We start from the raw sequence: 72,089 nt of genomic DNA on the forward strand, positions 1-72,089 counted from the left end.
ACCTTACATAAAAATTTGTTTTTGTAGATGCTTATAGATAACTTGACATTCAATTGGTGATATCCTAGCACATATGAGAAATAATCTACTTTATCTTTTTCTATGCAAGCTTCTTTTAAAGACTCTTCTTTTTTGCTTATGCTTGCAAGTGTTCCTTTACAAAAGGTAAGGCTTTGAGGTTGTTCAACAAGACACATATTTTCAAAGGTATTTTTAAATCTTTTGTCTTGTTGAATGACCTTGTGGGAAGGAACACTCTTCTCCCACGCCTTTTGTTTCTCAAGGGTCTTCTCATGCTTTTCTTTTTCTTTTTCTTTTTTGTTTAGCTTCCATTTCGACTTCCTCTCTTTTCTTTTGTATTTTTCTTTCCTTTCTTTCTTTATGGGAAGCAAACAATTGTTCTACCCTCATTTCCCAATCTAGGCAGGCTTCTATATTTTCTTTTCCATGGAAATGGGGTTGGTCTACCCTAACCTCTCTTGGGTTTTCTTGTTCTTTTCTATCTCTTTTATGTCTTCTAGGGGGTGCTTGATAATAATAATTTATTCTAAGGCTTCCCTCCCCAAAAAGAATCATGATCTTTAGAGATAGATGCATGAGAAGGTAATTTTTTTAAAATGTGAGACTTCTCATCCTTTGCTTTAGTCAATTGATTAGTTTTAGCCTCATTCTCCAATTGTTTAGATGAAATTGATTGCATATCCTTGGAAAGTTGTTTCAAAAGAGATTTCAAGGATTTCACCTCACTTTTAAGAGATTTAGAGGAGTGAGAAGACATGACTAAAGCTTTGTGTTTAGAAATGTTTTACTTTTAAGAAAAAGGAGGGAAGCTAATGAAGGTAGTTTTCCAGGTAAGAGAGGTGAGTCACAATGGACTACTTAAATACCAAGTCTTTGCCTTAGCCAAAAACTATCCCTCAAGACCTTCACACAAATCTTTCTTTAGGTAAATCACTTGAAACACAATGAGGATGTAGAAATCAAATTTTGAATGCAAGAAAACAATGCAAACTATTTAACAAACAAAACAAATAATCAAAGCCTTAAACAAGACTAAACAAAAGCAATTAACAAAAATATTAACAATTGCTAATTAGAAAACTCTACACTAGTCGGCCCTAGGTGAGGCTTCTTGGACACTTGGAGCCCTTAAAGACACACTCACCGTCTCATCACGTAATTAAAGAAGTAATTAACACAAGTTAAGTTGCAAAGAAAATTAAGAAAACTCCCTTTGTTGATCTTTTTTTGTTATTGGCACTTCCTTGGTTGTCTTTTCTTGTTGGGCCCTCCAAGTGTTTGTGGTGTTTTGAGAAGTCTTTGTTTTTGCCTTTGCTTTTGTTCCCCTTAGAATTAAGGACTTAATTCTCCAATTCCAGCACCTATCAAGAAGACTAGACCTTACTCAAATCAAATTTCCACTCAAATAAGCACCAAAAGAGAATGAATTCTAGCACCAAATTTAGAGGCCAAAGAATAAAAGCAAGAAACAATTTAATTGGAAAAACAGTACCACACAAATGGAGTTAGATTGTGACAACTAGAAAGAGTTCCAAGAAATATTAGACAAGCAAATAAAGGTACTCAAATAAAGGTAGGCACACAAAATGAATTCTAAGAATAGCACTAGAATAGATTTCAAAATAAAAAAACAGCACCACTGGAAAATTGTTGTGGGCCAGAGAATGTGATTTTTTCCGATTTATGCTGAGCTGCCCCTTTAAGATTTGATTCTGATAATTTATATGCAAAATATTCTAGATCTTAACTAAATTCTGGCGTTGGTTTCACTCCAAACGCATGAACAATTTTTTTTTAATAAATTTTTCAAATTCAGTGTTCAGTTACGCCGACTGTAGCGCCCAGATTTGCACACTGTTTTTAAAATATTTATCATTTTTTTTCTATTGACTCTTTTGAGCTGATTCTTTTTTTGTATTTTCTGTAACACCTCAATCTTGCATAATCCAGAGAATAAAAAATTTCCTATGTAGGGAAAATAATTTTCTTAAACAAAACAGCCAACACAGAGTTATGTAAAACAGGGGATTCTGTAAAAACTGGAAAAAAAACAGCAAGAGACCAAAAGATAAACACAATGGAATTGATGAAAAAGGAATTTGTGTAGATCTAAACACAAATATGAACTCAAACTAAAAATAAAAGGCACCAAAAGATCAATATCACAGCAGTTTCAAATCAAGCAAAATTACCCAAAATCAAGAAACAATCAAGCCAAACAAAGGACTACTATGAGTTGATGACATTGTGGATGAACATGACTTGACAAAACATATATGGATTCAGAAATTAAAAGACTCAAAGAGCATAAAATGAACAAAATAAAAGTGCAATAAAGACTCAAATACCTAAAATAAAAAACAACAACTCAAGGTGTATGGAATCCTATCACAAATTGCACAAGGATTGTTCAAGATCAATTGAACAAAGTGCACCGGTTGGATCTTCCAAATAGCACACCAAATCAAAGTAAAAATTAAAAAACAGCAAGACAATTGTGGAAACAAGATGAACAACATGAAATAAAGAAGAACTCAAAATGAAAAGACCAAGAACTACTTATCTTTGAAGAACCTATGCTCATGATACCAAATGATGGCAAATTCATGGAGCTCTTCTCAGAATCATGTGAAAAATGGTGCGAAAGCTATGAATGTAAATGTGCAAGATCCTCCTAGGAGCTATGATGATCTTGAAGGTGCATGATGTGTATGGAAGTAGGGAGGTTCGACCAACCCTATGGTAGGTGATGAAGGTAAAGATTAGATCCTAGAAACTAGGGAAAAGCAAAGTACGGCACAATGTTGGCAGCATAACTTTACTCTCATTAATCTTCAAAATACAAGAGCTAGGCATCTCCTTTTATAGGCTAAGGAGACCGTAATTCTTAAGCTAAGTGCAAATGAAATGCTAGCTAAATGTAATGTAAATGTGAAGCACATGGGTGCACATGGTCCTTTATTAGTAAAGGCTTCTAGAAACCTTTAGCTAATCAAGGTTAATGCTTCCTTAATTCTAATGTGCAGAAAATTAAACAATTGTCCACATGGTTATGCTATTTACACCTCATTTAAAGCTAAACTACACTTGATGGGCCTTCACGGAATATGTGTTATTTAGGCCTTTTCCCATTCATAGCTTGATCCAAGTCTTCTTGTTCTAGACGCTCTTAGCTTGGTCTTAGACGCTCCTAGCTTGATCTTAGATGCTCCTAGCTTGGTCTTAGACGCTCCTAGCTTGATCTTAGACGCTCCTAGCTTGATATTTAGACGCTCCTAGCTTGGTCTTAGATGCTTGGCTTGGGTCTAGACGCTCTTGGCTTGGGGTCTAGACGCTCTTGACTTGGCTCTTGCCTTTCATGGAAGGTTGTGCTTGGCCCTCTTCCATCAAGACCCTACTTAAGAAGAACTGCACTGTGAACATTACTAAAAGAATTTTTATTCCAATCATGGAGCTCAGTTTTCAACCTTTTTAACTTATGTTGCAAAATAAACATAGGACACCCAACAATCTTATTGTCCCAAGAATCATGAATAAGCTTCAGACATGATTTGGCTTGAAGCCACATAGAAAAGAAACAAAAATTGCTAACCTTCTTCAAAGAATTACTAGCAAGACTAACAAGTATAGGGGAAAGATCAGAACAAATTTTAATAATAACCTAATAAGTACAAGAATCTCATTCATCCAGGCACACTCCGTTACATAACGCTCTATCCAATCATCTATGAATTCTATGCAACCTTCTCCTTCCATTACACCAAGTATTAATCCAATCAAGGAATTCATTACAAGAAACCTGGTTAGGAGCCACCCCCCTTTACAATCATCTACCTAGAGCATAACATTAAAATCTCCCATAATACACCAAGGCCCTATGAAGGAACTAAGATCCCTCCACAAAAACCTTCTAGCCTCATATGTGTTATCACCATAAACACCTGCAAAGCTAAAATATTTATCATGAAAATGGAAAGTTACAAAAATAAACTATTCATTTACCAAGAAATTTTAGACCAGATTAAGAACCGACAAACACTAAAACTTAGCAACTATATTAACAATAGGAGACGTAGCCACCAAATGCATATTAATAGATTTGAAAAGGACTTTAAGAGCATCAATGTACGACACCATAGGTTCAGCAAGAAAAACCAGAAGGATTTTATGTAGTTTAAATAAACTAATCAACATCTCCACAGTTTTGTGGTTTCCAGTCCTCTAACATTTCAGAAAAATGAAGAGACCTTCATTGCGACGTGTTGGAGAGAACTTGTTAGCAATTTTTTTGGATTTATCAGTCCCCTTAGGTGGTCTCTCTGGTTTTCTTTTAGTGCAAACTATTTCCTCCCCTTAGGTGGTTGCAAAGGTTAAGTTTGACAAACTTTTACTGCAATATTAATATTTAGAAAGGAACACCCCTATATTTTTATATATTTTTCCTAATAAAAAATTTTAGTTTGATATGTGCAACTAAATTATTTTATCATTTTTTAATTAATTTTAAGAAGGATTTTTTTTATTCAAAATCAAATTTCAATTAATTAAATTATTTTAAATTTTGTTATCTCTTCAAATGTGTGGTATGATAAAAGATTTTTTTTCAAACAATATAAAAAGTATTTAGAAATTCAAAGCTTAAAAATAATGAAAAGTTTTAAAAAGGTGAAAATGAATTTATTTATATTGTATACAATTTTTATAACTTTTACTTAACATCCCTATTTTATCCATAAAATAATATGCATGCAATATCTAATTAACATAAATATATACAATTATCTCATACTATTTTTCAAAATATATCTCCCTTCAAACGAATTTTAATATATACACAAGGTTTAAAAACAAAACATTCAAAATAAAAACATCTCATCCTTTGGATGCTCACTGAGGAGCTCCATCACATGCAACCTCATATGTTTCCGTATAAATACGAGATCATCATAGATAAAGAAAATAAAACACAACAAACAATAGAGTAGCGAGCTATAAAAGAATCTTATATAATTTAAAGTTCAATTTAATAAACATAAAGTCATCAACTATCTTACATTTTCTCAAACCATCAAGTGTCTATCATAATTCATCATTCACATTACTCATCTCAGACTTCTACTGACCAACATACTCAGACACATGACTCTACTTCCGGAAGATTCGTGCACTGACTTAGACTCAGATATTTGCACTCTGCACTTGTCATACTTAATGTGAATCCACATATCTATGTGCATAAGTAATCTCAATATCATATAGTATGACATGGTTAACTCATATAACAAGTCAACTTAGTTATCTTTCAATCAACTTACTCATTCATATGAACCTCCTTCGACTCTCACCACCTAAATAACTTCATCTATATGATTTCATTATATCATTAGAGTTAAGATACCTTCTTCTAAATGAATCTATAGTCAATGCACATCCTAAACAATCTTAACACGATAGTTTCTTTCCTGAAAATATCATGTATTGATTAAGATTTATATTTAACATCTCACAATATCCAAAATCACACAATTAAATCATACCAAAACTTAGAATTTCAAAACACACAAAAATCCATCCAAGAATCACATAAATATCTAATTAAAGGATTTTTCAATTAAATATACATAAAGCCCAACCTTTTAAAAGAAAAGATAAAAAATTCAGTTTTAAGTTTTTTTTAGTCTAGCTTGAGCAAAAATCATCTCGGTTGAGCGAGAATGGGTCTTGCCCAAGCGAAAGTTATATTGCTTAAGCAAGATTGAACCCGATAGCACCTCAAAATTTACGCCATTTTTGTTTGAGCGAAAATGGGTCTTGTCTGAGCGAAAATCGACTTGAGAGCACCCCGTCTTTTCACTCTATTCTTACTTGAGCGAGATATGCAGAAAAATCTACATAATTATGCCAAAAATACATGATTTCCACCCAATTTCATCATATATATACAATCTAATTTAACAATTCAAAACCCATATATATATATACATTTTAACATGGTACTTATCAATTTACTCTATCAATATATGTCATCATTATATCAACCCAATTTAAATCGTTCAGAGTCAAACAAGAACAAATTCAATAACTCATTCACTTCAAGATTAACTTACAATATATCAACTATATAAATCAACCAATTATTCAGATTCAAACAAAAATATTTACCATAAATCATCCATATCAAAATCAATATATTCACATTTGATTTCAATAATATCCTACATTACTCAGAAATAATCAATCCTACAAACAAAACTTGAAACTGGTGACCATGTCACCCCTACATCCAGATCTTCTAACCTAGGGTTGTATTTGAAATTAAAACTAACTTCCCTTACTTGAGTTTGAGTTGGTGCTTACTAAGAGTTCCAAATCTACCTGCACCACAGAGTTATGATAACAAATCTAACTACATCACTAGAATCCTGAGCTAAGATGAACTAATTCTGAAGCTAGAAACCTCACATGCAACAATATCTACCAAGACAAACTTAACATTTCAAAAATTGACTCAAAGAAAAAAGGAGCAAAAATGAATTTATTCTGTCTAAAACTCTAATCGGGCAATCTTGTAGTATTCGCTGCCAGTAATCCAATGGCAGACTCCAATCGTCATTCTGATGACCGAGATGTTCAGAAAGTTAGAAAGAGAAGGCAAAGAAAGGAAAATGAAAAATTTAGAGAGATGGTGATTATTTTAAAATGAAACATGAATAACTGATTTTTCTATTTATATACTTTTCTTTAACTTTAATAATAAAATATTCTAGGTCTTTAGAGAGGAAACTTGTTACAATGGTACATTGGTTATAGAGACATTCAACTCTAGCATGGAAATAGGTAGTACATGGCTGTATAAATGAGGTATAACTTAGTAGTTTACTGAAATTATTTAAATGTTCATTACAATATTGTTGTCTTTATTTATTTTATAAACATTGAAAATGAATAACTTACAACTATTTTTTATTTATTTTAGGTATGGATGTCAGAAGTGGTGCTCCATTACTAAATCAAATTCTAAGATCAAGCAAAGAAAGCAATATTGATTAACATGTGTCTTGTAGTGTGTGGACATTAAGAAGAATATTTATTCTTTAAATATCAAGTTAACATTTCATGTCCTTTAATTTGGTATACTTTTTGAACATAAGTGAACTTTGATATACTTTTGAAATGAAATGAATGAATATATTTTCTTATTATAATGTATTGTTTAATTATTTTATTAGTAATTATGAAAACAAGTTTAATTAAATTATGAGATTAGTGGTTATGAAAACATATTTAATTAAATTATGAAAACATGTTTAAATATATATTATATATTATAATGTTTAATATTCAAATTACGAAAGTTGTAAGTAACATATCATAGTTCATAATTTATTATAGTAATGACCATTACAAACGTCATATTTTAACATCAATAGTGGCGACATGGACTATTTCCTTGCATTGAAATCATTTTGTCAATTAAAACAATTACAACAATTTTAACTAACATTTAAACGTCAATTTATACAAGGTGTTAAATAGTGGATGTTGTGGCGGCTTGCATAAGACCGTCATATTGTACTTTGTGGCAGCCAAATACCGCCACATATATGGTGATGTTTGTAAATGATAATTAGTTCCATTTGAAGCAACCATTTTACTATTGGCCTCCATCAATCAAGCAAGTCAAACAATCCTAAAACTATAACCAAAGAGCTCAAATGTCACTATCATGGGAAACCACAACACAATAACGATATAGAGGGACCCTCTGACCGTTAATGCAATGACAATAAATCCCTCTAACTTACAAGAATCTATGAGGAACAACAACAAATGAGCAACAATAGCAAATTATAAAGACACCAAGATTTTAACATGGAAAATTACTCAAAGTAAGAACAAAAACTACGAGTCATCCAAAGTAAAGAAATAGCTCCATTATGATTGACAAAGGTACAAAAGAGTCTCAATCAAGTACACAAAATGGTGCTAATCACAACATCAAAGCAATAAAATTTACAAATAGAGAATAAGGAAGGTAAAACCCCAAATACACATCTACCGTGCGAATTGAATATCTCCTCAGTCAGAGCTTGTATCAACGATCCAAATGAAGAACGAAGAACCAAGTATTTTGAAACAACTATCCAAATTTCAACTCAATCCAATGATGAATGAATATGAAAAAACGAAATTTCTTATTATTTTAGACCCCTCTCCACTCAGTGAGATATCAAATATGTTTCTCTATTTGAACTTTTTCTCTACAAAGGATCATAAGAAGGAAACTCAAAACCCAACTGTTACTACTAAAAAATAATTAAATTTGGAGATGGATTCTGAGGCTAAAAATTGTCACAGGACACTAATTTAGATATATGAAAGTCACTACAGATATTGACTTGCGTTACGTCTGATCTTTAACATTGAGGTAGGAAGATTGACAATGAAATTATTGCCATTCTTTATTCTTTATCCTCATTTAGTGGTTAGGTTCTATTTGAGTTGTGGGTACTGGGGTAGAAATGGAGGTGAAACACAAATCAGTTTCACAAGGAAATTCATAAGTAATGGTTATTAAAAGTGAGCATATAGAAAAATTGATTAGGTGAATATGTTGCTGCACAGGCTGCAGAGCAATAATGGAACTCTGTATATCACCTTCTTTCTTAGCACTTATGCCTATGAACTGTAGCTACTGCCGCAATGAATTTCTGGTTACAAATAAGACTTTTACTAGCTTTATTTCATATAGAAGTAAAATCTTCTGCACATGCAAGTTGCAGCGAAAGATCAAGAAAAAAGTAAACTGTATGGCGCCTATAGTAGTGGATGGCTTCACCAAAGAAATATGCCTAAACTTGTTTGGCTGTCACAAGTGCAACAGAGTGAAGTTTGCAAAAAAATGAAATGGTATTACTTACATGTACCCTTTTCAATTTGACACTATTCTTTGCATGTATGAATATGATTAAGGAAAATAAGCAACCAATTAAAATCATTAAATAGATCTCAGTTATTTAATATTGAAATAAAGGAACCACGCAACTTGAGTAGCGCTGATAAATGTTTCCAATCAACTTGAGTAGCGAACGTCAAAATTAGCGACAAAGAAAGGTTTCCAATCATTCGTGATGCCTTGTTGGAATGCTAATATATGAAAAAGATAAGAGGTAATTTTTTTTTCATTATAAAATACTGGAACTAAATAGTATTGCTCTTCCCAGTGTTCATTTCAAATCATGTAGGAGCAACGAAGTAGCGTGAAAACGAAGAGGTGTTTCCCGTTATTGTCACATTTGGGTCTGCATTTGAAGAAACTTCCAATCATTGACGTGAGATAACATCAGCTATTAAACCATGTCTTGACGAAATTCAGCTTCAAAGAACCCAATTCCTAATTTAAATCAATGACAGATTACTCGTGCACACAATCACTAAATATTCAGTCCCCTTTTAAAACATATATTTGCGAAGAACATGTTCTTGTACATAGAGCGAAGATGTACAAGAACATACACCTAACAACCAAAATGTCTGCCTTATTGTTAGGACTTAAAAACAGATCTATTAAGCAAGAGAGCCTCAAGCTCTGAGTATAATCTCAAATAACTTATTTTATTCGATACGAGACTCTTAACATTGTCAACTCACCCCTCTGGGGACAAACTTTCACTCTATTGGCGACTTCAGTCACTTATCAGTATTAGGTTTACACCTTAATCAAATCTATATGTAATCTCTTTTGTAGTCTAACTCAATGAAAAAACCACTTGTTACGATTTAAACACAAGAGGAGAGCTAACTAAAAAGTCAGATTTATTAGGTGGAAGAGTCTTGAAATATCAAGTCAAGTAGTTCATCCTACTTAAAAGTGAGACTCCTAACACAAAGAGCGAGCTTAGATCAAGATAAACACAAAAAAATAAGCTAGGTCCCCCTCTTTTTCTTTTGCTGATTTACTGTAATTAATTTTGAATTGCATCATGATCATGATTCTGATTACTGCCATTTCTTTAGCTCTGCTGTTGAATTGTCCGCGTGGTTAATTGATCAATATGAGCATGTCAACAACAAACTGTTAGATACACTCTTTCTAACACACAATTAACAGATAAAATTCATTAGAAAGAAAATAAGAATCACAAGTGAAACTCAGAAGTGAGCCTTAACTAATAAAGTGCACGGACATTTTTCTTTGGTTATAAATATTTTCTGTTTTTAAAACAGAGGAGGCTAGAGTTAAGGCTCCAATTCAAGAACCCGAACCAAGACACTACTCCAACGGAGAAGTCCATTTCAATTACCCAAACCAACAAAAGACACTACTCCTACAGTTCGGTTATCTTCCACACTCGCAAGAGGAAATTTGCCTGCACCTCTGAGTTGAATGATTAAATTTCATACGCATTGTGTGAAAAAACAGGGAGTGAAACTTCAAATTTTGGTCCCTAAAATTGAAATCAATCCAGTCCTGGACATTACTAAAGGTAAATTCAATCCAAAACAACTGATCAATTTTATTTCCTAATCGGCTGAGTTAGCAGATGTTGCTGGAAATACGAATATAACAAATTAAGGGATGGTTGAGACGTAAAGGATTAAATTTTGTGAAAAAGGCACATAAAGGCAAAAACAGGAATGCGATAGAAAAAAAGTATAATGTAATGTCAACGATTCAAAAAGACATAAAATGTAGCCATACAAGACATACTGAGTGGCACAGAAGGTAATATAGTCTGAAATTTATACATTCAGTGAAGGCTTCGAGAACATTAATGAAGACACAGCTTATTATGAAAGAGGGAAAGCGATGACGGAGTCCAATAGTTGAGTTAGTGGTGATTTTCGGCTTTCACCTGCAAGAGCGCAAAAGATAACAAATCATATTCGATTAACAGTGATAGTATGCGTGGATAATCAGTGAGTTTAATAGGAATAGGAAGAATAGGGGGAAACCCTAAGAAGAAGAAGAAGATAAGAGTACGTGAGCATGAGAATCGGCATTGAGGCGATCGTAGACTTGTTCGCCGACGAGATAGAAGCCAAAGGCGACGAGGGCGATGCCAAGGCCAGGGGTGGCGTGACGGAACTGATTGGTGAGCAAGGGATGCTTCCTCCACGCATCCCTTCTTCTGAAGAACTCTGCCGTATTTTTTCCCGATCCCATTTCCTCTTCCAATTCTCTCTCTCTCTCTCCTCCCCTTTTCTTTCTTTCCATCCTTATTGGGCTCTCCCGCCCCAGGCCCAGTCTATTGTTATTCTTATTAGAACATATTTTAGAGATTTCTTACACCCCCATGATTTTTTCCCACACCCCAACACTTTTGAAACTGACATAATTATCCCTTCTGCATTCTATAATTCTCGGAATTTATAGTTTAAATTTTATAATCTAAAATATAAATTTTGTATTTTGTACTGTAAAAATCACAAATTTTAACTTTTAAATTTTATAATCTGATAAATTTTTAAATTTTTAAATTAAAAAATTAGTAAAAAATGTGAAAGACTAATTTATGTATTTTTTAAAGTATGGGATGTGAGACGAAATGCATGGAGATTGAGGAAGAATTTCCACATATTTTTATTCATTAAAAATTACAAGAATGGATGACCTAGACTTCCTGTACTTGACAATTTTTTACCTGCATCCAATCATCTTTCAAATTTCCAAAAATGCTTTTCATTCTGAAATTAAAAATCTTGAATTAAAAAACACATTTTGGGAAAGAAAATTTAGAATAAATTTTTGTGTTTCAGAAGTGAAATTCCAAAATATAATTGGGAAACCAAAATCACGAGCAAGTTGACATAGTCTAGTCGACAGCAGTAGGGAAGGGTATGAGTAAGGCAAGTGAATCAAAATAAAATTGGAAAACCAAAATCTTATTAAACAATGTGGAAGTTCCAGAAATACCAAAAAAGAATTTCGGATCTAAAAATATTATGAGAATATTAAATCCAGAATGTATTTTGATTTGCACCCTCCTTCTTATTTTAAAACTAAAGAGGATATTTTTGTTATTTAACATAACGCATCGGGTGAAGGTTGAACAAGATCGGGTGCAAGAAGAAATTTCTTAATAGAAGTGGGCCTTTGGGTTTTAAGTTGATGAAGCCTGTGAAGAAATAATAACGTTTGGTTGGAGGTGTGAGGAACAGTAAGGAAGAGTGAATCAGAGATGGCCGCCTTTGCAGTTTCCTTTCACCTCCGTCTCTGTTCTTCCTCGTTTTCTTCGCCTCGACCCTTTCCACCGTTGATTCACAGACTCCCAAACACAGGCAAGTCACTGTACGCCTTCTCTTTTTCTTTCCCTCTTCCTCCTTGTTTTCTGCTTCACTCTTGCTTCTTACACATTCCTCAGCTGCTCCTATTACTCAAATCGGTTCAAAGAGAAATGCAAAGTTAAGCCTCACTTCCTGCTCTGCTCAGTCTCAACCTCAACCTCTGCAAGTCAGTGCTTGGATTCAACTTCCATCATTACATTATATGACTGAATTAATGATGACAATGTGTTATGTAGGAGCAGACGGTGGAGTCTGGTGACGATGTTGTGAGAGAAAGAAGTGTGTCGGTTGTCCTGTTGGCCGGAGGCCAGGGCAAGAGGATGGGAGTCTGTTCTCCTTCTTCCTAAATTTCCTCTTCTCTTCAACCTTTTCTCTAATTTATTTCATTTTTAATTCTATTTCTTTCCTATCACAGGCTGGCATACCAAAACAGTATCTTCCTCTTTTCGGTCAACCCATTGCTTTGTTTAGGTAGTCCTATAGTATCCTATCTTTATGTTTTATGTCATATGGCTTCAATTCTGTATTCAACAATCAATACATGCTACATAACTCATGCCAACCATATATTATTGCTTTCTGTGTACCTTCATCAACACTGCATTAACAAGTCAACTCTACTAGTTCGGATTTGTTACTCCACTCGTACATATGCTTTTATATCATCTTTTATTTCTTTCTGCTATAATGAGCTCCGGATATGCCAATGCTTTGCAGTTTCCACACTTTTTTTCACATGGTTCAAGTGAAAGAAGTCATTGTGGTGTGTGATCCTTCATTCAGAGAAGTTTTTGAAGGTTTCCCCCCTCCTTTAGCTTTGGTTTCTTTTTGCAAACCATGTACTTCCCTCTTGGTTATTAATAATCTTTTTTTCTCAGATGCAATGGGAAATTACCAAGCGGAACTCAAATTTGCACTGCCTGGAAAAGAAAGACAGGATTCTGTTTACAATGGCCTTCAGGAATGTGCAGTTTTAAAAATCTTAATGACGGGTTATTTTCAAGCTTTTTCTGTTATTTCATTAGTTTGATTCATTAGTTGGGAATGGGAAACCTGACATCAACCCCCTTCCTCCCCTAATAACAAGAAAAAACAATCTTAAATGTGGTTGGATAACCAAAATCTTGTTCGCTAAGACAACCATTTTCTTGGAAATCTTTCGAGATAACTATATAGTTAATTGCAAGGCTCTCAAATCTCAAGTTAACTACCAGAATCTTAAAAGTTTACATTTCTAGGTAGAAAAAACTAGTTAACTCGCTGCCAAAATCTTTTCTGGATAAATTTGAGCAGGGACGGAACTAGATTGAATGAGATTAATGAGAGAGGGGATATCGCCCATCTAATGCAGAAAATGTTTTCAGTACATGCACTAATGTTATATATTTGCCGCCTTGTAAATTCTCATCTTGCATCCTTTTTTACTGATATACAATCCTCAATCTTTTACTCCTTGTACTATACATGTTACTTTTATATTTATAATCAATGTCAGTTTCTGTGTACTTTTTTTTTATAAATTATGCCTGGTCAAAACTTAAAAACATAAAATAATTTTGTCTATTAAAAATGTTTATTCGTGCTATATAAGAAGCTGGTTAAGGAAATATCGAATACTGTATTCTATTTATTCTTTTACTTCAATTTCGAGTTTGTCTTCTCTCAAACACTACTTCCTTTTTCAACCTTCAAAGAAACTTACAGGTTAAGAGTAAAGTTAAGCAACATGTTTTCTTTATTAACTTGTGCTTATGGTGAGTCTTCTTTTTTTTTCTTTATTTAAATATTCCATCATATTATTTTTCTTTTCTCATATTAAGATTTAATTCTTTTCATATCTTGTGTTAATTCCCCCCATTCCATTCTTGATAAACTCACATAAAGTCTTAGTTAAGAAGCAAGTTGGTGAGTTTGAAATCAAACGTATTTCTTGCCCTCCATTGACCCCAGTGTGTTAGTGTTTTACTGTGGCTCAGATAAATTAACTTCTTTTTGAAAAGTTTTCATATAGGATCTTATTTTTTTCACATTTATGTATATGATTTGGTCATTTATGTAGTTGAATCCTTCCTATTTAGTTGTAATATATTATCACACTTTATTATTGTGGTTTGCTACTTTGTTTATCATGTAGTTGAAATGTTGAATTATTGTTAAGATTATTATGCTGTGCATATATGTCACTAATAAGTTTTTCAATATTATTTTTTATAATACGTTGACTCTTATGAGTTGATTCTACTGGAGCTCCACAAGCTTACTTAGGCTCTCAAGTTTGACAACCTTGTTGTTATCATTGAGTTGTTGATACCTTTATGATTGAATTATTAGATGTTCTTCTATATTTTTTGCAGGCTGTTGATCCGAACTCTGAGCTTGTTTGCATTCATGATTCTGCAAGACCTTTGGTGTTATCAAGTGATGTAAGAAAGGTCTGGATCGAATACATTTCTCCAATGCTCAAATTTAATTCCAATGCTCTTGATTTTTTTCTTAAAGTTACATATTCATTAAGGAAATTTAACAATGTTGCATTAGTTGGGTGTGAGTGAGATACAGCAGAATTCATGTCTTCCAGTTGTGATACAGTCAGGAAAATGTCAATTTTATATTTATGTTAGTATCACGGATGCACGGACACTTTAAAATAGTAGCCCTAGCTTTGCTGTGTTGATCAGCATCAAGCATGTATCCATATTGGACATCTCACAAACACTTCAAATAATCCTAGCTTGTCTGCATTTTTATAATTTATTGTTATTTTTAAACTTTTAAGTGAATACTGAAAATTGGAATTATTATATATATATATATATATATATATATATATATATATATCCATATTGGACATCTCACAGACACTTCAATTCAAATAATCCTAGCTTGGCTGCATTTTTATAATTTATTGTTATTTTTAAACTTTTAAGTGAATACTACAAATTGGAATTATTATATAATTTGGTGGATTATAACATTTTACTGACACATAATTTTGTGTTAATTTTATATTAATTTAAGACATTGTATTCTAGTCATATTTTGTCCAATGTTTCATAACGTTTGTTATATTTCTGTGTATGAATTGTGTCTTATCCACATCCTGTGCTGTACCTTCATCTTCTAGGTTGGTGTTAGTGTTTAAAAGGAACAAACAAAAGCTAAACAAAACTCTGGGTTGTTATTAACACGAAAGTCACGCTAGAGTCCACAGATCATGTAGAAGCTTTCATGCTATTTGTTTGGATCCACATAGTGTTATTATATCCGTACTATTTTACTCGATTTAAATAGTTTCTGTTTTTGGTTGGGCATTTTTTCAAATTTCACCTGCCCGCCCCCTCCCTTGCCTTTGGGGTTCTCTCTCCATTTACTATCCGCTGGATCACGTTAGAGGATGCTTAGATTGCTCTTTTGTATTCTGTTTTAGGTCCTTAAAGATGGATTATCAAATGGAGCTGCGGTTCTTGGTGTCCCTGTGAAGGCCACAATCAAAGAGGTATTTACTATTTGTTATAAGCGAATGTCAGTTTCCTCCATTAGTTTAAGTGGCTGATGAATTTTCTTCTAAAAAAGTGAATTTTTTATATCACCCATCCACAGAAATAATTCTGTAGAAAATTTCAAATCCAAACGTGATAAGAAACTTTATGCAAGAATCCCAGCTGTGTATTTCCTTGGAGTCTTAATGGCAGATTACTGTTCATAACGGTTAACTACATTTTCTGTTATGAATTCCAACAACTAACATTATCTTCAAACCTTGATTTTTCTTTTATATTTCCTCTCAATCCCTCTTACCTAAGTGTAAGGTAAACAAAGATGTAGGTTAATGAAGATAAATTGTCTTCCTTTCAAGTAAAATATTTGTTTCTTTTTTTTGCTGATGTATTCTCTCCTTTCTCCTGCTTTCTTGAATATGTTTTATTTCATTTTTGTTATGCTCCACAAGATTTTATATTTCTCCTAAAGTATTTTATATGTAATTTTAGGATCACATCTGCGTATAGGTTGAAGTCTGTTGTTTCCCTCACATTTATGTACCTGCTGCTCAACTATGGACCACTTTTACCTCCGCTGCATTTGTGTTTATTCTTAATAGAAGTAGCACTAACTACATGAAATTTGTGTCACAAGAATGTCTTCTATAAATTGAAATTGTTATGCTGAATAGCTCACATATGCATGAATTTAGTCCCTTTACTCTGATGGGTAAAGGTACTGATGTTTGTCTTGCAATCTTTTTGCAGGCAAACAGTGAATCATTTGTAGTTAAAACGCTGGACAGAAAAACGCTATGGGAGATGCAGACCCCACAGGTCAATAATAAAATATATCTTATCTTTGTCTGAGGACTTGGTCAATTACTTATATGCTATCCATTTTTACAGGTTATTAAGCCTGAGTTGCTGAGGAAAGGCTTTGAGCTTGTAAATAGGTAGTTCCTCATTCTTATGCTCAATTTAGTGTAAACTATTTATACACTTTTAAAGCGTCATCTTATTATTATTCTGTTATGTACGATATCAAAGTATGAAATATACTGTCGTAGTGTCATGTTTTATATGGACTCGAGTGCTATGCAAACACTAGTTGGACAATTGGATGAGAACTCACCACTAAATTGGAATGTGCGGTGACAAGTACAGATTATTTGGTTTATAAATTGCATCAACGTTTAGAAGATGCAATGATTTCTAGAATCTAACTTGAATTTTATGCGCAACCTTGCTTGCAGAGAAGGTCTTGAAGTTACTGATGATGTGTCAATTGTTGAGCACCTTAAGCATCCTGTTTATATCACTGAAGGATCTTATACCAACATTAAGGTAGGCAAACTTCTCCCTATTTCTTCTCTATTGGAATTTGGAGCCTTGATGATTATTGATTAGCCATTTATTACATGAAACCATACAAAGCCTTGTATTGTAACTCACGTCATATGCTGCCATAAGACGTGATATGTAGCCGGCACTCACTTTGACTAAGCCCAACAAATTGAAGCTCAAAAGAATTGAAGCCTGAAAATTTGACCTTTTTCATAACCTATCTTGGGTCGGATTATGGTTAATACAATTCGGCTTGGTTGACTAATTTTAGGATATTTCTATCTGAATGCTACAAAGTTCTAGCACACCTTCCATTAATTCCGGAATGGACTTTCTGGACCCATTTTAGAATGAATAGGTGATGCCTAAGAATTTTACGGGGATGCAGAAGAAAAAGGCCCGTTTTATCAAGTTAGGATTATATGTTACTTTTCTTTTTTGGTAGAATTTCTTTTACTTATGTTATTATGAACATCAATTGGCTATTTATATTTATTTAACCAAAAACAAAAAGACTTTCTTGGATATAACTTTATTTTGACTTCATTTACTAAATTTTACTAGAATTATATTTTAACTTCAGTTACAAAATATTTAAACTGATGCGAACTGTTTTGCAGGTTACTACGCCTGATGACATGTTACTGGCAGAGAGAATATTGAATAATAATTCCGAAGAAAATATAGTTTTGCCAATTCACCTTTGAAGGGAGATCGTCCTCGATTAATTTTTTCATATAGATTTATTACTTTTGATCCCGCTAGGTGCATGCCAAGTGTTTCTGCATGGTGGCCGAAATGCTCTTCAAATAATAAAGCACCGTGCCATCAGATGATGAATCTATGATTATTGTAACGATCAAACACGTGATATCATAACTTTCTGATTTGAGTTAGTAAGGCTTTTTACGATGAAGTATAAAATCATTGTAATGGATATTTTTGCAATAAAAGTTGTTTGAGAAAACAAACAAGGTGCCTTTCTGAGATGTGGATGAATACTGTTCTAAAGGAGTTAACTGCAGTATGTTGCTCAAGTCCTTTTAAGGTACACAGAAATTTTCGAGTAGTATGGCGAGGAGCACAGAGCTAGCAAATACAACTCAGAACAATAGATGTAAGAGTGAATGTAATTTTAGAGAAGAGATATCTATTTATAGAAATATTCTTGACCTACATGTATCTATAATCTCACAAGGTTACGAAAGAGTTGAATTGCGGAAAAGGGGTGTCAACACCAACGTTCACGGGTGGTGTAGAGGCAAAAGGATCTTGCCAACCAAGGTCACAGCCAAAAACAAAAAAAGTTTAGATAAAAGACCTAATTTTCTTTTATTGCATTTAAGAGGAGGGATGGAAAGGAGAACGAATTGAAATGGACGTGAAATGCGAATCTTGTTGTAAATCGATATTGCAAAAGAAGAAAAGGAGAAGTGCAGAACAAGCTTATGGTAGACTCTGCTCTTTTCTAGTGTGGTTGAGTGTTGAAACCAGGGCTCTTTACTCTTTTACACATCTTCATTCTTTTGTATCTTGGACAACTTGCACAATACACCACAAATAAGTTCTTAACATAGGAGATTACTTTGTTCATGTTTTCAACCTTTATTTACTACAATTATAAAGACTTGTGGCTGACGGTACGGATATCAACAAAACCTCTACACCAGAGACATCAAATAGTGTTTCCACAACTCATACCATCTTTGCAAAACCATTTCTGAATGTTTCGAAAATTAAAGTCTTCACCGGTTAGAATTTTCGATGCTATTTTGTTAGACATGTATGGAGTTGTTATTGCTCTTACAACTTCCAAATCCGACTCTAGTTTGCCTATGAAACAAATTGAAGAATGAACTCATGTGAATAAGGTATGTCGTCACACCTTGTCCAATGCGTTATCTAACAATTCGTTCGATGTATATTGCTCTTCTTACAAGGAAGCAAGAGATATATGTGATTCTCTTATTCTCAAATATATTGTCGAAGATGTTGTTAGACAAAGGTTCGTGATCGGAAACTACCATCGATGGGAGATGATTGAGACAAGAACATCAAGATTTAGGTAAACGAATACCATAAGCTCTTTGAAAATATCAAGGCAGAGAACATGGTCTTGCTTGATGGATTCGTCTCCGAACTACTGATTGAAAAACATCTGCAATTTTGGACGAACTACAAACAACAATTGAAGCATAGAAACAGACAAATGTCACTGTCAAATTTGATCACTCATAGCATCATTGACGACACCAACAAAAAGAATGTGTTGCTACAAGGGCTAAACCGTTGTTTGTCAAGGCAAATATTGTAGAAGACAAACCAACTTCAAAATGGTACAAGAAAAAAATTGATCACAAGAAGAAATTTAATAAATAAATTTTCTCATCCCAACGGAACTAACCCCACCTTTAAGAATAAGGGAAATGTTTTTGTTTGCGGAAGACCACGTCATAATGCACCTTAGTGCAGGTCAAGAACGACAATCCTCCTAAGAAAAATACAATCGAAGGAGAAGATACCATTATTGCGATCGTTTTAAAAGTGAACCTTGTGACCAACGTGAGTAAATGAGTAGTAGACTCTCGGACTATCAGATACATCTGTGCAAACAAAAATGTGTTTCACAAGTGTGAGAGAAGAACAAGTTTATCTCAATGATTATAGGACAACTCTTGTCATAGGTAAGACTCTGGCTTTAAGTGATGTGCTACGTGTGTCATCTATTAGAGTTAATTTGATCTTTGTAGCACTTCTGGGAAAAGTTGGGGTTAAAGTGCAATTTGAATATGACAAGATTGTTATGACAAAAAAAATGTGTTTATGGAAAAGGGATATTGTGATCAAGGTCTTTTTGTATTGAACATTTATGAAGTTACCTGTGTCTTCTGTTTATATTGTTAATTCTTATGATGTGTGACATACTAGTTTAAGACATGTAAATTCTTTATTTGTTATGAAATTACAACAACTAAGATTATTTAACATGCACGACAAACAAAATAGGGAATGTGATATATGTGTAGAATCTAAAATAATGAAGAAAACATGTTATTCTATAGAATGTCAAACTGAAGTTCTTGGTTTAATTCATATAATCTTGTTTATTTAAAATAGACCATGTCTAGAGGTGGTAATATTTATTTTGTAACATTTATAGATGATCATTCTAGATACACCAAAGTGTACTTAATTAAACATAATGATGAAGCTTTTGATATGTTTTTAACCTATAAAATGAAAGTAGAAATTCAATTGAATAGGAAAATTAAAAGGAGTGTTGAATATGTTTTGTTTAATGGTTATCAGGTATTATTCATGAAGTAACCCCACCATATTCACCTGAATCTAATGGAGTAGCTGATAGGAAAAAATATGTCTGTTAAAAAAATGATGAATTTTATGCTTATTAGTTCTATGGTTTTTTGTAATCTTTGGGGAGAAGCTCTAGTTACAACATGCTTTTTGCAAAATAGGATACCACATAAGAAAACTAGTAAAACACCCATGAGTTGTGAAAATGTTATCAACATAATCTTAAATACCTAACAATGTGGGGGTGTTTGGCTAAAGTGATGTTACCTTATCTTAAGAAGGGGAAAATAGGTTCTAAAACTCCTGATTGTATGTTCTTAGGCTATGTGAAACATAGTGTTGCCTATAGGTTTCTTGTTCTAAATAGTTATATAGTTGGACGTAACACTATAATAGAGACAAAATATGTTGAGTTCTTTGAACATGTTATGCCCTTAAAGAGTAGTGGTACATTTGAACAACCTATAGATACTGCTAATGATGCCATGTGTGAGGATGTGAGGAGAAGTAAAAGACAATGAAAGGAAATCTCCTTTAGAGATGATTTTTACACTCGTCTAGTTGAAAATGATTCAACAAGTTTTTAGAACCTACTAGTGTTCTTGGTGCAAAACATTGGGATAAGGCCATTAGTATTGAAATTAATTCAATTAAGAAAAATAACATTTAGGCCTTAGTAGATTTGTCTAAAGGTGCAACACCCATTGGTTCTAACTGGATCGTTAAGAAAAGCTATCACTGTGATGGATCTATAAAAAAATATAAGGTAAGATTAGTAGTGAATGTTTTACTCAAAAACCCTACATAGATTACTTTGATATTTTTGCCCAAGTTACTAGGATTTCCTCTATCTGTCGCCAGCTCTAACATCTATCCATAAGTTAGTTATTCCCTAAATGAGTATTTAAAAAGCTTTTTTGAATGATGAACTAGAGGATAAAATTTACATGACTAACCTGCAGGATATGCAGTTCCAAGTCAAAAGAAAAATTTACATGACTAACCTGAAGGATGTACAGTTCCAAGTCAAAAGAAAAAAAATGTGCAAACTTGATTATGTTATACTTTGTGATGATTTTTCTATTAGTAATGCTGAAAAATTGTGTATACTAAATCTGAAAATGGTGAATGTGTCATTATATGTTTATATGTAGATGACATGTTGATTTTTGGTACATGTGATGATATAGTTTTTACAACAAAACTTTTTCTTGGATCTAAGTTTGAGATGAAAGATATGAGTGGAACAAATGTTATTATAGGAGTTAGAGTCATAAGGAAGGGAGATACCATATTACCATCCCAAGAAAAATACACTCAGAAATCATTTTTGTGGAATTTGGTTACTATGACTTTAAGTCAGTGAGCACTTTTTGTGATGCTAACTCTAAATTAAAGAAGAACATAAGAGAATCTATTTCTCATAGTCAATATGCCCAGCTAACTGGGAGCTTATTGCATTTAATTAGTTTTTCTAGATCAGACATTGCTTATGCTCTAAGTAGACTGAGTAGGTACACTCAATGTCCGAGTCAGGATCATTAGGATGCGCTTGCAAGACTCGTGAAATATTTAAGAGTACAATGGATTATGTCATTAAATATAGTGGATTTCTTGTTATATTAGAATAGTGCAAGGATGCTAACTAGATCTTAGAATGGTTGTGTTTACTCTTGGGGGTGGTGCAGTTACATGGAGATCAAACAAGTAAACAATTATTGCAAGATCAACAATAAAATCTAATTTTTTTGCTCTCAAAATGGCTAGTAGTGAAGTTGAGTGGTTAAAAAATTCTTAGCAAACATTTTTTTAGGAATGAAATCAACCCCATTTGTATAAATGCATTGTGATTGTCAATTGGCAATAGATATTGCTAAAAATAAAACCTACAATGGAAAGAACAAACATATACAACTGACACATGATTTGGTAAAACAGTTGTTAAAGAGTGGAATGGAAATCGCTCCATTGATTATGTCATTTTAGAACGGAATTCGACAGATTCTCTAACAAAACCCTTAGGGAGAAAATTGCTTTTAGAAACATCGAGGGAAATGAGACTTAAGTCACTTGCAAACAAACAAGTGATGAAAACCTAACCTTTGTGATTGGAGATCCCATGAATAAGGTTCATATGGGTAAAAGCAAGTTATCAGTTTTGCTAGCACCATAATTGATTTAATATCAAATTTGTCAATTCTTATGGTGTGTGAAAGGGTTAAATATTGCATTATCGAGAGGGTAAACTTTGTGACTAAAACTCTATGAGGTATAAAAGTTTTAACGTCTAACAAATATTTTAATGATTTTCATATCTCTTATGAGCGGTGTATGATTTGCAACATACACTTGATGAAATCACCTATACGAGTGTTAAGTGAGGCCACTTGCATGAGATCTTCGCAAGATCTACAAAGCACTCATGAATATCAGACACGCGCATGGTCTAATAAGCGCAACACAACAATAACAACATCAAATGTGGTGTTATATTGTTATTGATAAACCGCTAACACATATTAAGTGTCTTGCTTCATATAACTTGCTATACCAATTACATTGTGTGTTAAGTTCATCAATCTAGGACTGGTTCATATAGCTTGTTATACCAGCTCTAACGCATTACATCTCATATGAATCCAAGATTTTCTTCTTTCTTTTTCTTCTATTTTTTGCAATATGTGGGGGATTGTTGTAAATCGATATCACAAGAAGAAAAGGAGAAGTGCATAACGACTTGGAAAAGACTCTGCTTTTTTTTTTTTTGGAACGGTTGAGTGTGGAACATTGAAGAAGTTGCAGAAATTCTCAGTGTCACTAAAGAACGTTGCAGAAATCTTGGTCTTATCTGCCAATGGGCTTCCTCTGCTAGACTCAAATTGTTGGATCCTCCTTTATTCCCGCAATAGCTCAACAAGGGTTTGTGGTTTCCTCTTCCATCTAGAAATAAGTGTTTCTACCGTGCTTATTCAACACACATCTCTCACAACTTCTTCACTCTTTTACACATATTCATTCTTTCTCTTTTCTTTTCTAATATTTCCAATGACTTGGGTTCTTTTACTCTTAAGATTTTAAGAGTTTTCTTGCTAGTTTTGAAATTCTCGATTATTTGAGAAGTTTTTATTGTATCATAGGAAATTTGCGCAATATACTACTGATAAATCCTTACGAACAATGATTAACTACGTCTTAGAAAATTAACTTTGTTTATGTTTTCATCCTTTATTTACTACAGATCTTATTACCCATATTAAAAGTATATGAAGAATCTTATATATAAACCTTTTGAAAGTAAAAAGACTAAGTAATTTTTCTTTTAGGATACCTAGAAATGTATAACAATATTTTAGGATCTTTAATTGACCATCTTCCCAAAAACTCTCATTTCTAAAATTTAAATTCTTGACATGCATAAAGTTTTAACTCATTTGAACAAGTTCTTCTCACAAAAAACGTAATTAAGAAGCTAAAACAACAACTTTTTAACTAGTTTAAAATATGAGTTTAATCATCATGCATTAGAACTTATTTAATTAAGATTTTAAATCTATTTTAAAATTATCAAATTTATTATATACAATTATATATAATTAGATAATAATAATAATAATAATAATAATAATAATATTATGATCATTTGTACTAGTAAGTGTATAATTTGCTTTTGTATTTTAAAAAAAAATTCAAAAGCTACATGACATGTCATGTAATAATGAAATATTTGAATTTTCTATCTTAGAATTTTTTTTATCAATACTAGGCTTGGAAAAGTCTCCAAAACTTAAACTTAATCAAATTTTATGGAGTTTTCCTCTTGTTAGTTGAACTAAAATCAACCTATTGGTGCTAGAAGTTCTCTTGGCATTGTTGTTTGTTAGAGGCTGTTCTTCTTTCTTAGGGATCCAATTCCTCTTTGCTAAGTTTATGGGGGCTATTATGCTTCCTTCGTCTACCTTACTTTTTCTTAAGGCATCTCATTCAATATCCATAATAGATAGAATAAATATTTATTTTTTTATAAAGATATCAAGTTTAGAGTTTATCATAATATTTAGATGACAATCACTTATAGACTTGTTTATTTAGAGTTGAGTAATAAACTTAATATGTTTAGTACAACAGTATGTCATAAAACATTTTCTTAAATTTATTTTTATTTATAAACTCCTTATATATTGTTTTCCTTAGTTTTTATTTTTGTTTTTCTGCATGAATTTAGTTTAATTCTCTATGTTTATTTTTTTTTCTTTAATGTTATCTTCCATGTGATAATTAATAGAATATAGAATGCCAGCCTAGATAAGATGTTATAATTATGTTATAATTTATAATGAAGTCTTATATGAATTTTATACAAAGAAGTTATTTCAATTCTTTGATTTATCACAAATGTTAGAAAAAATAATTTGTTATGATTGAAGTATACTTTTATCACGGTTGATCAAGGCCAGTTATGTGGAAAGTATACAGGTAAGCATTATTTTGAAAAGGCATTTTAAAAAAATTTGTTGATCAATATAATTAATGAGCATTAAATATATATTAATAATTTTTTGAATTATTTGAAAATAATATTAAAAAAATTTGTTCTTTAAAAGGAAACTGAAAAGGTTTAATTGTTCCTCTTTATTACGTGTTTGATAAAGGATGATGAACTACATAACATTCCCATTTCACGTTCTCATCCTTCAAGAATAGCTCAAAGAAAAAAAAAATCCTTTCTTATCTTTTCCGCTCCCTTCTCTTTGGCTTACCGCAGTCACCAAACACCGTAAAACCTGCACCTCTGCGCGCTCTAACTGGGGTGCCACCTTTCACCTGCTCACAACGAACATAAACACAAATACAATGTTATCTTTGTTCAGCTTTTTCAGAAGCTTGGTTATTCAGAGCAACAAAATGAAGTTACCTTTATTACCCTTCTCGGCTTCGACTTATTCCAACATAAAAATCCACAACCACCAGCTCCTGACCCCGATTCATATCCCCTGCAGAAACCAACAAATCAACACAACATTTTTTTCATCAACCAAACTGCATGAAACAATAACAAAGGCAGCAAATTTTGATTGCCAACCACGAATTACAAAGAAAAATGTCAAAAAGATTAAAAGGGCGGCCTCTAGCAGAGAAGTTTAGCACATATAAACAGCAATCTGAATGGATGATGAATAAGGTACTTAAATGCAATAATTTCCTGATGTTGAAGACATACCACAAGAATAAAAAAAGTATTAACACTTAATTAACTATTGTTGATGGTCAGATGTCACTCATGTCAGAGTCAGACACCGTTAGGGGGTCCATTCCAGGGGCCAAAGTGCAAAGGCTCCACACAGAGCTAACAGGCGCACATGCCAGTTCTTGTGTGACTGTATTGAATGCATAAACCAGATATAAAACAGCATCTAAAATACTATAAGCATCCATGCCAACCATAAAATTAACTAAAACCAATGCAATGTGTCCAAAATGGTATCCCACTATTTACAAATAATAGTATTAGTAATTTTATGACATTTACTACTCAAATTCTACCTTCTATAAATAACCACATCCCCATAATTTCTCAAGGGAATAATTCAATGGAGTTTCCATTGCATTCATGCTTCATTTTTAACTTCAAAGAAAAAATATTCCACTATCCTAGAAATTAATGCATGCACTCACGAAGCATCTCACAACAGTGATGGATATAGAATAATGCAAGGAATTCAACATGCAATATGCGAAGTTTCCAATCGTATGTTTGTACGAGAGAGTGGGAATTGCAATATTGAAGGAGGAAGACTTACGGATGCTCTTTTCCAGGAATTGTTGCTAAACTGTTGTCATGCAATAAACTTGGGGACATGGGAAAACGATCTGCCTTTCTACCAGTCTGATCCTTCTGTGGGACCCTTCCATTTTTAAGGGTCAAAACTTTGAGTTCATTATTGGGGTCATCTTCCCAATGCTGGTGAGAGGAAAATCTTGTTGAATCCATGGACTCCATTGGGTCTACACCATTCTGTGGCAGTACTTGATTCTTCTCGGGTCTCAAACGACTTAATGATCCAGGGGAACCTTTCTCTACGGCCTGTAACCATGCAGTTTCCAGCCTCTGCTCACGAATGATGGATTCAATTCTATGCATTGGATTATCCTGTTTCCTCTCTCTCCCACCATTTCCTTCACCCAAGACATCCGATGAAGCAGTCCTAGATTGAAGGTTTCTATCCAGTAAAGGAGGCAAACTAGAATAAGACTCCGTTCCATTCACATGGCCTTGTCTTTGCTCCTTCTCAGAAACCACTGTTGACTCACCCTGCTTTACACCTGTTAGATTAACCTTGTTTTCACCTTCCCCATCTGCCAAATGGATTATTCGGACCTCCACATTGCGCCTAAGAACCATTTCCATGGAGTTTGTAATGCTTCTTAAAAACCTCTCAGCCCGAACTTTAATATCTGCGTCACCAAAAGCAATATATGCTACCAAAACACCTGCAACGAGGACTATATCAGAAGAGGGAATTATGCATGATAAAATAAATGCATTGTTCTAGTGAAGAGAAGCATCTTGTGAAGATGCACATGTTCCATTAAACTAAACATTGTTAAAATATCTACACAATATCTTTAAAGGGTGAGAATGATACATAATAGAATAAGATGACTTGTGTTATTTTAGGGACACTTTTGTTCCTTATTATAAAAATCTTTATGTCATCAGAAATACCTTGTTCTTAAGGAATCTATCATATATTGTCATTTATTTGTTATTCTCAAAGATGAAAAAACTTCAATTTTGTGCAAAAATATTATTAGCGTACCTTCTACTTCGCATACGGACACAAGCTTTCCGTGATGGTGCAGCAGCTGCCTCAATGTCTTAGAGTGACACTTCTCAATACAATGCACCCAGATGTCACATAACTTCCCTGAATCTATGCACCTATACATTGTATTCTCCACCATCAGATCATCAGATGATACAACTGTGGAGCCATCATCTAAGACTGGGCTGTTTGACGGCTTTGATTTCAAGCTGAAACCTTCAATCTTTGATTCCTTTTGATGGTTGGAATCATCATTTACTGCCTTTTGCTGGGATCCGGTGTATGCTGACTTTCGAGGCACATATTGAGGGTCTGACTTGTGCGTGCAAGAGGTAACATCTCTTGAAACACTTGATGGATCATCTTCAGTTGTCTTGCAGCTCTGCCTCCTACTGCTGCTTGACTGCGTGAGATCAGGAGAAGGTGTGGAACCAAGCTGCAAAAGAGTTGCTGTGAACCATGTACAGCGTTCACTGGATGTTCTTAACTGTTTCTCAGCCTCTGAGAGAAGCTTCAAAGCATTTTTTAACCTCTCCAACTCTGATTCATTCACTGAGCAGGAAAAAACAAGTGTGCATTTCAATGATCATCACATGGCATTATAACAACAATTAAAAGGGATACAAAAGCACCCAGGAAGTCCAGGAAAGAACCAGAAATATCAAAACTAAAAATAGGAGTAGGTATCAAAGCCACAGTTATCACAATCTTATGATTCACAATTTGATACATTTTTGTTACCAACCAATTCGTATTTCAAGATAAATCTTAAATGACTCCGTGCATCTTAAGACACATGGATGAATATGTTCACAATTTTGTATAATCGATACAATGCAACTATTCATATATTTTTATTTTTTCACCAATTTAATAGGAATTGGAAACTTATCCTATTTAATTATTCCACCTTTGTTTCTCATCTCCATTCAGCTATTCAATTGTTCTGTTTTCATTCTTGTAAATAAAAACTTCACAAACTTGGATATAATTAATAGTTTTGCTTAGTTTGGACCTCTTCTAAAATTGTTTAATCTATTTCTAGTTTAAGTTCTTTACATTGAACACTATATATTATTTATATCATATATTTGAAATAATTCTTAATTGTACCTGGCGCTTACAATTTGATTCAAAATTATAATTCACAAGAAATAGCTCGGCGATTCATTATTTGAATATCGATTTAATAACCTTGGTCAAAGCCAAATGTCACAACCGAAAAACAGGATTTAGAAGCAGATCCAGAGGCTTATTGTTGAAATTCATTATATTAGAGAACTTAATACTTTTTAAATGATTAGACTCCGTTCAGTTGACAAATGTATGCTCTAATAAATACAAAGCGAAAGAACATCTATAGAAATGAGAGGGCATTCATTATATATCATATAATACACATCCTTCCCTTGGTTTTCCATTGAGAATTTAACCTGGACGATAAATCAGTAGCCTAAGCACAAACATGATATAACAGTATTAAATGCAATATCCTGCTATTGGTTCATGTTTATCAATATCCTTTGGCTATAGATGAGAGCTCATGAATTTATTGATCATTCTAAACTTTAGAATAGGAAAGGGCATTGCACTAGATAACACCAAGTTATTCTGTGTGTTTTAAGATGAATGACATATTATGGTGAACATTTAGATGAATAAAATATACAAGATTGTACTCACAACTCCGTCCACCAAAGAATGAATCATCAGGTCTGGTATCAATGACTGCATATGACCCAGCAATGATGTCCATGATAAGGCCTGCTAGTTGAGACATCAAAACCATTGGATCAACTCCAGAGTCCATCAATTCTCTGGCTCTTTTCACTGTCTCTACAGTATCCGATGACATTGCCAATTCCAAAAGTTCCAATAGTTTTTCATCTGAAACAACTCCCACCTGTTGCAAGTAATAAAAAACAGCATTATGTTTTTATGATAATCACTCGTACAAAACAAATTGTAAAGTTAAAAGCATTATTAGAACTGTTATAGGCATATTTGGGACCCAGAAGGCTTTTTTTGCTCATTTCCTAGGACAGCTGTTAAAAATATGATCATCTCATAATTAGGTGTTTGAAAACATGAATCTGCCAAAGAATACTAGTCGCAACAAACTCACAAGTTCATTGACAAGAGAAGTAGTAATTCTCTTCCCCAGCAAACTAAGCTGTTCTAACATTGTTTCTGCATCTCGAAGTGAACCATCTGCATTCATAGCAATGAGGTCCAGCGCATCTGCTTCAACATCAAGGTTCTCCTGAGTAGATATTTTCCTCAACCTGGTCACAATATCCCCATCTTTAATTTTATTAAAAAGGTACTTTTGGCAACGAGATTGTATTGTCCGTGGTACATTGTCAAGATCAGATGTTATAAATATGAATACAACTCGCTGGGGTGGTTCTTCCAGAAACTTGAGAAATCCCAGCCATGTCTTGGAGGGCAACAGGTGACACTCGTCAATAACGAAAACTGTATATTGTAGTGAGGCTGACGATGACCCGGTTGACAATCTTTTCAGGAGATATCTAGCCTTATCAATTCCTCTCTTATTGGTTCCATCAACTTCCAATAGATTACTGCTCTTACCAGAAATACAATCAGTGCATTCCCTGCAGTAGCCACAAGGTTTACTTTCATCAGGACTCGCACAGTTCAAGGCAGCAGAAAATATCCTAGCGGTTGACGTTTTGCCAGTCCCACGGGGACCTTGAAACAGATAAACAGGAGCAATGCGTCCCCTGGAAACAGCATTGATAAGTGACTGAACAACAATATTCTGGCCAATCAGTTCACCAAAGAACATTGGCCTATACTTTTGACTGAAACAGCGACTATTCTCCGGCGTTCCCTCCTCTTCCCCTTCCCCATTGAGAGCTACAATCTCCAATCCCTCTTGACTCCTACAACTAGATGACCACCTTCTTCCATCCAACCGGCTCAAACCCTCAAGATCAAGCTCCCCAAAGTTTGTTGAAAGTTCATCATCGCTCCGGCCGGTTCCCACAGACGACCCTTCTCTAACGTCACCACTGTTTGTGAGTAATGGAATGACACCTCGAGCACTCCTCTGAGAAAGTCTTCTCTTCTGAGAGGCCGAAACCGATCTGCGGTGTCTGGGATAAATAGTTTGACTCCCACAGAGCATGCTACTCCCTTTCCTCCTCAAAGTGTCGGACAGTGAGGGAGAATAGCAACTCCCACACATCCCTTTATGTTTAGGAGTCCTCTTGGACCAATAGCAAGGAATTCCACATCCTTGGCGGCCAGGCAAATCCAAATGATCATCAATCTCATCATCTCCATCGCCATCATTCACGGAAGTGGTGGTGCCATCCCAGGATCCAAGTGTGCTGGGATAACGGTGACCGTACCTATTGTAAGAACTAGTTGACAATGCAGGGGTGCTATAAGAATAAGAAGAGTCCTCTTTCCGACTTCTTCTCAAAAACTTTGACGAAGAGCGTGACCAATTTTTTTGCCTGAGTTTGAAGAGCAAAGGGGAAGTCCCCGAAATTGGTCTCACGCCCTCAGAATTAGTGTAATCCTCGGTATCATCAGAGAACTCAACAGATTCATCCCTGCTAAAAAAAGGCAAAGAAGAATGTCCCTCTAGCAATGCCTTCGAAGAACTCACAAAATTTCTTCCTGGATTCGTTTGTCTATGCTGTTGACACTTTGCTAAAAAATCTAAATGAGGGTTATTTTTCTTACTCTTTTTCTTAACGGGGACGGTTCTTCTCGAAACAAGATTAGCATCCCCACATCTGAAAATAGAAGAACGAGTGCCGCCACCGCCACCAGTACCACCAGCAGCCAGGTATGAATCACTCTTAGAGTCACAACCATTGCGAGCATCACTCAAACTGTCTCTGTCTCTGTCCCCAAGAAGCGACGAGGATCCCCCGTCATCACCATCATCGTCATCTTCTTCCTCATTGTATTTCTCACTCGAAGATTTGTAGTTCTTCCAATTATACAAGAACACCTTTTTCTCCCTCTCCTTCTCCTTCTCTTTCTCTTTCTCTTTCTCTTTCTCATTGTTGGGAAGTTGAGAAGTGGTGCTGAACCTTCTACTTCCACTGTCTCTGTTCCATGCAGCCACGGATCTTGATGAACTGAGTGGTGACTTCCAAGAAGATGTGGTGCCAGGATCTCTGAGAACTCGGGCAGCCTTGCGGATTTGGGTGAGTTCCTTTTTCAAGTGAAGCTCGGACACCCGCATTTCTGACATCTTCTTCGTTCTTCTTCTTCTTCTTGGTCTTCTTCAACCCACCGGCACCCACAAAGAATGACAAATGCCCATTTACCTTTACTCACACTATGAACATACCCGTTTGAGGATTCAGAGTAGAATATATGTTTATGGTGTAAAAATCACAGCTTTGTGAGTGGTAAAAGAGAGGGTAGAAGCAGATCTGACAGATGACACAGTTGAGCGTGTGTGAAAACGAAATGGGGTGTCTTTTTTGGTTGACCGCTCCTCTCTCTCTCTCTCTCTTCTTTGCTTGTTCCGAGTGAGTATCTATTTTTCTCTTAATAATACGTTAGGGTTTCCTTTTTCTTTTGGCGCTCCTAGAAGTGAAAGTGTTGAATTGAAATGAATCTGAGAGTGTTTGTTTGTGTGTGGGAGGATTCAGTGGGTCGTTTGGTTGCTTTTGATGATCATCGAAAAAAGAACCAACAATTAACGTAACATAACGTGCGATGGGATCAAAATGAAAATAAAAATAGAAAATGGCCCCTACAAACACGGAGACACTCCCAACTCACATTTGGTGGTAACTAAGGAAATTAGATAAGAGAAGAGAAAAAATATAAAAATATTCTTTCTTTCTAAAATGTCTTTTTTATCATCGCCTTGATTGATTCCTGTCTTGTTTCTCAAATTTTTGACTTTCTGTCCATCCTAATCCCATCTTTCTCTCTATTATTTCATTATCCATAAACAATAACCGCTCTTTATGACAAAATAACAACATTCCCTTTTATTTCTCTCTTCTTAGAAACACCCATTTCCACTTTTTAATTATTGATCGCCCAAAAAGACTCTACCTTTCCTCTCATCATAATTTCAATTAATATGCATCTTCCCATAAATAAATAAATTAAAAGTAATAATAAAATATGACTTGTTTCACTATTTTTCTGATCGAATCTTTATTTTCCCTATTCAAATAAAAAGTACCATATTCAAACATTCAAGAATCATGTTAAATAACATATCTCAATATAATGTGGCCAAAATTTTATAATCAAAAAATCTTTTCAAACCTTAACGATAATATCATTATAATCAATCATTGCTTTTTATAAATGTTCATTTAAAATTTTATTACGATTTTATATCTCTATAAGTTAAAAAGGAATGTGTATATAAAGTAATTTAATTTATGATATGTAACTATTCGACTGAAGTCAAGTTTTTTTTACTGTAAAGTAACCCAAGTATCTTGTTGAAATGTGTGACTAATGAGGTCCAGATTAGTGATTTGAAAGTGTTGTGGGCATTGAAGGCTATTGGTGCCATAGCATGGAAGAGTGGTTTTAGTTTGGTTGTATCACCGTCCTACATTCAGCACAGTGGTGTTATTGTATGCATGGTGAGTTGATCTACGTTGGTTGAAGCTACCTAATGATGTGAAATTCTTGTGACACTTTATGGTTTCTTTGTGCCCCTCAACTCAACGTACCATTGGGAGATACCTGGCAATACCACCCTACCATCACCCATCTCTTCTTATCATTATTCCACAGAAACAATAAATTAGGCAGCACAGTTACTTAGCCTCTAAAATAATTTGGCAAAACAGTGAGAATGACAGGTTGACACTAGAGTGTCCTCATGTATAGAATTAGCAGTAGTCTTTATCTTTGTGTCGACTAGTGACCATAGAAAAGTAGGCATGTGACTCAGATACCTTTCCTTCTACTTTTCACTCAACTCTCTTCTCCCTCCTCGTTTCTTATCCTTAGTATTCTCTTTCCACATAAACTTCCAACTTCCAACAATTTCTCCGTCAAAAATCTCATACCTAACTACCTTTCTACTCATCTTATTCATATAATAAGCAAATCAGATTCATTAGTAATGAAAACAACATTCATTTTTATATCTGCCATAATGAAATGGTTGGTGCATTTAACTTCACCCTTGAAACGTGCATGAGTTACCAATGCCAGATCACACAGTACTGTTTACTGTACACCCTAGACATGTCACCTTCGATTGAATTCGACAACAAATAACTGCGGAATCAATGTTATTAGACTTAACTGTCGTTTCTTATTTTATTCTCTTAAACGTAAAAAAATTAGTATAACATGCTTTTTATTATCAGATAAATTTTATGTAATTTCATTATTGATTTTAGTGACATTTATTCGGAATTAACTCAGAATTTGTGAAAAGGTGGAGTAAATAAATGTGGTAATTGCAGAAGCTACCCATCACACCCCTAAAATGATGAGAAAGGGAGACAATGATGCAGGCGAAAGGGGTTGAATGCAGTAGGTATGGCATTAAGTAGATGTTACTTTAGCAGCACAATATTGTTGCCATTACAGTCAAGGCCTTAAAACATCCTTGACAAAGGAAATTTGATGAAGTTAGTAATTAGCTGCAGATAGAGTTTTTAGTTCAATAGGGACAATTATCTCTATTTTCAGTTGTTAGAGCATTGATTTTGGTCACATTCACTACATAAGATCATATCCAAGAACACAGAGATTACTCATTCATTTCTTCCATATCACATTCTCTGTCTATACCAATTATAGAAATTTATGATATTTTCGTTATTATATTTGCACAAACAAACAAAAGTTATTCATTTTAAATCATAATTATCAAGATTTATGTTTGATGGAAGATATCCAAGCTAAGGCCCAAGTTTAGGACCAACAACTTGTTGATCAAGGGATGATCATGAAGCTTTGATCTCCAAATCCATGGTGTTTGATGAAAGGCTGAAGTTGTTGCTTGTGTGGGTAGGATCTTGATAGATTAATGTGTAATCTACTCTTTTTGAATCTAAAACTGTTTGGAATCAAAATCTTTATTGAAAAAGATTGTTTTATAAAGAAGTGAAAAAACAACCAATTGTTTTATCGTTTCAATTGGTTGTTTGACACTTAGTGATTTTTTAAAAGGGTTTGAAATTGTTTGACTTGGTTGACTTTGCTGTCAAACCAATTTAATTGGTTATTTCAAAAATTCAATTTTTGAAAATTCATAATAGAATTTCTGTTAAGTTTGCAAATCAGCTTTAAATGTTTTCTAACTAAATACTTTAAATGTTTTGTGTGCAGTGTGACTTGAGGTGTTCAAGGTCACTTCTTTGGTGGTGTGTTTGTAATTTGGATTTTGATTGGTAGATACCCAGTGGTTTCTGGGGACTGGATGTAGCTCTTAGGATAAAGTGAACCAGTATAAATTGCTTGTATGCTTTTCTCTTGCCCTAAACTCATTTAAATTCTGCTTTTAAGTTGTTTTTAACTCTACTGATAAAAACAACTGGTTGAATCGCAAAAACAACTGGTTGATTTTCTGATAATCAACTTAAACAGTTTTGTTTGATACCTTAAACAATTCACCCCCCTCTTGTTTAAGGTCATATATTCTAACACAACTAGGTCCATGGAAAAGAGGATTCAAGAGATTGGGACTCTGTTACTGATGGCAGAGAAACTTTTCTCTACATGTTCAAAGACCCCTCAAAGGATCACAATGAGTAGAGCCCAAGCCATGGGAGCTGAGCATCAATTAGTTTCTTTATTTATAATTTCAGTAGAGTAGGGTACATTTAGCATAATAGGGGTGTATTTATCATTTTGGCTAGGGTGTATTTATCATTTTTGCTTATGCCTAGGTCCTTTAGAGTAGGAGCGTAGCCCTACCTACTAGAAACCTAGTCAAGGGGCGGCATTGACCTAGGTCAACACCCTAGGCTGCCCCTCTCATGTCTCTTTTTTATCCCTCCACCTTTTTGTCTTCCAGAGCACTTTTTATATAGGGGTGTTTGACTCATGTTTTGTAAGATCAATTTTATGAGTAAAATGCTGTCAAATATTGCAAGCTACTACTCCCTTGTCTAGTTTCTCTAGGTTAGACACTTTGATCTTCACCTTCACCTTTCTCCAAGTGATATGGCCCAACCAATCACTTTCCATACCTTTCATGCGCCTACAAGGAACCCATAGCTCTATATAAGCCCTCATTGATCCATCGCATCCATTGCTTCCGCCACTCTTTTCAAATCTCCAAGAAGAATAACCAGTCATGAAGTGCAAACTTATCATTTGGTATCAAGAGTTTTGGTTCTTCAAGAGATAAGTATTTTTCTCTTCATTTAATTTTTGTGTTTTCTTCATTTTCAATCGGTTAAAACGCGATTTAATCGGTTGTTTATGGTAGCGAAAATATCAAACAATTAAAGAGTTGATAGAGAGAGATATACACACAAGGTTTATACTGGTTCACTTAATTCCGGAGCTACATCCAGTCCTCAGTCAAACCACTGAGTATTCCATTATTTAACCAAACACAGATTACAAACACCCACAAAGAGGTGATCCTGAAACCACAAGACTTACTCACCCTTTTTGCACACAACACACACCTCAAGCCAGAATCACACTGACTTTACAGGATTTTACAAACACGTTTACAGAATGTAATATGAACAATTACAAGAAACTAAGACAAGGTAGAAAACACCTGGAATAATAGTAAACCAGAAGCCCTATGATCAACTTTTAAATCACAGCAAGGCTCAAAAGCAATCTTGCTAAACTTGAAAAACTCCTTTTCACAAACATATTATAATCTCTCTTTTTTATCTCAAATCAGAGTGTAAAACTTCTATATTTCTCTCGTGTGAAACTTTTGAAAGAAGACTATATTTATGACCTTTAAAAAACTACCGTTTAAGGCATATTTGAACAACTAAATAAGTTAAAACGGGTTTTCAAAAAACTGTTATGAAAACTTACTTTTAATCAGTTGAAACCACGATTTAACCGGTTGAATGCTTTCAGCAGTTACACAACTGATTCAAAAAACAGTTTCAAAACTCCTTTGCAAGCTAAGTGACAAATAACCGATTGTCTCGAAACTTTAATCGGTTGGTTTTCCCTTTGCATGGAAAAAACACTTAGTTCTTTAAAACAGATTGAAACAAGCTTTCTATAGGAACCAAGACTGATCTTACAAAGATTCTAAACCCCATAAATAAACCCAAACGTAAAACACAACACAACTTCAGGTTCCATGAGGATTCGATACATCAAAGCTTCCCATCTTCAACAATCTCCTCCTATTTGATGGAGACAAATCTTTGGGAGGCTTTTAGGAATGTTCTTTGTCTAGAATCTGTTGAATCCTGCATTCATTGAACAAACACAGGGTAATCCAATCCAAAACAGATGTACACAATACACTAATTCTCCCTAGGTGATTTCTAGAAGGAACATCAGCCACAATCAGATGAGAAACCAACACTTATGCAACACATAATCGGTTAAAATTTTTTAAACTAGACATAACAACAGTTTTAAAACACCAAATTTAAAGCACTTAATATAGTCAATAATAGCAATGTTCAGAAGTAGTTAAAACACAATTAAGAACATTATAAATCCCAACAATACTTCTCCCCCTATTTGTCTCATCAAATAGACAAAAGGTAGGATTAAAAACAACTTAAAATAAAACCAAATGTTTAAGATAATAAACCAAAAAATTTAAAATGAAGGACTATCCTCCCTTTCAAACTGTAGTTCCAGAATCTGTCTCTGGACTTCTTCAATTTGTTCATCCAAAGATGAAAAACGTGTATCCATGTTGTTGAACCTTGACTCGCACATCTCGTGTAGGTTCCTCTGATTGTCAGCAAATGTGTCCATTCTATTGATCATTAGCCTTTCAAATGATGACATGATAGACATCCTTTCACCCATATTGATGTCAAGATGTTAACCTTCTTAAGTTTCAGCAGCAGGTTCATCTTGTATTGTTGCCTCTTCAGGTTCATCACCTTCATTAGTTCCACTTGGCTTGATCACCATCCTTTCTTACCCATCTTCCACCACTCTTAGTAAATCCCATCTTACTTAGGGATCCACTATTGATCTCACTGGAGGGCTTGATTACTTCTGCTAGCTCCCCTTCTATATCCTCTTCAAAATAATGAAGGAACTTAGAAATCAAAATGGCATAGGGATAATGAAAGTCACATAACCTCATAACTTTTTGCATGTGCTCTTTGATTGTGTGAGTTGATCTTCACTTTGTTCATGATACAGTAGATCAAGAGAAGATCTTCTTCAGAAAGAGTTGAATGGTTGCTCCCCCTAGGTTTGAGAATCCATGAAACTATGAAGGCCACAAGCCTTTCATCAAGCTTCAACCCACCAACTGAAAAAATTCCTCACTTTGGAGTGGGGATTCTTGAGACAACCTTTGTAAAACTGGATTTTGTTGAAATCTTCCACTACTCCAAGATTTCCCCTATTGATTCTCAGTCCAGAAGACTTAAGGCCAATTATAGCAAACCATACATCACTTGTGATGACCATATCTACATCTTTGACATGTGAAATAAGTGAGTCACCATATAAAAGAAGGTTAGTGTAAAATACCTTTACAAGATCAGGATATATGTTCCCTGTAAGTTTTAGAAACCTCTTCAACTTTTTTTCCTTGAGAAAGCTTCTCACAGAATCCAGCTTCTGCTGTTTCATCCATGTGAAGGAAACAACCTTTTGTGTATTCACATTCTTTCTACTTCTCTCAAGTAGATACTTGTTGATGAGATTGGTATTACCTACAAACCATCCTTCAAGCTTTCCAGAGCTTTTAACACCCCTTGATTTCATCCTCTTTGCACAGGTAGGAGTGCCAGCCATTGCTTGATTCAGGACAAGGTTTTTCACTCATTGCAAAAACGAAACTTAAAACAGAGAAGAGAGAAAAATAGTTTGTATGTGTGAGATGGCACAGATAAAGATGTTTTCAAACTGAAAAAACGAATCAAATCTGAACAATAAAGCTGACATAGTCAGCCAAACCAGAAAGGTACAAATTCACATGTGATTTTGACCAAGCATTAAAGACAGTTTTGATTTTCAAGATTTTGAGGGATCTGATCTATTAATAGCAGATGCAACAGAGTTAAACCGTATACAACCATTCAATTAATACACTTTTGACCATATACATCACTGGGTTCAACATAATTACAAACAAAATTTAAAATTCAAAAACAGATTTGCCCAGAGTTTGTCAGATAGAAAATAATCAGTTGTTTCGAGGAAACAATCGGTTGAATTTCTGTTATGAGGAAATTTTTTCAAAAACCTATGTTGCATACAATCATTATTGCTTACCATGTTTGCAAGATATTAAAAGTAGAGGAATAGATAAAGCACACAGTAATTACACATTGAAACACAAAGTAAAATACTTAATTGAGTTTAAGTAACAATTGTTCTCAACAAAGAATGAGAATTTTATTCTCAGATTTCAGATTTCCTAATTACAGAAAGTTCAAAAGATCAACACTTGACTTTGGCATGTTGGCATGTACAGAAGTCCAGTCCTTGCTGAACCTTTCAAAATCAGAAATCTGCAAAATAGAACTTTGTCAAATTTCAAGATTTGATACCTTGAAGAATTTGGGACCTTCAGTGTTAGATTTATCTTTTAAACTAGCAATACATCTAGGAATCCACTTATAGATACCTTTAGGTATAAGAGATTTACGAAACCTGTAGTACCTGACAGAATCACCTTTCTTCATGCAATAGAAGCATGTAACAACCGGTTGAAACGATTTTTTAACCGATTGTTTTTTTGGAATATTTAAAAAGGGTTTTGTAATTTTATTTTCTTTGCTTTGAGGGTAAAACCCCAAAGTTGCTTTTCCGAAAAACATATTTCTGAGATGCTAAAACATCTTCAAAATTGGACTTTCTAGTTGTAAGGTTGTCCAAGGTTTTCAAAAGATAGCAAATCTTCTTTTCAAGAAGTTCACAAGATTTTGTCTCACAACTGCAAGAAGAATTTTTGTAAATTAAATCCAAATTTTTCAAAATCTTCTTTTGTTTTTCTTAGCTCTTCCTTTAGATCCTTAACCCTATTTTCCAACCAGTTATTTAATCCTTTCAATCGGTTGAGAGAAAGTGCCAATCGGTTGGCTTCATCATGAGTTTCATAAAAAAAATTAAGCAATTGATCATATGTGGTACCTTTACTTGATGCAGTAGAATCCATGCTACTTGTTACAGATGCTAGAAGGCAAATATTAGCTTCCTCATCATCTGAAGAACTTGAGGATGAGACATCATTGTCATCCCATGCTATATATGCTTTCTTAGCTTTTCCCTTTTTCTCCTTTTTGAAGTCTCCCTTTTCTTTGACTTCAATGTTTGGACATTCAGCCTTGATATGACCATGTTCATCACATCCATTGCAAGTGTACTTATTAGAATTGAATTCACTAGATTTCTTTGAATCATACCTTTTAGAAGCTTGTCTTTTTCTCAAGAATTTGCTGAACTTTCTTGATAACAAACTTATGTTCTCTTCTTCACTTTCACTGGAATCTGGTTGCTGCTTACTAGCTTTAAGTGTTATACTCTTGTTATGCTTGTCTTCACTTTCTTGGACAGCAAGCCTTTGAATCTCAATTTCATGCTCTCTGAGTTTACCGAAAAGAGATGCCACAATCATTAAGGTGAGATCCTTTGATTTAGAGATGGCAATGACCTTTGGCTGTGATGTTCTATCAAGACACTTCAGTACCTTCAATCGGTTGAAACTTCATTTTAACTAGTTGTTTATGGCAACAGCAAAAATCGAATTAAATCAAACAGTTTATAAGGAGTGAGAGAGAGAGATAGAGAGATTACACAACCAATTTATACTGGTTCACTCAATCTTGAGCTACATCAAGTTCCCAGAACAACCACTAGGTTCCACTAGTAACCAATCACAGATTACAATACACACAATCACAAAGAGGTGATCTGTTAGAATTGATGGCTCAAACAAGACGAGGGTGAATTGTTTATGAAAGTTTTTCGCAAATAATAACTAAGAATGAAGTTCTCTATTGATTTATAGAAAGAAGAATTAGAGAAGCCAAAAGAAATAAGTTATTGTTATCAGTAAAACAATCAATTGATATTTCGATATAACCGGTTGTTTATGTCTCAGAGATAAAAGCAAGTATAAGCAATTTATAAAGCAAAAATATCAACCGGTTGAAAATAAGAAATAATCGGTTGATTATGATCGCAAACCAAATAACAAATAGATTATAACAGAGAGAGAGATAGAAAGATTCACACAATCAAATTATACTGGTTCACTCAACCTTAAGCTACATCCAGTCCTCAGAACAACCTCTGAGTATTCCGCTAGCAACCAAATCCAGATTACTTCAACACACCACAAAGAGGTGACTTTGAATCCCACAAAGCCTACTCACCCTCTTTGCACCAGCACACACCCCAAGCCAGAATCACACTAACTTTACAGGATTTTACAAACACTTTTACAGTATCCGAAACAATTACAAGAAACTATGTAAGGGTAGAAAACAACTGGAATTACAGGAAACCATAAGCCCTATGACCAATTCTTGCACCATAGCAAAGCTTAAAAGCAATCTTGCTAAACTTGAAAAACTTCTTTCAAACACAGATGTAATCTCTCTTTCCGATCCCAAACCAGTGTGTAAAACCTTATTATTAAACATTTGAAACAAGGCAATATTTATAGCATTTGAAATCTAGCCGTTTAAGGCAACATAATAGAGCCAAATCATTTTTTATCTCATTCATAATAGTTAAAACAAGTTTTCAAAAAAATGTTAGCAAAACACACATTTAACCGGTTGAAACCACGATTTAATCGATTGAAACCACAAACAAGTACAAGATTCATTCCTTTATCTGTTGTGTGTGTTTGAAATTCTGTAAAGACATAGGTTGTTCTGTCTTGAGGTGTTTGGTGTTTCAAAGAGGGTGAACGAATCTTGTAGGTTGCAAGGTTACCTCTTTGTGTGTGTATTGTAATCTGGTATTGATTACTAGTGGAACTCAAAGGTTCTTCTGAGAACTAGATGTAGCTCAAGTGTGAGTGAACCAGTATAAACCTATTATGTAAATCTCTCTTTCTCTCAAACTCTTTATAACTGTTTGATAATTTTGTTTCATCTGCTAGTATATACAACCGATTAAAATTCTCATAATTGTTTTTGTTGGATTATTTGATTGTTTTCCTCAAGTGCTTATGTATATTGTTTGATAAAGATTCATTATAAATCAAGTCTTTGCAAAAATCTTTCATAAAACAATTCACCCCCTGTTGTTTAAGCTATCAATTCTTACAATTGGCATTAAGAGCTAGGTTCTTGAAAAATACTCAAGTTCATGATGTGATTTGATTAAGAGATGATTCATTAGTATACACTTTTAAAATTAGAATCAAGATTCACAAGCCATTCAAGAACACAATTCAAGAACCAATAAACCGAATTGAAACCCATTAAAAGAAGATGAACCAATTGAATTCTACAAAGAGTACACATGAATCGATTAGAATCATATGAGGAAGCATTTGCACCGATTAAAATGAACAACAACTCATTACAACCAATTAGAATCACACAATAACAACATTCAACCAAACAAAAAACAAGAACAAAGAACAAGACATGTTTAGAGTTTGATATGGAATGGAAATGGAAGAAGAAGATAAAAAGTTGGAAAAGACTTATGTGGTTGATGCCATCGGAAGGGTTCACGCCACTTGGAAGGTGAATGGCTCCAAGATGAGTGGGGAATGTCGCCACTTGAGAGCTCCCAAAGACTCATAAGATAAGACTAGGAGAAGGAGAACAAATCTCACAAAAATCTCTCTTAATTTGAGAAGAGTAACTTTACTTCAATTTCAATCTAATGTGTCTTTACAATAGCCAAGCTCCTCTTAATATAGAATAGAGGGTCGGTCATTTAAAGGGCAAAGGAAGAAGCAAATGAAAAGTCATTGCAAATGTCGCCCAAAAACAAGTCACTCCCATTCTGAAAATGTGACTTTTCTACTACTTCTCTTTTATGTTCTATTTTAAATCTATTCTAAAGATATTACAAAAAAAGACATTAGTTGATGTTTATCTCCTAAAGCTTGTGTCTTGCTTCTAGTAATTCTCTGAGGCATGGTGGAAGATGTAATCATAGGTTGGACTTGGGCCTCATATGTCTTCTCTCCTTGGTCTACATCAGTTCCTGTTTCTATTTTTCTGAAAAATCTTTTTGATGGCTGACAAAATGCCTTTTGGGGAAGGGGCTTCCATAAACAAGACACCATTGTTTTGTGGGGTTAATTACCAGTTTTGAAAGGTAAGAATGAAAATATTTATACACTTAACTAATAAGGGTATTTGGGAAACGATTGAAAATGATCCCTTTATACCTCAAGTCAAAAGAGATGAGGTTTTAATTGATAAACCTTCATTTGAGTGGACCGAGGCTGAAAGTAAAAGAGCCAAGTTTGACTGGATTGCCAAAAATATAATAACCTCTACTTTGAGCTGTGATGAATTTTTCAGGGTTTCATAGTGTAGCTCTGCAAAGGAAATGTGGGACATCCTTGAAGTCACACATGAGGGGACAAATGATGTCAAGCGAGCTAGAAAGCATGCTCTGATTCAAGAGTATGAACTCTTCATAATGCAGAAGGGAGAAACCATATGTGATGTGCAAAAGAGGTTTTCTCACATAGTGAATCACTTGATGAGTCTTGGTAAGACTTTTGACAAGGAGGAGCTGGACATCAAGATACTGAAATGTCTTGATAGATCATGGCAGCCAAAAGTTACTGCCATCTTTGAATCAAAAGATCTAACATCAATGAGTGTTGCATCATTGTTTGGTAAGCTTAGGGAACATGAGCTTGAAATGAATAGGCTTGTTGTTCAAGAAAGTGAGGACAAGCACCACAAGGGTATAGCTCTTAAAGCTTGCAAACGACAACAAGACTCAAGTGGAAGTGATAAAGACAACATGAGTTTGTTATCAAGAAAATTCAGCAAGTTCTTGAGGAAAAGGCAAGCTTCAAAGAGGTATGATTCTAAAAAACCTAGTGATTTTAATATTAACAAATACACTTGCTATGGATGTGGTGAACAAGGTCATATCAAGGCAAAATGCCCCAATAATGAAGTCAAAGAAAAGGCAGAGTTCAAGAAAGAGAAAAAAAAGGGAAAGCCAAGAAGGCATATGTGGCATGGGATGACAATGAAGTATCATCCTCAAGCTCTTCAGATGATGAAGAAGAAAATATGTGTCTTAAAGCTTCAGTAGCAAGTAGCATAACTTCTTCATCCTCAAGTAAAGGTAACAAATATTATCAATTGCTTTAAGCTTTCAATGAAACTCATGAAGAGGCTAACCGATTGGCACTTTCTTTCAACCGGTTGAAAGGTCTAAATAACTGGTTGGAAAATAGAGTCAAGTCTCTAGAGGAAGAACTGAGTAAAACAAAAGAAGATTTTGAAAACCTTGATTTAGTTTACAAAAACTCATCATGCAGTTGTGAGTCAAAAGTTTGTGAAAATTGTGAAAATCTTGAAAGAAAGATTCACTATCTTTTGAAAACCTTGGACAAACTTACAACTGGAAAGTCCATTTTTGAAGATGTTCTTGCATCTCAAAAATGTGTTTTTGGAAAAGCTAGTTTAGGCTTCTATCCTCAAAGCAAAGAAAATAAGATTTCAAAACCTTTTTACATCTGTACCAAAAAAACATCGGTTAAAAGGTCGATTCAACCGGTTGTAACATGCTTGTGATGATAGAATTTGTTAGACATATGTAACAAGATAATAAAATTTTAAAATAATGTATGAATGTTGTCATCTAACCTGGGTATTCAATATCGAGTTTGATTTGCTTCCTTTTGTAACCTGCTTAAAATATTTTGACTTACTGATCCTTTAAATGAGGCAATTTTCAATCTGATTTTGGCCCATCTCTACATCATATAAGTCCTAATATCTTCTAGCATGGTAATGATAGGTTTTGCACATTCTGGTACAAGCACACTATTAAAGCCTTCAGAAATATTGTTCACAAGTGAGTCACATTTTGGAATGAATGTGAACATTGATCTGGACCAAAACCTAGTACACGAAAATAAATGATTTCAGATCCTAGGAATTGGTGTGCATGTGTTGTATAAGTTTAGTGGATGTGCATGTGCATGTGCTATCTAACAAATTCTATTCCAGTTTCACACTACATTTTCAAAATTAATTCCCCAATGCCAATGGAGAAATAATCAAATAGTCATCAACCAATTACAAACAATTTGGGAGTGAACAATAGGGAGCAAAATATGACATGGAATTTTCAAATCTGAATGTAGTGTTCAGTTTTGAAATCAGATTAAAATTTGTCACTCATGTCTCAAAATGATATTAAAATTCAAATTTCAAAGCTGATTCTACTCTCTAAAATGTAAGCATGAATAGGCAATGAAGGCCCCATGATGTGCCTCTCACTATACGTGTCTTAACTAGCCCCACATGACAATTATTGTAGCATCACAAATAAAGTTAGATATAAAGTTAGGTTTTCCACCACAAATCACAACATAAACAATATATAATTTAGTGATTGTGTACCGCTGTCAAATTCTAACAATATTCTAACATAAACAAGTGCATGTGCATGTGTTATTTAATAAATTCTGTTTTAGTTTGACACTACATTTTCAAAATTAATTCCCCAATGCCAATGGAGAAATAATCAATAGCCATCAACCAATTACAATCAATACAGTTTTCAGTTTTTTCACCTAAAAGAAAAGTATCAATACTTGCCTGGGAGGTAATGCAATAAGATGTTTGAATGCATCATCATTGACTTCCTTTATAACCCTCATCTCCCTCTCCCATGCTTGGGGATATGTGCTGCCGGCTGCCCTCCACAGAACCGTTGCACTGCCCCAGGTATGAGTTCTTGAATGGCAGGAAGAAAACCCTGTCAAAAGTCATATATAAAATAGTTAAATGAAAATTATCATCAGACAAAATCAACAATTGACAACAAAGAATATACCTTTTGTTGGTCAAACATGAAAGTCATGCCTTGACATACATGTACTCCCCCAACATCTTCAATAAAAAGCTGCAAAAACCAGGTTCAAGAATCTTTGCATTCAAACTCAACCACATCATATGCTAAAGGAAGCATCTGATCATTTGGGTGCCTCCCAATTTATGTCAACAGTTCACCATCATAAAATCCTTTCAAGAAACATCCATCCAAAGCAATTATGGGCCTACAAGATATAAAGTTATCCTTGCAAGCTTTTAAGCAGACATAAAATCTGTTAAAAACTTTGAATCCATTCATATCTTTAACTTTGACTTTCACTGTAGACCCAGGATTTGCACACATCAGCTCATGTGCATAGTCATAAATTCGTTTGTACTGCTCTTAAAATGTACCCTAGACATTCTTCATCGCCATGGCCATTGCCCGTTGAGCTTTTGACTTACTTATACTTGTGCTCCAAATTTTAATGGTTTTATTCCTTACATCATCAATTCTCAATTTTGGATTCTAACTTAAAGAAGTCTCCAACCTTCCACTCAACCATTTAGTGCTCAACAAATCAACCTTAAACTACCTAGCACAGATATGCATGTCATTTAGTTTTCTTAACTGCCAACACCTTGTTGAGGGTAAGAACCCACAATATGCACACCATTCACATTGTCCTTGTTCTCCAATACAACACACACGAACTCTCGAATTATCATTTTTTATTAATTTTAAATTCCTCCCTGAATGGACAACATAAGTTCTAATGGCATCTTTAAATGCTTCCTTGTCTGTAAAATAGGTTCCCAAATCCCCCGAAAAATCTGTCATGTTTTTTGGCATTTCAAATGATGAAAATTTACCACCTGTACTGATATCCTCCTCACCATTTTCAAATTCATTCACGCTGTCTAACTCTTCTGATTCCCACTCTGCATCTGACAGCCATCTTTCATGCACAAATGTTCCTTCACTTTCATCATCATCAGCACCCAAATCATGCAAATCATCTATAGAATTTGGTTGTAAACCTTCAATAGGATTATTTGTAAGTTAAAACATGAATAAACGTAAATTGAACACACACAATAATGTGTTCACATATAGATCTTATCATATCATGATTCTCACACAATCATATAATCAAGAAGGAATAGACACTTACCTTGATCCATGAGTGATCCTAATTGAGCAGTTACTTTATCTCCTTTATCCCAATCTATCTCTTGCAATTCCGTTCTTGTCTCACACTTTCGTGATGGTTAACAGTGAGACAACTATTATTTGCAGAGACAGAACCTTATAGCTTTAGTACCCAATCTCCATCAGATGTAGGTTTTCATTAGGTATATCATCAGATGTATATATTTCTCACATTAACCAATGGACCTTTATTCTATTATTATTATTATTAAATCATATTTGGGCCCAAAGCCCAAATTCTAAGTCATGTGAGTCACTTTATAGAAATTAATTTACATAATTTCTTACATTCTCCCACTTGACTCATATGAGTTATAATACTTTCATGATTTAATAATTACATAAATGCGCATTTAAAAGGCCTTACATAAATTGGTTCTATCATTATTCATAATCAAGAATACAGAAATAATAAGAGTCATGGCGGTTACATGTCATTTGAATCAACACATTTCCTTCCATGTACTACTATATCATTCTTTCTCCTTAATATGACTTTATAGTGAGAAATCCATAATAGGTTCAAACATAATGTCATTGTCATCAATAACAACATAATTTGTTTTCCACACCATAATAACATAATTTGCATGCATATACATAAAGTAGAAAACAACATAAATTTCAGAAACTTTATTTATCAATGAGCTCAGAGTGTCAAAAAAACAACATTCATAATTTACTAGTAGACATAATGCCCATATTTACAACATGACCAGTAAATGTTTTGGGCGGTAACCCTTTTGTTAAAGGGTCAGCAATCATAAGATCAGTGCTAATATGTTCTATTGACACTTTATGTTTCTGAACTTCTTCTTTAACGGTAAAGTATTTCAATTCCATATGTTTAGCACCTTTGGAATACTTGTCGTTTTTAGAAAAGGAGACTGTTGCGGAGTTATCACAATAAATTTTCAGCGGCTTGGCAATACTGTCAACAATTCCAAGTCCTGAAATAAAATTCCGCAACCAATTAGCCAGAACTGTGGCCTCAAAGCATGCCACAAACTCAGCCTCCATAGTGGACGCAACGATGACTGACTGCTTCGCACTTTTCCATGAAATCGCTCCTCCGGCTAAAAGATACACATAACCAAATGTAGACTTTCGTGTATCCACACAGCCAGCAAAATCTGAATCTGTATATCCAATCACCTCAAGATGATCAGATCTTTTATAAGTAAGCATGTGATCCAAGTATCTTAAAACTTTCTTTGCAGCTTTCCAATGATCCAATCCAGGATTACTCTGGTATCTACCAAGCATACCAACTGCAAAACTAATATCTGGTCGTGTACAAGTTTGAGCATACATTAAACTCCCAACAATAGATGCATAAGGTATATTCTCCATTTGTTTCCGTTCCAAGTCATTCTTTGGACATTGCATGAGACTAAATTTGTCTCCTTTCTGTATTGGAACAGGAGATGTCGAACATTTATCCATTCTGAATCTCTCTAAAACTTTATTAATATATGCTTTCTAAGACAAACCTAACAGTCCTTGTGATCTGTCACGGAATATTTCAATTCCTATCACATAGTATGCCTCACCCATATCTTTCATCTCAAAGTTATTAGAGAGAAACTTCTTAGTCTCACTTAATAGACCAAGATCATTAGTTGCAAGCAAGATATCATCAACATACAGAATCAAGAATATAAACTTGCTCCCACTGACCTTCAGGTATATACACCGATCAACGATGTTTTCCTTAAACCCAAATGACACAATAGTATTATTAAACTTAAGATACCATTGCCTAGAAGCCTGTTTAAGCCCGTATATTGATTTCTTGAGTTTACACACCATGTGTTCCTTTCCTTTTTCAATAAACCCCACTGGTTGGTCCATATAAACATCCTCTTCTAAATCCCCATTCAGAAAAGTAGTTTTGACATCCATCTGATGCAACTCAAGATCATAATGAGCTATTAATGCCATGATAATTCTAAAGGAATCTTTCTTAGAAACAGGTGAAAATGTTTCTTTATAATCAATGTCATCCTTTTGAGTAAAACCTTTGGCAACAAGTCGGGCCTTGTAACGTTCGATATTGCCATGAGAGTCACGTTTAGTCTTAAAGACCCATTTACACCCGACTCTTTTGCATCCTTCTGGCAATTCTATAAGGTCCCATACATCATTCTGTGCCATTGATTTAAGCTCATCTTTCATGGCATCTAACCACTTATCAGAATTATCATCATTGACGGTGTCTGAAAATGAAACTGGATCATTATCAATACTTAAGTCATTTTCTGACTCTTGTAGATAAACCATATAATCATTCGAAACAACAGACTTTCTTTCTCTTTGAGATCTTCTTAATACTATTTCTTGTGGTTGTTCTACTACAGGTTCATTGTTTTCTTCATGATCATTAATTTGTTGTTCTTCTTCATTATTGAGTGGTTCAACTACATTAGGAACAACAATACTTGAAGTAAAGGTACTAGTTAAAGGAACTTGTACTCTAACTTCCTTAATCTCCACATTTTGTGAAATATTACTTCCACTGGTTTCACCATTTTCAATGAACCGTGCATTTCCAGATTCAACAATTCTTGTGTTATGGGTAGGACAGTAAAACATATACCCTTTTGACTTTGCTGGATAACCAATGAAATATCCACTGATTGTTCTTGCATCCAATTTCTTCTCTTGCGGATTGTATATTCTGACTTCTGCCTGACATCCCCAAACATGCAAGTGTCTCAAACTGGGTTTCCTTCCTGTCCATAATTCAAAAGGTGTCTTTTGAACTGCCTTACTAGGAACCCTGTTCAATAGATACATGGCAGTTTTTAAAGCATACATCCACAACGAAACAGGTACAGTTGACTCACTTAACATGCTCCTAACCATATCCATTAAGGTTCGATTACGCCTTTCTGAAATACCATTTTGTTGTGGTGTACCTGGCATTGTGTATTGAGCACAAATACCACGTCTCTCAAGGAACTTAGCAAACGGACCAGGGTGTTGTCCACTTTCATCATACTTTCCATAATATTCACCACCTCTATCTGACCTGACAATTTTCACCTTTCTGTCTAATTGCCTTTCCACTTCATTTATGTAAACTTCCAAGACATTCACCGCTTGCGATTTTTCATGCAGTAAATAGACATAACCATAACGTGAAAAAATCATCAATGAAGGTGATAAAATACCTTTCTTTATTGAAAGAACTTGCATCAAAAGGTCCACATATATTAGTGTGTATAATTTCAAGAAGCTGAGTACTTCTTGTGGCTCCCTTCTTTGTGTGTTTTGTTTGTTTGCCTTTAATACAATCCACACATACATTCAGATCAGTAAAATCCAAACTTGGAAGTATTTCATACTTTACCAATCTCTCCATTCTTTCCTTGGAAATATGTCCCAAACGTTTGTGCCACAAGAAAGCAGAACATTCATTCACCAAACTTCGTTTAGTGCCAACATTATGATGCGAGGTCATAAGAGTTTCAGCATATAGTTTATCGAGATTCAATCTTTATAATCCATCATAAAGAGTACTAGATCCAATAGACTTAAGTCTTGCCGCAATATTAGTCATTTCAATGACATGTTCGTGCATAGTACGAGAACCATCAAATTCCATGGTGGTTAATATACTCATTAATGTCCCAACAAGAGACTTATCAGTAGTTTGGGAGCGCTCTTCCACAAATTTCATAAATTCTTTTGCACCATCAGTTTTGGGAAGAGCAAACTTAATATTACTTGCTATGCTCATTCGCATAAAGATACAGGAACAATACTTGATCACACATGCTTAACATTAATACTTTGAGTCATAAATTAAACATACTATACAGATTCAGAAAACATTCTATGTATACTAACGTTCTCCTTTGGGAGATCCATTAATACACAAAACATAATGATGCTAATAGTATTAACTTTATTTGGTAAGATATATGCATTAACTAGAAACACTTGTTATCTTTGGATATACAAGCAAAAACTAATAACACATACTCACTACCAACAATCATATCCATTAATTATAAGGACAACTAATCAACCTTTGGGTGATCCATAATGCCCTATAATAATGAATTTCCATTTACCCATATACTTCATAATTTAGCATCCATTCTATAGGTAATTGGAATAAAATTTATCAGTAATCTGGAATTAAATAAAACTTAAAGATTTGATCACTTTGGTGATTACAAATCTATCATACAAATAATTCCATAAATATTATCATTAATTGAAATAAAATTTCATCATCCATAATTTGGAATTAAATAAAACATAAAGATTTGATCACTTTGGTGATTGCAAATCTATCATACAAATAATTCCATAAATAATATCATTAATTGAAATAAAATTTCATCATCCATAATTTGGAATTAAATAAAACTTAAAGATTTGATCACTTTGGTGATTACAAGTCCATCATATAATTCCAAAATTTCAATTTAAAATTAAATACATAAAGCGGAAATATAATTTTCCATTCCTCACTTTCAATCAATTAATTAAACTTTAATTTAATGAACATAATCATTAAAACTTTAATTTAATGCAAATTAAATTACATTAAAAAATAAAAAAATAATACATAAACAGAAAAATTAATTTTCTGCTACTCACTTTCAATTAATTAATTAAACTTTAATTTAAATATAAATTGCATTACATTATAACATAATAAAATTTCATTAAAACTTTAATTAAACTTTAATATAATTCAAATTGAATTAATTAATAATAATAACATAATAAAATTTGAATTAAAACTTTAATGAAACATTAATCAAAATAAAATAAATAAATAAATAAAAAGAAAAAAAAAAGAAACATGTTAGGTGCAGATAATTACTCTCACTATTTTATTTATTTATATATATTGTTTCATTATTTTATATTATAATACAATTATCATTATTTTATATTATAATACAAATATCATTATTTTATATTATAATACAAATATCATTATTTTATATTATAATATAATTTTCTGTTCACTTTATCATGAAACCCTAAAATAAAAAACACAGCCACCATTTTTCACTTTATCATCAAAGGGGTATCAACCATAACTAAATGTGCCACGGGAAAAGATGACTGCAATTTCATCTTTCTTCAATTGAATTAAAAATGACATAAAGAGGCACACTCCATAAACCCCTAATTTTAAAATTAGGGTTTTTTCAATTGGGATTAATTAAAATTAGGGTTCTTTAATTTTGATGGTTTAAGACAATTAGGGAACTATCATAGAGGAATGAAAACCTTAATTTATAAACCCTAATTTTAAATTAGGGTTCTTAAATTGGAAATAATTTTTTTTAAATTAGGGTTCTTAAATTGGGAATAATTTTTTTAAAAATTAGGGTTCTTCAAATTTTGGAAAAACATTAATGGAGAATCACAAAAAATGAGCATCATGGCTCTGATACCACATGTAAGTTAAAACATGAATAAACGTAAATTGAACACACACAATAATGTGTTCACATATAGATCTTATCATATCATGATTCTCACACAATCATATAATCAAGAAGGAATAGACACTTACCTTGATCCATGAGTGATCCTAATTGAGCAGTTACTTTATCTCCTTTATCCCAATCTATCTCTTGCAATTCTGTTCTTGTCTCACACTTTCGTGATGGTTAACAGTGAGACAACTATTATTTGCAGAGACAGAACCTTATAGCTTTAGTACCCAATCTCCATCAGATGTAGGTTTTCATTAGGTATATCATCAGATGTATATATTTCTCACATTAACCAATGGGCCTTTATTCTATTATTATTATTATTAAATCATATTTGGGCCCAAAGCCCAAACTCTAAGTCATGTGAGTCACTTTATAGAAATTAATTTACATAATTTCTTACATTATTGGCATGCCTTTTATTTATGCGCCTATGCCTAACCTCACCCTCAACATTGCGTTCAAAACCTTCAGGTTCAACACCACCATCATCCTCAACATCACCTTCAACACCCTCGGTTGCAGGCCACCACCATCCTCAACATTATGTTCAAGACCTTCGGGTTCCACACCACCACCATCCTCAACATCACCTAAAACCAACACCACTTCTGCCTCTGAAACAACATGCAATAAAAATAAATGAACTTCACCATGTGTATTTTCAATTTTCAGCATTTCTATTGTACCACCATCATTAACCAGAACCTCCAATCTATTTTCCAACTCTTCACAACCTCCACATGAATACCACATCTCCTGTATTGTTATAAACCCCATCTCCTTTAGGATGCCAACTATTTCAAAGTAACTTCATCTACCACTGTCACATGACCATGTTGATGTATCACCACCAACATATCTTGCATCACAAAATGTCCCACTATGGTTGACCACAAGTTGAAAATAACCTTCTTCCATGATATGACTTTATAAAAGGTATTCCTGTGAAATGTAAATATACATATGACCACAAATAACAAACAAATTACAAAGCAAACTAATAAGTGTCTAATTGCAGTAATATTTCATATTAAAATATAGGCACTTATGAGGATTTATTGCTAATTTATATATAAAATAATCCTTAATTTATGAATTTATACCTTTTTACATTTTTATGAGCTTTATTTGAATAAGAGCATTTTATTCCCAAATTTGGTGTTAATTGCATATTTTTAGGGACGCTTGAAGATTTAAAGTAAAGGAGAATAATTTGAGCTAAAAAGAGAAAGTTGGAAGGTCCCAGAATGGAAAAAGATGCAAAGAAAGATTGTGCCTTTTTTATGTTTTATCACTTAGCCCATGAGCGCGACACAGGAAGCGACCTAACCCTAGAAAACTAGGATAAATAGGGGGCTAGAGGCTCAACCCTAGTCTTCCAGATTGAGAGGGAAACACCATAGAGTAAATTGTAACCCAATTGGGAGAATGGAAGGTGCTAGAAGTATCTGTGGCTAATTCTACCCTTTAGGATTGGGAGTAATCTGCTCAAACTCTTATGTATTGAGGTGATATCTTATATATTAAATATTCAGTTCTTGATTGATTATTGGTATTGTTGTTTTACTTTTAACTTTTCGTGACAAATTAAAAATCTTAAATATGACCGGGAGGTATTTTTAGGGTTCGGACTCAAACAATAATATTTAACATATTTGAGTGTTAGGGATAGACTGGAAATGTTAATTGCCATTAACGTCTGAGTGTGATTCTAAGTTGTTTTTATAAATATGCGAGAGATCGATATTTAGGAAACGTTCTTATGAATTTTATATGCGAGGGATCGATATAAATGAATTTTCTACGGGCATCAATTTCAATCAAAGAATTCAATATTAACATGTTAATCAAAATACATGAGAGTGGGAGAGATGAAACCTAATCCTTATTTTTCCAATTGAAACAACTAATTCTTTGTTTGTTTTCTTATTGATCAGTGCCAACACAATCACTTTAAAACTCTTTTTATTGTTCTGTTATTATATTTAGCGAATATTGTACTCGATAATTCACTCTTCTTTGTGGGATCGATATCCGTCCTTAGGGACAATTATTACTTTTGACAAATGCGGTGCACTTGCCATAAAAAGTCATCACAAACCTTCACTTAATTATGTCAGAGACCAAATGCTGGACCACACATAGAAAAATCTTGCACATGGTGGACCCTACATCATAAGCTACTCTGTATATGTTCTCTAAAAGTAATCACAAACGCAACCACTCTAAAACTAAGTCAAAAAGTACTAACCTTATAAAGGACCAACCACGAAACGACACCACTATCGATAATGCCTTCGGGTTCCTCAATCGTTGCCCCTTCACCAGCTCTAGATCGCACCTCTGAATGGACTCGCACCACAGGATCGCACCTCCGAATGGACTCACACCACTCAATCGAACCAGAGGAGCGCACCTCAAGATCATTCTTCACAATCGCACCTCGTATCTCAGAAACCCTAAATCGTGCTTTCAATTTAAAATTCGTAATCCCCAATTCAAATCACTATAACCTTAAACCCCTAATTCAGTATTCACTAAACTAATGTAACCACCATCCACGTCACTTGACACGTCTCTGCCACATAAGCACCACTTAACGCCATTTGGTGCGACTTAACAAAAAGGACGATTTTGACTACATTTTAAAAAACTTAGGGACCAAATTGATTTTTTTTAAAACCACTATACTAAATTGCCTATTGGCTCTAAATGTAGGGACAAAAAAGGTAATTAAACTTTATTATTATTATTATTATTTGTTCTAGTTACTTCTTGTGAGCATTCATTACCATAATGCCAACTTGATAAAAGAACACACACGAGAGAGGCTAGAAATTGTTTTATAACTTTCCATTAATGCATCGATATTTCTTTTAGAAAAATATTAATAATTATAATCATGATGCATATTACTGTTTGTTTTTTCTGAGATAATTTTGATGGAAGGTGATACCTTAAGTTTCATCATTAAGAGTATAAGAACATTTTTAATACATGAAAGTGTCATAAACTTATTACTTAGGTCTTATAGGATTCATAAAAAAGTTGAGAAAAAAAATGTAACATAGTAGGACTCAACTAAAATAAAATAAAGTTTTATAATATAACTCTTATTCTAGAGATAATCCAATAAATTTAGTACTTTTATTTAAGGTATAATTACTTTATTGGTCCCTACATTTAGGATCAATATTTAATTTAGTACAGTGGTTTTTTTAAAAAATCAATTTGGTCCCTTTATTTCTTAAAAAGTATCCAAATTGGTCCTTTATGTTAATTCTTCCAAATTGCGTCAAGTGTTACTTATGTGGTAGAGAGAAATGGGATTAAGTTGTGTGTGAGATGGTGATGGAAACCAAGTAGAGGAAGCTCAAATGGCTAGAGCATGGCTAGAGCATTGGGTAAAGAGCATCAAATGATGACTCTTCTTATTTCTCTTGTATAGTTTAATAGGTGTGGATAATAAATAAAAGTGTGAATAGTTTAGAGGGTGTAGATGCACTTTAGGGGGTGCTGAAAATAGGAAGTTGATCACACTTACCTCATGACTAGTTAGGCGCCTATTGGAGTGTGCATTTGGAGGGAACTTTGAATTTCATTTGCTTTTCATTTCAGCCCTATCCTATTATAAATAGAGAGGTTAGGCTCTTGTAAATTCAGAATTGGATAATTTGATAAAGAGAAACTCTACTCAATTTGAGAGAGAAATTTGTGAGATTTGATCTCCTTTCCATAGTCTCATCTTGTGTGCTTTTGGAGAGCTACAAGTGGCAGCTTCCCACACTCATCTTAGAGCTCCATCACCAAGTGGCATGTTCATCTCCAATTCCACTCCAACCGGTCTTCAACCATCTAAGTTTCCTTCCTTTCATCTCTATTTTTCGTTTTCATTCGGTAGTTTAGTCTCTTGTGATGTGTTCTTCAATTTCTACCGTTTATACTTGCATTAGATGTTGTTCTTAAGTTTTCAATCGGTACAGTTTGTTCCTTTGCCAATTTCAATCGGTGCATTATGTTTCTTTATTCATTTCATTCAGTAGAACTCATTCTTGATTCAATTATGTACTTAGAGTTTCATGTTGATTCGACATTTATGTTTGATTCTTTGTGTTGCTATGGATTCAATGTGGAATGGCACTCAATCTTGAGTTTGGATAATCTATTAGAAGGCTTTGTACTTCAATGATGACTCCTTAAGTTCCTCCACTTGTTCCTATGTGTTGATCCTTGTTGTATTCATATGTTGAAAAGTGTCTTATGATCAATTCAACTCATATCAGGTGGCAAGTGGAGTGGATTGAAATATTAGTAAAAGTTAACATTTGGGGTTAGGGTTTTTGAATTGCAATTAATGGGTGATTGGGGCTAGGGTTTTTTAATTGCAATCAGTGTTGCATCCAATGAGTTTGGGTGATTGGATAATTTTCAACATTGCTTAAGTGAGATCTCGTGAAGTGCGATTTAGTGAAGTGCAATTTTGTGAAGTGTGATTTGGTGCAGTGTTGGTGTTTGGTGGTTTGAGGTGCAACGATTGTTGATTATGGTGCAGTTTTGTGTTTACTCTTTTATAAGGTTAGGACTTTTTCATTTATGATGTCTTGGTTCAATGATTATGAGGTGTTTAAATGTTGTTAAATTAATTGCTTTATTTTATATTATTTTGTATTTAATTACTTTAAAAGAACATTTACAGAGTATTTTATGATGTAGGGTTCCACCATGTGCAAATAAAATTTGTGTGTGGTCCAAAATTTGTTTTCTGGCATAATTAAATGAAGGATTGGTTTGTAACTTTAGTATATGTATATGTATATTTTACACGGATACCTTTTATAAATTTCATATCATGTATAAAGGTTTTTTTTTACCTTGTGGTCCACCATGGGCGATTTTCTAATCGTGACAAAGTGAGATGTGTTTGTGGTGATACATCAACATGGTCATGTGACTCTAATAGATGGAGTTACTTTGAAATAGTTGGCATTGTAAAGAAGATTGGCTTTTGAATAGTATATGAGATGTGATATTCACGCGGAGGTTGTGCAGTATTAGAAAATAGATTGCAGCTTTTAGTTAATGATGGTTGTGCAATAGATATGCTAAAAGTTGCAAATACATATTTTGAAGTTCACTTATTTTTAGTGCATGTTGTATCAGTGGATGATGTTGGTGATGTTGGTAAGAAAGATGATGTTAGTGATGTTGGTGTTGGTAAGGAAGATGATGTTGGTGATACTAATGTTGGTAAGGAAGGTGATGTTAAGGATGATAATGGTGAGGATATTGGTGAGCAAGATGGTGTGGAACCTGATGTTGAGGCTATTGGTGGTGAGGAAGGTGATGGTGGTAAGGGTATTGGTTTGGTTATTCATGAGGAGAAGGAATGTGATGATGATGGTGGGCATGTGTCAGAAGTTTCTTCTTGGATAAGGAAAGTTGAATTTATTGAAGGTGAAGTTGAAGTTTAGAGTGAGGCTGATAGTACTAGAGATAAGGGTGAGGATAAGACATTTGTTGAGGTTGAAGAGTTAATGGCTACTGAGAGTAGGTAGAGGCGCAAAAGTAAAAGGCAGACAAGGAATCCCATAAAAGGTTATGAACCAAAATTTCCAAATGATTTGCAGAATTTGGGTGCTGATGATGATGAAAGTGAAGGTACAATTGTGTATGATAGAAGGTTATCAGATATAAAGTGGGAATCAAAATAGTAGACATCATGGATGAAGTTGAAGAATGATGAAGATGATGATGAAGATATCAGCACTGGTGGTAAATTTCCATCCTTTCAAATGTCGAAGATCATTGTAGATTTCTTGGGATCTAGGTACATATTTTACAGACAAGGAAACATTTAGAGATGTCGGAAGAAGTTATATTTTCCATTTAGGGAAGAACTTGAAATTAGTAAAAAATGATAATAGGAGAGTCAGTGTGTGTTGTATTGGAGCCCAAAGACATTGTCAATGGTATGCATAATGTGAGTACTTACCCTCAACAAGTTGTTAGCAATGAAGGATAATAAATGATGTACATACTTTTGCTAAGCAATTTAAGGTTGAATTATTGAGTACTAAATGGTTGAGTGGGAGGCTGGAGTCTTCTTTAAGTCAGAATCCCAAAATGAGAAGTAATGATGTAAGGAATAAAGTTGTTAAAAAATGGAACACCAGTATAAGTAAGTCAAAAGCTCAACGGGCAATGGCTATGCCATTGAAGAATGTCCATGGTTCATACCAGGAGCAGTACAAACAAATTTATGACTATTCACATGAGTTGTTGGGCTCAAATTCGGGTTCCACAATCAAAGTAAAAGTGGAAGACATTAATGGAATCAAAATGTTTAATAGATTTTTTTTTCTTAAGGGCATATAATTGTTTTGGATGGGTGCTTCTTGAAAGGGTTTTATGGTGGTGAACTGTTGACAGCAGTTGGGAGGGACCCAAATTATCATATGCTACCACTGATATATGATGTGGTTGAGGTTGAATGCAAGGATTCTTGGAACTGGTTTTTAGAACTTTTAATTTAAGATATTAGGGGTGTAGAAATATGTGCAGGAATCACTTTCATGTCTAACCAACAAAAGGTATATTCCTTCTTGTCCATTGTTGATTTTGTTTGTGCATATTTTTCATTTAACTATTCTATATATGACTTTTGTCAGGGTTTCTTGCCTGTCATTCAAGATCTGTTACCTGGAGCAGTCCAACGCTTCTATGTCCAATATCTATACTCGAACTTCAAAAGAAAAAAAAACCCAAGTAAAAGTTTAAAAAGTTTAGTGTGGAGGGAAACCAACAGCATATATCCCAAGCATGGGAGAGGGAGGTGAGGGCTATAAAGGAAGTCAATGATGAGGCTTTCAACCATCTTATTGCACTACCTCCCAGACAAGCATTCATAAACCACATAGTTGTATTTATCTCTATTTTTAAGTATTTAACTAATGTTTGTTTTCCTTACTAGATTCCGATCCAAATCAAGGCTTACATTCACTCCAAAATGTGACACACTTGTCAACAATATTTGTGAAGGGTTTAATAGTGTGTTTGTAGTTGCACGGGCAAAACCAGTCATAACCATGCCAGAAGATATCAGGATTTATATAATGCAGAGATGGGCAAAGAACAGATTGAACATTACTCATTTGAAGGATCAATATATCCAAAAAATTTATGCAGATTATAAAAGGAAGCAAAATTAAACTCAATATTGGATACCAAGTTTAGATCACAACATTCATAGAGTATTTTAAAAAATTATTGTGTTAGTTGTTAAATATGTCTAACCAACTAGGTTTTTAACTCGTGCATTGCACGAGAAAGATGTATTTATTAATATATTAATAAATAAATAAATTACAAAGTAAATATTAATATATAAAAAATAAAATCAGTATATACAAATAAAATATATTAAAATTATTATAAACAATGCATAAACATAATACACCCTAAATAAATAAATTGTTTAACTATCAATCAACTAATACAAATTTTAAGGAAAGTAACTAACAATGAACAATTATGTAAAAAAATTATTCATCATAAAAGACCAATAACTCAAATTTTATTATTCGGTGTGTTAATCTCTACTTCAAAAACAATCTTATCATCTTCTTTGAAGTCATTTAACATACAAAAATTCTTTCATCCCGGTCCAAGTTTTGTTGATTTATTTGGTACGTTTTCTTTCAATATTTTGTATAAAAATATAATTTACATAATTAAATATATATATATATAAATTTAAATCTTAAATTAAATAAAACATTACAAAGCAAATATTAATATATAAGAAATAAATATCAACATATCTGAATAAATAAAAAAACTAAACATACTAAAATTAATATAAATCATGCATAAACATAAATAATACACGTAAATAAATAAATGGTTCAAGTATTAATAAACTGACACAAAGTTTGAGGGAAATAAATAACAATAAATAGTTATGTAAAAAAAAATTATCCAAAAAGGCGAATAACTAGAATTTCATTATCTGGTATGTTAACCTTTGCTTAAAAAACAATCTTATCGTCTTCTTTGAAATGATTTCACATACTTAAATTCTTCCTTCACGCTCCAAGTTTTGTTGATTTATTTGACGTGTTTTCTTCACTATTTTGTATAAAAAATATAATTTATATAATTACATATATATATATATATAAGAAAATATATACTCTATGTTGTGATCTAAACTTGGTATCCAATATTAATATATAATTACACATATATATAAGAAAATAAATAAATAAAATTAAAAATCAAATATTAATATATATGAAATAAATATCAGCATATGAATAAATAAATAAACTAAATATACTAAAATTAATATAAACAATGCATAAAGACAAATAATACACGTAAAAAGATAAAGTATTAACAAACTTACACAAATTTTGAGGAAAGTAAGTGACAATAAACAGTTTAAAAAAATGATTCATCCTAAAAGGCGAATAACTTGATTTAATAATTTTGTATGTTAACATTTGTTTCAAAAACAATCTTATCGTCTTCTTTGTTGATTTATTTGGTGATTTCTTTACTATTTTGTATAAAAACATAATCTATATAATTAAATATATATATATATATATAAATGTAAATATAAATATAAATAAGAAAATAAATAAATAAAATTACAAATTAAATATTAATATATTATAAATAAACATTAGGATATAGGAATAAATAAAAAAACTAAACATACTAAAATTAATATAAACAATAAAAAAAAATACACGTAAATAAATTAATTATTCAAGTATCAACAAATTGACACAAATTTTGAGCAAAGTAAGTAACAATAAACAGTTATGTAAAAAAAGATTCATCCTAAAGCCGAATAACTTGAATTCCATCTCTACTTCAAAAATAATCATATCACCTTCTTTGAAATCATTTCACATACTTAAGTTATTTCATCCCGCTCCGTTTTGTTGATCAATTTGACGCGTTTTCTTCACTATTTTGTATAAAAATATAATTTATATAATATATAAATATAAATATAAATGTAAATAAAAAAATTACAAATCATATATCAATATATAAGAAATAAACATTAGCACATACAAATAAATAAATAAAACTAAACATACTAAAATTAATATAAACAATGCATAAAGATAAATAATACACTTAAAAAAATAAATTTTTCAAGTTTTAACAAACTGACACAAATTTTGAAGAAAGTAATTGGTAACAATAAACAGTTATGTAAAAAAATGATTCATCCTAAAAGGCGAATAACTTGAATTTCACAATTTGGTATGCTAATTTTTGTTTAAAAAACAATCTTATCGTCTTCTTTGAAGTCATTTAACCTACAAAAATTATTTCATCCCGCTCAAAGTTTTCTTGATTTAATTGATACGTTTTCCTTTACTATTATATATAAAAATATAATTTATACATATATAAATGTAAATGCAAATTATACAAAAAAAAAAATACAAAGCAAATATTATTATATAAGAAATAAACATTAGCATATGCGAATAAATAAAGAAACTAAACATACTAAAATTAATATAAACAATGCTTGAACATAAATAATTAAATTGTTCAGGCATCAAAAAACTGAAACAAATCTTGAGGGAAATAAGTAACAATAAACAATTATGTAAAAAAGAACTCATCGTAAAAGCTGAATAACTCAAATTTTATTGTTTGGTATGTTAACCTCCGCACCTCTGCTTCAAAAACAATTTTATTGTCTTCTTTGAAGTCATTTAACATACAAAAATTCTTTCGTCCCGCTACAAGTTTTATTGATTTATTTGGCACATTTTCTTCACTATTTTGTATAAAAAATATAAATTATATAATTATATATATAAATGTAAATTAGAAAATAAATAAATAAAAAATACACAATAATATTAATATATAAAAAATAAACATAAGCAATGCAAATAAATAAATAAACTAAACATACTAAAATTAATATAATTTAGGATTTGTATTTATTTGGAACTTTAAAAAACATAAAAATTTAATTAATTTAGATTTTTATTTAAGAATAACATTAAATAATTTTGAAATTTTATTGATTTTCAATTTTTATATAAGAATAAAATTAAATATTTTTGGACTCATAATTATTTAGGATTTTGAAAAACATATAAATTTCATTTATTTTAGATTTTTATTTAAGTAGTAAATAAAATAATTTAATATTTTGTATTTATTTAGGATTTTGAAAAACTTAGAAATTTTATTTATTTGAGATTTTTATTTAAGTATACATAAAGTAAGTAAGGATTTGTGTTTATTTGAAATTTTGAATAATTTAGAAATTTTATTTATTTTAAATTTTAATTTAAGTAGAACATTAAATTATTTATAATTTGTATTTATTGAGATTTTAAATAATTTAGGAATTTTATTTATTTTAGATATTTTATTTAAGTAGGACATTAAGTAATTTAGGATTTGTAATTGTTTGAAATTTTGAATAATTTAGAAATTTTATTCATTGAAATTTTTTATTTAAGTACGACATTAAATAATTTAGAATATGTATGCACGAACAGTGATGTCGGTAGAAGCGCAAGAGGCAGATAATGTCCTTGACGTCGACCTTGTCTTCACCAAGGCCGACCTCCGACATGTCGTCCCACACGACAATGACTCGGTGGTGATCTCAGTAGTAACTGTTGGGAGGAAGGTACAACATGTACTGGTGGACCAAGGAAGCTCGACAGACGTGATGTTCTGGACGACTTTCAACAAGTTGCAGTTGTTCCCTGACCTGTTAAGGCCTTATACTGGTTGTTTGTACAGCTTCACGGGAGACCAGGTGGAGGTGCGTGGGCACCTAGAGCTGAGGACTACCTTCATAGACGGTGACGCGTCCTGTACAGAGAACATTAGGTACCTCGTCGTCAACACCCCCTATGCATATAACGTATTGCTAAGTAGACATACGTTGAACAGGCTGAGGGCGATATCGTCGATGAGGCACATGAAGATGAAGTTGCCTAACTTGGGGGGAAAGGTGATTACCATGAAGTCAGATCAGAAGGAGGCTAAGAGATGTTATGAGAACAACCTCAAGACGAAGAGGGGGATGTTCATGGTTACCATCAGGGCTCCAAGTGAGGAAGGGGTCGCCCCATCAGAGATAGCCCGAGTAGAGATCGCCCGAGAGAGGCGACCCGAACCAGCCGGGGAGGTTATGGAGAGGGAAATTGGAGGTAAGACATTCAAGCTTGGCAAGTTGCTAGGCCAAACGGCACTGGACTAAATCGCCGAGGTCATAGCACGACATCTGGATGCCTTCGCATGGTCCGCCTCGGACATGCCAGGCATAGACCCAGACTTCCTGTGCCACTGCCTCACCATGGATCCTAAGGTCAGGCTTGTCCTCCAGAGAAGAAGGAAATTCAACGAAGAAAAGCGACAGGTCATTAAAGAAGAAACAAAGAAGCTGTTGAACGCTGACCACATAAGGGAGATCCAGTACCCCGAATGGTTGGCCAATGTGGTCTTGGTGAAGAAGGCCAACGGGAACTGGAAGATGTGCGTTGAATTCACCGACCTCAACAAAGCATGCCCGAAAGACTCCTACCCTCTACCAAGCATCGACGCCTTGGTGAACAATGCTTCGGGCTGCAAGATGTTCAGTATCCTGGATGCTTTTTCTGGATACAACCAGATTAAAACGCACCCCAGGGACGAGTGTGCATTGTTCATGACAAAACTATCTTGCTACTGTTACACAGTAATGCCTTTTGAGCTGAAAAACGCAAGCGCCACCTACCAAAGGCTGATGGACAGAGTGCTCGCGCCCATGATAGGGCGAAATGTGCAAGCCTACGTGGACGACATGGTAGTGACCTCGCAGGTAAAAGATCAGCATGTGGTTGACTTGGAAGAGCTATTTACAACGATAGCTAAGTACAGACTAAAGCTAAACCCCGAAAAGTGCGTGTTCAGGGTGGAAGCAAGTAAATTTTTGGGTTTCTTACTCACCGAGCATGGGATAGAGGCGAACCTCGAGAAGTGCGTTGTAATCCTCACGATGAGAAGCCTAATCTCAGTGAAGGAGGTGCAACAGTTGACAGGGCAGATGGTCGCTCTGTCCAGATTTGTATCAGTTGGAGGAGACAAGGGTCACCCTTACTTCCAGTGTTTGAGGAGGAACAACAGGTTCATTTGGACCATAAAATGTGAAGAGGCGTTCCTCAAGTTGAAAGAATACTTGGTCAGTCCTCCAGTGTTGTGCAAGCCACAGTTAGGTACTCCACTTCGCTTGTACTTCTCTGTGATGGAGCGGACGATCAGTTCGGTCCTTGTGCAGGAGTAGGACCAAGTGCAAAAACCCATATACTTTGTAAGCAAAGTATTGCAAGGGCCCGAGGTAAGATACCAGGCCCTGGAAAAGGCGGCTCTAGCAGTGGTATTCTCAGCAAGGAGACTTCGCCATTATTTCCAAAGTTTTACAGTGGTGGTGATGGCAGACTTGCCTATTCGTAAGGTCCTATAGAAACCAGACGTAGTGGGAAGGATGGTACGATGGGCAGTAGAACTCTCAGAGTTTGATGTCCAGTAAGAGCCTCGAGGTCCTATCAAAGGCCAAGTCTACGCAGATTTTGTGGTAGAGCTCTCATCGGCAGATGCGCACCAAGAGGAAGCCAACTTCCGGTGGGTGCTCTCCGTAGACGGGTCCTCTAACCAACAAGGCAGCGAGGTAGGTGTCATCTTGGAGGGACCGAATGGGCTTTTGATTGAGAAGGCCCTACGGTTCGCCTTTAAGGCCAGCAACAATCAGGTGGAGTACGAGGCCCTCATTGTTGGCATGCTGTTGGTGAAGGAGATGGAAGCACAAAGTCTGTTGGCAAAGAGTGACTCCAATAGGCCAGGTGACTAGAGAATACCAGGTCAAGGACCCTCAGATGGTCGCATACCTTGGGTATGTCCAGATTCTGAAGGGGTCATTCGTGGTGTTCAAGTTGGAGCATGTCCCAAGAGAGCAAAATGTTCGAGCTGACTTGCTGGCTAAGCTCGCCAGTTCGGGAAGGGGGCAGGCAGAGGACGGTCATACAGGAGACCCTGAAGACACCTCGAACATTTATCGTAGATAACTGGGTGGGGGTGCACCAGATCAGCACGACAAGAGGAGGGACGATGAGTCATCGGTCGTTGACCCAAGAGACACTGCAGACCCCAAAGATAAGCATGTATCCAGTCTTGGGGGAGGAAGCAATGCAGGTTTGCCTAGTCGAAGGAGGAGAAACCTGGATGACGCCCTACAAGCGCTACTTGGCTGATGGGGTACTTTTATTGGAACCCGCAGAGGCCAGGAAAATCAAGAAAAATTCTGCCAAGTACACTCTCATTAACGGAGAGTTGTTTAGACACGGGTTCACCCACCCAATCTTGGTATGCGTAAGCTGAGACCAATGCACACGCACAATGGCGAAGCTCCACGAAGGGATATATGGGAGTCACATCGGTGGACGATCTCTAGCATCAAAGGCCATTCGTGCGAAATATTATTGGCCGACCGTAAGGGAAGACTGCACGAGGTATGCACAGCAGCGCAAGAAATGTTAGCAACACGCTGACTGGCACAAGGCGCCGCCAGAGGAGCTTAGGTCGATTTACAGCCCTTGGCCATTTCATACGTGAGGGATCAATATCCTGGAACCTTTTCCTTTAGCAATAAGGCAGATGAAGTACCTCGTGGTCGCCATAGAGTACTTCACGAAGTGGATCGAGGGTGAGCCAGTGGCGCAGATCACGACCCACAAGATCACGCACTTCGTGTGGAAGAATATAGTGTGATGTTTTGGGGTGCCGAAACGTTTGGTGTTTGACAATGGCACACAGTTTGCAAGTCAACAACTGGGCAAATTATACTTAGAAGTTGGAATAAAGCAGGTGTTCGCATCAGTCGAGCACCCTCGAATGGGCAGGTCGAGTTTGCCAACAGACTCCTGCTCAGAAGTCTGAAGAGGAGGCTTGAGAAGGCCAAAGGAACTTGGGCAGAGGAAGTTCCTAGAATTGTGTGGGCTTACACCACTCCCCACTCCACCACCAGAAAGACACCCTTAAGCTTGGTGTATGGGTCGGACGCGATGATTCCAATGGAGATCTAGGAGAGCTTGCCACGCTTCCAGAACTTCGTGGCTGAAGAGTCCAACGAAAAGAGGAAGGTGAACCTGGACCTACTGGACAAGGTTAGGGAGGAAGCAAGAATTAAAGCTGAAGCATTGAAGAGAAGGGTGGAGTACAAGTACAACTCGAAGCTGAAGCCTCACCAATTCCAAGTCGCCAACCTGGTGATGTGGAAGGCCCACCCATATCAGCTAGAGAACAAGCTATCCCCCAAGTGGACTGGTCCTTTCAGAGTGATAGAGGCCCCTGGGAATGGAGCATACAAGCTTGAGACGCTGGAGGGAGGCATGATTCCTCGTACATGGAATTCGACCAACCTCAAGTTTTATTTCAGTTGAACAGTAACATTGTACATTGTTCTTAGGGAACGCTTTTTTCCCTTTATTAGGGTTTTTTAATGAGGTCACCCAATAAATTTCTATTGAAGTATATTCTCGAATTTTTGTACAATGCAGATACGAACTATTCCCTTGCATTAGAGGTCTCCAGAGCGGGAAAGGTAGGTTCGTAGAGAACACCCCCCCTCGAGTGAGAACGTCAAGGTTGAACGAAATAGTTCACCAGTTAAACCCTCCTCGCCTTTGAGCAAAGATGAGGTCAGTTTCGAGTTAGTTCCCTTGCGTTAGAGGTCTCGAGAGCGGGAAAGGTAGGTTTGCAGAGAACACCCCCCCCCCCTCCCTCAAGTGAGAATGCTAAGGTTGAACGAAATAGTTCACCAGTTAAACCCTCCTCGCTTTTGAGCGAAGATGAGGTCAATTTCGAGCTAGTTCCCTTGCGTTAGAGGTCTCGAGAGTGGGAAAGGTAGGTTCGTAGAGAACACCCCCCCCCCCTCCCCCCTCAGGTGAGAACGCCAAGGTTAAACAACCCAGTTCACAGCTAAGTCTTTCCCAGGCTTTATGAAGCAGGTTCGAAGAGTGACCCTCAGAAGTTCGCTCACCTTTGTGTAAGAGGGTAAGCTCAGTTACAGGTTAGCACACACAACCTCGCTGTCTGAGGAAGAGCCTACAGTGGGGTCAGGGTGAGTAAGCGTGCTACCTAAGGTTCAAGTATTGGTCAAAGGTGTTGTTAGAAACATCAACGCGAAGTACAACAGTTAATGATCCTAAACGAAGAATGCAAGTTAGGCGAAATGAAAGAGCGACATTCAGACATGTCAAGACCAAGCAAGTTATGCGCGAAGTTCAAACAGATCAAGTTTGAGAAAGATAAAGTAGTTGAAAATTTAAAGCATGCAAACAACTCAGATAGTTGAAAGAAAATGGTGCACTCATATACAAAGAGGAATTGTTCACTGGGGGACCAAGTACAACCTATGATGGTGGCACCCTGGGCACGATCTGCCCATCCACCACACGATTTGATGTGGTGAAGGGTGAGGCGTCCATCTCAGGGTGCGTGCAGGCAACCTGAGCAAGGAAGTCCTCGAACCCTGCAACATACGCATTGGCAGCGTCCTCGATCAGCTCGGCCTCAACTTTTTTGAAGTTTTCAGCCTGTTGAGTGAGCTCAGCCTCCATGCGACCCAGCTGCACCTCCTGATTGGTGGCTCTCTCTTCAAGTCTAGCCATCTTGGCCTTAGCCACCTCAACTTCCTTCTTCAGCTCCACCGCCCTAGTGCACAAGGGCAAGACTTTGGATTCAAGCTCCGTATACTCTTGACCTTTTTCATTGAGCCGTTTCTTGATCTCTTTCTCGGTCTGGCGGAGACTGCTTAGCTCCTAGTCTAGGGCGGTTTCCCGGTTGGTGAAGATCAGGACCAACTGGGCCAGCTCTTCCTTCTTTTTTTCTTCCGCCAGTACCAAGTCCTCTTTAGCCTTCGCCGCCACCAAGGCCAGCTGCTCCCTCATTGCCTTGGCCTTGTCAAGGTAGGCAGTTGCTTGGGCAAGGAGCTCACCAAAGCCAAGTCCCAAGCTTTCCCTGGTCGTGTCCTCGCAAACCTCCGCTGCTACCCGTTGTTGGAAGCCCTTGAGGGTGTGCTGAAGGACGACATGGAGCTTGGGCGCAGGTGGGGTTTGCCCATCACTAGGGGCGCTCTCCCTACCACCATTAAGAACGAGAGGGCCACGAGGTGAGGAGGCACTTGGCAGGTGCTCCCTAAAAGAGGCAGGGCGACCCTCGGTTGTGGAGTGTGAGGTTGCAGCTATCATCGGCCTGCGTCTTTTGAAGACAGGCCCCTCCGTTGAGTCCTCGTCAGACGCAATTTCCAACACCCCCTTGCCTTTCTCAAGGGGGGCTGAAACGGTTGATGCTTGGACGGCGGTGAGGGGGACTGCAACGATGGGAGCGGAGGGAATGGAGGAAGGAAGAGTGGGGGAAGGTGCGCGGCGGCAGAGACGGGAGTGGGAGGAGAGAAGGCACCCGCGGCCCCAAGCGCCCCTGAGTGCCGAGCAAGGGTGTTAGCAAGCCTCGCCCATTTTTCCTCGTTCAGTACCATACCTGCACCAAGGTCGGAGCCCAAGAGGTCAGCAAAGCAATTCAGAATACAAGAGTAAGCATGAGAGCATAAAGAGGCAGAGTATGCAAGTATGGCAGTATTCTAATAGAGGAGCTAAGAAGCAAAAACAAAACTCAAGATGTGCAAGATGACCAAAAACACGCAAAGTAGGTGAGAAAGGTATGAAAAAAAACAAGTACCGATATAGTCTTTGAGGTCAGGAGGGTTGAACTCATGCTTAATCAACTAGGCAGTGTTGAACACCGCCCCTAGGCTGGTGAAGACCTGGCAGAGCTCGCGATCCTGAGGAGTCAGCTCCTTAAGATTCCTCGGCTTCTTGAAATCTAGCTTCTTCACCCAATAGAGTGGGAAGCCATCTAGAAGTGTGCGGTCGTAGTCATTACAACACACTCTGAAGAACTTCTCTTTGAAGCCCTTATACAATTGTTGAAACAAGGTGAGGAGAACTCTCCCTACCACCCCATTAAAGCTTACCCAAAGCTTTTTCCCTAGATTCTTGGCCTCGAAGAAATAGAGGAACACGTCCATAGAGGAGGCGTGTCCGATGTGGTTGCAGAGAATACTGAACGCCTTCACGAAGGCCTAGCTGTTAGGATGCAGTTGTGCAAGGGCCACGTTGATCTCCGTCAATTGAGCCCGCTCGAACCTTGTGAGCAGCAAACGAAGTTTGATTCGTTTGAAGACGGTGGCGTGAAGGAAGAAGAAGGGTTCCTCGTTGTTTGTGCGTTCATTAGCGCACACGGGTTCGCCCGCAGTGCAGGGTTGGACGAATACATAAGCATCGCACTCTCGCCCAAACACACGAAGCATGTGAGCGGCCTCATCCTCCCTATGTTTCATCACGTCCTTACAGGAGGTGAGAGCGGAGGTCTCAACAAGGAGGTCCTCAGAGGCCCAGGGGTATAAGGCTCTGTAATATACTTGTGGATGAGGGTTTGAAGTTGGAGAAGAAAAAGAAGGAAGAAACGAAGGTTCAGTGGAAGATGAAGGAAAAACCCAGAAAAACCTAAAATAGGGGTGCAACGCAAACGGGGAAAACATAAAGTGCAGAAAACCTAAATGCGAGAATTTAAACAGTCCCATACAATTATTCAACAGTAAGATAGCAGAGCAAGGGTGAGAAATGCACAAAGTTCATACCTTTTAGATCGAGATGGTGGAAAGTCTTGAGCTTTGAAGAAGGAAGGTTAAGATAGAGAAGTGCACTAACTCTTGTGATGCAAGTCTTGATAGAGAAGTTGTTGATGTTGCTATACTTGCCGAATCTACTAAAAAAGATTGTGCACTAGCATATGGCTCTGACATAGTTTTGGAGGTAATACAAGAAGAGGAAGAGCAGATGTTACCCATCCTTCAAGTAGACACTGCTAGTGGAGAAGAAGATGATATTATTCTTCCATCCTTAAAGCTTCAAAGAATACAACCTCCACTATTTAAGGTGAAACCCATATCACTCATTCCATCATCTCCACTGGCTACACCTTCTACCATAATTGGAACATTTGAAAGCACCCTCTACCAGCCACCACCACCTTCTAACTTACATTTCATTCCATCTCGCACGCCAACTAGATCATCTACCCTAGCTAGACTGTCTAGCCTTAGACCACCACCCTTAGACGATCCCCAAACAGTTACCCATATTAGATCGTCTATATTGAATAAATTTACATCTTCCATCTATACTTTGGACAATACCATCATCCATTCATGGAAGAAACTGTACCATTTCACACGCCCTCCAGACCTACCCCAGTTCTATGCACTATTTCAAGGCTTCTTCATCATAATATTTTTGTTACATAGTTTACCAATGTACTGCATGCTTTGGTTAGATGCTCCAGCTAATAGTGTTTCTACACCACTGTGGATGAAGAGTCTTGGCTTATACTGTAGAGGGGATGGTTGAAACAACTCCGGCTGCCACTTCCCTCAAGCTGAATGAGGGAGTACTTCTTCTATCACTTTTATTATACACATTTATTTATTGATTTTACATTGAGGACAATGTATGATTTAAGTGTGGGGGAGGAGAATCATAGTTTAGGATTTATCTTTTGTTGATTTATTTTTGTGTTTTTTTTTTCTTTTAATTGTTTGAATTTCTTTTTGCTTCTGTTAAAATAAATGAGCTTTTTTAGGATTGTCTAATGGCTGACATGTTTTATAATTCTTGAAAATCTTGGTTTCTTGATCTTTGTTGTTTGGATTTTCTTAAAAATTGATAAATAAGTTGGTTATGAGAAATTTTGGGTTGAATCTTTTGATAGAATGTCCCAAGTGAGTTTTGAGCCTTAATTGATATATCATTTAATACTCTTTTTAGTGTGTTTTCACTCATGTTTGCTTATACCCTAGAACTTAGCTTGATTCTTTATTTTACAATTGTGATTTACATGTATGAATTGATATGATAGAGGCATTCTTTGTTTAAATTAACCCACTAGCCATATTAGCCTACCTTTATGATAATCCATTTGTTAGCCCCTTGAGCCTATAGCCTTTTTCTTATTTTTAACCCTCATTACAAGCCTCAAAACAGAAAAACCATGTTTGTCCCTACCTTAGAAGATAAAAGAGCTTTGAAATTATTTGGGAATAGGTTTTTGAATAAGTGTGGGGGTGTATGTCACTTTCATAGTTTACCTCTTCAGTTTTTTTTTTAAAAAAAAAGGAAAAAAGAAAAAAAAATGGATATAAAAAAATGGATAGAAAAAAAAAAGAATACAACAAGAAAAAGAAAAACAAAGCAAAATAAAGAAAATAATAGTGGATCCTCTAATACATTGGATTGACTGTCTACTATATGAACAAAAATATATCTTGAAATAAAAAGAGTAGTTGAATTGTCATAATACTTACACTTGTTTTTAGACCTACCCACCATTGCTCCTTTGTTTTTTTATGGTTTTAAGCCTCTTTTCCCCTTTTACCTGCCTTTACCTTAGCCTCATTACATCCCTTATGAAGTCCTTTTGATCTTTGATTGCATGTTTTTTTCGGTTGTTGTGAATATTAGAGTCTTGCTAAGCATATGGTAGTGTTTGTCTGCATGGGTGCTGAGCGTAAATACAAACCCTAAACACTTGAGAGTTTGAGAGTGTCCAATGAAGTTTTGTCAATTTTAATTCAACCTTCGATTTCAATTACCTACTTGTATATTAAAATATAGGAATTTCCATTCACATTTTTCTTGATTCCTTGATTTCTTGAAATTATATCATGTCTTTCATTATGAATTCTTAGAATTTTCTATTTGTTATTTGCATTGTTTTTCTTTTCTTTCTAAACCTTAGAATGTTTTGCCCGGGAGTACAAAAGGATAAGTGTGGGGGTATTTGATGAGCATATATTTATTCACACTCACTAGCCTTATTCATAGATTATTGAACTATAATAATAAATAAATCCATTGTTT

The 72,089-nt window shown here is 34.8% G+C and overlaps 4 protein-coding genes across 5 annotated transcripts; 2 read left to right on the forward strand and 2 right to left on the reverse strand.

The window, feature by feature from the left end:
• Positions 1 to 10,642: 10,642 nt before the first annotated feature.
• LOC137806867 (NADH dehydrogenase [ubiquinone] 1 beta subcomplex subunit 3-B-like) lies at positions 10,643 to 11,258 on the reverse strand. Its single transcript, XM_068607205.1, has 2 exons — positions 11,006 to 11,258; positions 10,643 to 10,877 (listed from the first exon to the last, which is right to left on the reverse strand). The coding sequence occupies exons 1-2, from the start codon at positions 11,237 to 11,239 to the stop codon at positions 10,854 to 10,856; spliced, it is 258 nt and encodes an 85-aa protein (XP_068463306.1). The 5' UTR covers positions 11,240 to 11,258; the 3' UTR covers positions 10,643 to 10,853.
• Positions 11,259 to 11,804: 546 nt separating this feature from the next.
• LOC137806866 (2-C-methyl-D-erythritol 4-phosphate cytidylyltransferase, chloroplastic-like) lies at positions 11,805 to 18,109 on the forward strand. 2 transcript variants are annotated; one of them, XM_068607203.1, is made up of 12 exons: positions 11,805 to 12,303; positions 12,387 to 12,475; positions 12,546 to 12,635; positions 12,725 to 12,780; positions 13,027 to 13,106; positions 13,188 to 13,267; positions 14,661 to 14,741; positions 15,737 to 15,805; positions 16,557 to 16,625; positions 16,698 to 16,744; positions 17,045 to 17,135; positions 17,756 to 18,109. In XM_068607203.1, exons 1-12 carry the CDS (start codon positions 12,204 to 12,206, stop codon positions 17,840 to 17,842), a joined length of 939 nt encoding a protein of 312 aa, XP_068463304.1. In that variant the 5' UTR covers positions 11,805 to 12,203; the 3' UTR covers positions 17,843 to 18,109. The 2 variants fall into 2 exon arrangements, with proteins under 2 accessions (XP_068463304.1, XP_068463305.1); XM_068607204.1 differs by having other exon boundaries at positions 12,144 to 12,303; positions 12,552 to 12,635.
• A 6,947-nt stretch (positions 18,110 to 25,056) lies between these two features.
• LOC137806868 (protein STICHEL) lies at positions 25,057 to 32,053 on the reverse strand. The gene is made up of 6 exons (XM_068607207.1): positions 29,400 to 32,053; positions 28,958 to 29,177; positions 27,269 to 27,826; positions 26,249 to 26,939; positions 25,363 to 25,441; positions 25,057 to 25,271 (listed from the first exon to the last, which is right to left on the reverse strand). Exons 1-6 carry the CDS (start codon positions 31,512 to 31,514, stop codon positions 25,176 to 25,178), a joined length of 3,759 nt encoding a protein of 1,252 aa, XP_068463308.1. The 5' UTR covers positions 31,515 to 32,053; the 3' UTR covers positions 25,057 to 25,175.
• A 10,872-nt stretch (positions 32,054 to 42,925) lies between these two features.
• On the forward strand, positions 42,926 to 43,651 carry LOC137839347 (uncharacterized). The gene has a single exon (XM_068648467.1). The coding sequence runs from the start codon at positions 42,926 to 42,928 to the stop codon at positions 43,649 to 43,651; it is 726 nt and encodes a 241-aa protein (XP_068504568.1).
• The last annotated feature ends 28,438 nt before the right edge of the window (positions 43,652 to 72,089 follow it).

Source organism: Phaseolus vulgaris, chromosome 3 (genome assembly GCF_000499845.2).
Source record: "Phaseolus vulgaris cultivar G19833 chromosome 3, P. vulgaris v2.0, whole genome shotgun sequence".
NCBI classification, from domain to species: domain Eukaryota; kingdom Viridiplantae; phylum Streptophyta; class Magnoliopsida; order Fabales; family Fabaceae; genus Phaseolus; species Phaseolus vulgaris.

Bases quoted from the DNA above. Each gene is read 5' to 3' on its own strand.
- LOC137806867 (XM_068607205.1), bottom strand. From the start codon at position 11,239: ATGGAAAGAAAGAAAAGGGGAGGAGAGAGAGAGAGAGAATTGGAAGAG. The intron at 10,878-11,005 runs GTACTCTTATCT...GCGCTCTTGCAG, and splicing joins ATGCCGATTCTCATGCTCAC to GTGAAAGCCGAAAATCACCA.
- LOC137806866 (XM_068607203.1), top strand. From the start codon at position 12,204: ATGGCCGCCTTTGCAGTTTCCTTTCACCTCCGTCTCTGTTCTTCCTCG. The intron at 12,636-12,724 runs GTCTGTTCTCCT...TTCCTATCACAG, and splicing joins GCCAGGGCAAGAGGATGGGA to GCTGGCATACCAAAACAGTA. The intron at 16,626-16,697 runs GTCAATAATAAA...CCATTTTTACAG, and splicing joins GGGAGATGCAGACCCCACAG to GTTATTAAGCCTGAGTTGCT.
- LOC137806868 (XM_068607207.1), bottom strand. From the start codon at position 31,514: ATGTCAGAAATGCGGGTGTCCGAGCTTCACTTGAAAAAGGAACTCACC. The intron at 29,178-29,399 runs GTGAGTTTGTTG...TACTTGCAACAG, and splicing joins CTTCTCTTGTCAATGAACTT to GTGGGAGTTGTTTCAGATGA. The intron at 26,940-27,268 runs GTACGCTAATAA...TCCTCGTTGCAG, and splicing joins GTCCGTATGCGAAGTAGAAG to GTGTTTTGGTAGCATATATT.
- LOC137839347 (XM_068648467.1), top strand. From the start codon at position 42,926: ATGTGGGACATCCTTGAAGTCACACATGAGGGGACAAATGATGTCAAG.